The following is a 71,779-nucleotide window of genomic DNA, read 5'->3' as shown; positions in this document are numbered from 1 at the left end:
TTGTTGTTCCTGGTGATTCAGTTTCTGATCTAAGGAACATTGATGGGATTGTTGATGTAGCATCTTTGGATTGATGAGCTATTGTTTGTACCCTTAGAACCTCCATTGTTACTTTGGTTTTTTTTCTTTCTTTTGTGGCTGAAGTGTTCAATTGATTTCTTCAGTGTAGGGATTTATAGGAAAAAATCATCTACTACCTACCAAAGGAAAAGGAGTATTTATGTATACTATGTAAGGTAGGTTGTATTTATGTAATAAAATGTATTTGTCGTAAGCTTAGCTCAGTTGATAACGATGTTGTATAATATATATAGGATCAATGTTTAAACCCTGGACATTATACTTATTCATCTTAAAGTAAAATGTACTTATTGTTCATATTATAATTAAAATAGCAATACTATGAATAATCCATGCATATAACACTCTTTTCATTTGGTAAAAAAAAATTGTTTCATATGTGCACATATAAAAAGGAAATATTTACATTTAATTTATTCATAATGTATATGATCTTTCGAAAATTATTCTTCCATTATTTAATATAAAAATTAGGGACGATAGAATATAAAAATTATGGAATGTCCGTCGTGAGCATAGCACAGAGACATTTATTATTTATGCAGGGTTCGGGGTTCGAACCCCGATCACCCCACTTATTCACCTTAAAAAAAAATGAATTCTAGCCATTAGACTACTTGATAAAAAAAATATAAATTACTTAAATATTTGTCAAAATAAATCTTTAAAACTTGTCCAAAAATAGAAGAAAAAAATTGCTGATATGAAAGAATCTTTAGAAGGTAAATGATCAAATTAAATAAATATTATGTAAAGGATAAATGACAAAAAAAAATGTTTTTTTTTTCAAGTAGTCTAAATCTTTTTTAAGATGAATAAGTGAGATTCGAATCCCGACCCCTACATATAACACTACAAATGTGTTTTAAGTTTAACCAATATTTTTACAAGAACTAACACATCGTTTTATTTTTTGGGAAATGCTAATCATTGCCCTTGGGGCATTGAATAAAGGAACAAAAATAAAAATTTTGTGTTGAAAAATGATAAAAAGTAGTCGCGTCAACTTGTAAAAAGTTTATAAATTATTGTTTTCAATCTAAAGCCACTAATTTTGGTTACCTTATCCATTACCTGACAATTGTTAGCACCCTTATTTTTGTTTTTTTTTTTAGAAAACTTAGGTACAATTCCTTAGGTGCTTTTCGTATGGTTCTTAACTAAAAATACATATTTTTTTGGATATAACAAACTTTGAGAAAATTATGGATTTGAGGAAATCATGTGAATTTAGTTAAGAACCATACAAAATTGTACCTAAGTTTTCTTTTTTTTTTATCACAAATATGGTTTACGACACGCATTCTCCAATTTACGGCGAAAATTTGGTAAACCATCTTTGAATGATCATTAAGAAAATATAGAAAATAACTGCAATTTCTTATTCAAACAAAAAAAAAAACAATGAACGTGCATGATATTTTTACCTCATAATGGAAAAGTTAGTCTGCAATGAATGCAGCACCATGGGTTGCTTGTTTACAAGTGGAGTAGTATTCACGTGGAACGTTTCTCTCTACCAAACTAACATTTTTTTTTCAAAAGAAATCATTAATTCATTTTAATATTCAAATAAGATTTAATTTGTATTCAACAAATTAATTATTTTCTTTTATATTTTTATGATAAATATAATACGAATGAATGAATATACAGACCTACCACTTCACTGGTGCATTTGTTTCAACAAGACAATATCCCAATTGATGTAACATAAAACTTTAGATCTTGGTGGGTAGTTGAGATAGATGGTTCTTGTCTTGCCACAGAGTAAAATCCAAGGTTTTTTTTGGACCGATGTGTAAAATATTCTAAAGTTGGAGAACATTCTGTAGTAACTATTATTAATTTTTCATGTTATATGACAGATACTTCACCTCACTGAGTTGATACTTCCAAACAAAAGTATTCAATCAAGAGACCACATTAGATTTTCAATGCTACTAAATGTTGTTCACTATATTCATAAGTCCTGGCAAAAATGCAGAAATTGTTAGACTGGATGCTATGATTGGAGTTCGAACTCTGATATCTCTACTTATGTGTGTCAGTTTATAATAGCTTTGTCATTTCGTCTATAAAAAAAAAAAATGTTGTTCACTATAGCATTGCTCATTTCCAAAATATCTATTCGATAATACAATTGCATATTGTTTTTGAATTTTACATTAAATATTTTTTAATATAAGTATTCTTTTTTATATTCTTATAAATTAGTATACTATTGTTATTTGAAATCTTATGATATTTTAGAGTTTAATTTTACATATGGTTCGACGGTCGTCCTATGTTTCATGTTCGTTTTTGTCACGTCTACATCACATTGGACCATCATTTATGACTATTGAATAGCTGTCTAACATACATTCTAGAAACAATCCTTTTTCTGATTGATTTGTAGTTTTTTTTAGGCTTAATTGCACTTTTGGACCTCTATCTTTTTTAAAAGTTGTGGTTATGGTCCCCTAATTAATTTAAATATAAAACATGCCCCTATGTTTTGATTATTTTGCAGTTTTAGACCCTCAGTCCATTAGTGAGGTGCCACGTGTATGCCTTTTTTTTTATTATCAAACTATTACTATCATTAGAATTGTTAGGTTTGTACCATAGCCGTTCCTACGAATCCGGAGGTACGGCTCTGTAAATAAAAAGAAACCCGTAATAAAATAAAAATGTATTTTTTTTAAAAAATAATGTTCTATTTAAATTTTTTAAAAGATAAATACAAGGTGTTGTATATATACAATACATCCAAAGGTGAAAATCACCACCGTATAGATGAGGAACTTTAAACCACCCTCTAAAAAAAAACATCCATCTAATGTCAAAAGCAAGATGACTCAATTCTAATAGGTATAAAACAAGGCAACATAAGAGGAAAAGGAAATCAAATCGGGGAAGAAGAAAAGGAAAGTCTGATGGAGTGATGGTGATGGAATGTGTGGTGTATCAAAGAGAAATAGAATAAGGAAATTTATTTTTTTAGTGGGGTAGTACTACCGAACTATAAATTTTTTTTGAGCCCATACCTTGGGGAGGCCTAGCTCCATTGAGCTCTTTGCACGCCCTAAGGTCCGGCCCTGGGTTTGTATATTGTGATTGACCGCATTTTGTTAAAACAAGTGTTCTAGTAGGATGTTGGACAAGAAGTCTTGACACGTTGGTACGACATCGTAGCATGCATTTTTTCGCATTTTTGGAAGATCTGTTTTAAACGTGAGATCATTGAAGATTCTATGAAGATATGATTCACGTGGATTACTGTCCAAGAAGCGTGTGTTTCTAGAAGTAAAGGTGGGTTTAGCCATTGTCATGTTTCCTAAATTGGATGTCAAAACATTTTTAGGAAATAATATATTTGCTCCTAGAATATTGTGAAGAACGAATATACGTTTTGGTCGGGTGATTATTTAACCTGTAAAGAAAAGCTCATTCAGAACCTTGGCTATATAAAGAAAGATTCAAACCCTTGTGGAGTATTCAAAGTCGTCATATCAAAGAAAGAGTATTTTAGAGTTTTGTGTCTTTGTTAAGCCTTATGCTTTATTTTGCATACCTCTCTGTGTGTTGCCATTGATTATCAAAGCACAAAGATGATTTGTTTAGTTGAGTTTTATTTGTGAATGTTTTAAAGCTTTTAAGCAAAGAGTATGTTTTGTTTATTGGAGTGTGTCTCCTTCTTGGTTGTATTCATTGTAATCACGAGTTGTGTGATTGAGAAAGTGAGAGGGGTCTAACATCTAAGCGTGTCTTAGATAGAAATATCATAGGTAATGATTAGGTGCGAAGGCAAGTAAACCGGAGGTTGTTACGCAGGACTTCAAACAAATACTATTATAGTGGATTTCCTTCCTGGCTTGGATGCCCCCAGATGTAGGTGACGTTGCACCGAAATGGGTTAACAAATAACTCGTATCATTTACTTTCTGCAATTTAATTTAAGTTTGTAAGCTGTTATTTGTGATGTCACGATATTTTATCATTACATTCGACATTTCTGATCTCCTGACATCGTCCTCGACATCTCTATATTGCGTGCCAGAATTTCAAAGATAATGGAAATTTGTCAAAGCGTGAGGAATATCATTAGTTTGTTATCTAGTAAACATAACTTTAAAGTTGGTGTGCCTCTTAATTTTTTTTACAATAAAGCGATAGAATATAAAAGTATTATGTGAAAATTCCGATATCTCAATTAGGTTCATACTTCATAAAATATATCTATATCGTAATCAGGAATAATGTTATGCATATATGTTAGTGTTGTGAGCTGTAAAATTACAACATTTAGACATTTTCTATTTCTATTTTAGAGGTCAAGTATATAATTTGTCCATTTACTGTAAAGGATATTTATTTGATCATTTAGTTTGTGGTTGATCTAAAACTACATTTTAAGCATTTAAAATCTCATTAATCCCATTTCATTTGTGACGATAATTGTCTAATCTTGAAAATCGGGGAAACTAGATCTCACAAGTGAATCACTTCTATTTTTTTTTTTTTATAGGAGTTCGAAATTGGAAGATGTGTGCCAACATAGGAAAGAGTTCATAATCCACTATCGGACTATCTTGATCATAAACTTCCAAATGATCACAATAAGCTAGTGGATGTTAAATTATTATCTAATTAGATTTACTGTTTCAAAACTTTATGATCATAAACTCTAACTCTCCCTAAATATATGGGTGGACTAGGGTTTCAAAACTTGGGGAAAATGAATGATGCTTGTATTATGAAGATTGGTTGGTCTCTTAAGAGAGGAGAGTCAAGTCTTTATGACCAATTTCTTGTTGGTAAACATGGGTGCATGAATCTAGTTAATGGTGACATCGTAGCTTGTAACACCAATTCTTCTCTTTGGAAAGCTATAGTTAGTACCTAGCTAACCCTAAATGATCACAATTATTCAGCTATAGGTTATGGCAAGAACATTTGTTTTTGGGAAGATAAGTGGGTTGATAATCATACTCGTTTTAAATAGATGTCATTAATTAATTTTATTGAATAGAAAATATAGAAGTAATTGAGGAAAATGTATAACCAACGAATTGTATCCTTTAACTATTAAAACGACAACGACAGTTAAAAAGAATCGAAGACAAGATAGTATACGTCAATATGAGATTAAGCATGACAATACTAAAAATTTGTATGACTTTTAGACACGGATTATTATGCAAGTTCATCGCTATAATGTGCTATTACAACCCATGTGCGCATATAGCTTGGAAGTCAGTATTCATATTTTCATATTACTATCAGTTGCATATTAAATCAGAAAAAAGAAAGAAAAAAAAACACTATAACAAATATTGACAAATCGGATATGTAACACACTTAGCCACAGCATGAGCCACATGCAGGCAGTGAACCTGAAAGTTCAATAGGGATAAAACATATTAGCAAATATGGAAATATGGAAACTAGAAAAGCAAAATAAACATCTAAATAACCAAAAGATCAAAGCAGTATAGAAAATATAAACTCACTATGATCACGTCCGCGGAGACTATCTAGTCCACGAACATTGTCAAGGCCACCGCGAGGAGGGCCCCGAGGACCGCCACCATATGGTCCCCCACCACCACCACCACCACCACCAGGACCTCCACCGCCATATTTCTTACCAGCAGAACCTTTCCGGTAGGCATCTGATTTTTCCATCTAATGGGTGATGAAAACATTGTAAGAATACATCAATTTGGTAACAAAACATCTATCATAAAATCAAAATCTATAATAGGGAACAAGAAACAAATTAATACCGAGAACATTGTAGCAAAAAACACGCCTATGATGTTGACAATGGCCCAGAAAAAATCAGTGATTGTCTTGAGCCGCCATATTGATCGCTTTGATTTGACAGTACCTGCACACAAAAACCCACATTAATTATTTTGCGATGTCAAGAAAGAAATAATGTATATACAAGGTCTACTCTGGATTCAATGCACATGCTGAAAAACTGTCAAACATCATACATTATACTATCAAGTCCTAAAAGCACAGCGGTGTAACTGGTAATCATGATCTGAAGTTACAATCATTAACGAGATCAATCATGCAATGGCAGAGAGAATATAACAATATATCAGGCTAAACATTGAGTTAGGTTTAGAACATCACACTCTTCTTTAAAACACTAGACAGGAACACAAAACAAACAAAAAGACAGATCAGCAAAACAATAAGCATAACAGATTAACGTGCCATATCAGACGACTAAATGAGCACTCAAAAACAGATCAGCAGCCTTCACTAGAAAACAGAGAGAAAATGATGATGTGAGAGGGAAAGGGGAAAATGGGAGCCAAAAAGGGAAAGCTCATACTCCCAATCTAAATTCAACATTACATAGAAAGGTTGTTTAATAATTCGACAACACATTTTGCTTTTCGCAAAAACCTAACAATGATTTATTACTATAGCTAAATTAAAAGGATGAATAATTCTATTATTTTCCCTTTTAGAAATATCAAATCAAAGAACAAATAACAAAACATTTCCATAATTGGCTGCATAACGTTTTTTCTGAATAAGAAATGTATTCTTTTTTAAAAGAGTAGAATATATAATGTGTTAGAATAAAAAAAATAAAAGTGAGTTGAGGTACTTACGGCAATTGATTAGTTAGGGGAGATATCATGTATAAATAAGAGAAATAAGGATAGAAGAAAGAAGTATGTATACTTGATAGTTGTATAAAGGAAGTAATCCTTTGTGACGGGTAAGGATAGAAGAAAGAATTATGTGTGTTTGATAGTTGTATATAAAGTAAGTAATCCTTTGTGACGGGTAAATCCTCATAAGATAGATCTCTCTCCTATTCTCAATCATTCACTCAATAAAATTGTCCTTTTTATTCATTCTCTTAGTTTTCCTTTTTTTTTTTTTTTTGCTTCCTAACAAAACAATCTCACTCGTGGATCTCATAAGGGAATAAATGGAGCAGTACTGATGTTATAGAAGGGGACAAACGAGCAATCATGAGTGTCATTCATGGGAGAATATTATCAAAAGCTTAAAACAATCTTGAAACATGGGATGAAGATGCAGGTACAAGATTCAGATGAAGGAAGGTTGGAGGTGGTGATCAAGAATGTATCTAATGAATTGATATTAGGTTTTTATATTGGGCCTTGACTCATCGTTACAAAATCGGCTTTTAAGGTGAGGGGTGTCACTCTATAAACTCATTCCAGGACCTATCTTTATCCTACAAAGGACTTGGGTGTTTCCCAGTACACCCCTTACGCCCAAATCACTTATCCTAGAAAAGATAGTAGAAACTCAGCTTAGGTGATTTTGACAAGTAGAGAGAAGACTTGTAGATTAATGTAGCAAGAAGAATAAATCAGATGAGGGTCGTCAAATCACTAGAAGCAGATGAAGAACTAGAACCACTATGAGAGAAACTATTAAGAAAGATCTAGAGATATTATGAAGTCATTTAATCCAAGTAGCAGACCCCACTTAGTGGGATAAGGCTTGCTTGCTGTTGTTGTCAAAAGAGTGACTGCAAAATCAAACTCAAATGCCGGTTTGATGGTCATGTTTTGGGTCACAAAAGGAAGCAAAAGCAGAGAATACAATCCCAATGTGTATAATGTTAGGGAAGCATAGACAGAGAGAGCAAATAGCATCCAGAAATGGTTGGTGAAGAAGCACTCATTCATAGACAGAGAGAGCAAATAGCATCCAGAAATGGTTGGTGAAGAAGCACTCACTCATCAATAGATGTGTTAAACCACAATGCTCATACTGGAACTGTCAGATTTCTACAGATGGCGGTTGTGGACATAGAGTTTAAACAGGTCCACCATTCCCCAGCCACCATTGGAGCCGCCGGACGTTAACCAGCAGTGGCAGCCAAGCAGGTCATTGCCAGAAAAGCCACTTTGGACTGGAAGAAACCATCTATATTAGACATCTATAGATGATTTGGGTCTGGAGAATGAGACAGGAAGTTACAGAACTGGATTCTGCAAAATGGGTCTCAAATGTCTACTAGACCTAATGGATCAGGCCCACACAATTATCTTTAGATTCACAACAGAAAAAATGGGGCGTTGCATACCTGCCAACTGAAATTATTGATCACATGGACCAAGCTTATGGAAATAGGAAAACATACTGTAATTCAGAAATAGAAGATGACCGCTATCTTCATTCTCAAGATAACTGGTGCTTTAGTTGAGTTGTCTCGGTAAAATTTACAGTAGTTTGCTACTTTCATCCCCGAGAACAAGGTTATTTTGTTACTTTGAAGGGGGTGGCATTGTTGGATAAAGAACAAAAGTGAAATAGAGTTATTAGGATTAGTTAGGGTGGTTAGACAGCAGTTAGAGGGAATGCCATGTCATGTATAAATAGGATAAATAGAGAAAGGCGAGAATTATGAACATTTGATACATGTACTTCAAAAAGGATCTCCTATTCACAATCATTCATTCAATGAAATTATGCTTTTCTCTTGACTATTTCTATCAATTTTCTATTTCTATCTAGGTGCCTCACAGTATCATTTTTTGCAAAGGTAGAAAGACATAACATCAAAGATAATCACCGGTATTCAGTAATATTAATACAAGAAAGCTCTTCATTCCCTAGTACATCTATTAAGAGTGTTCCCTTTAAGAAAATGACTTCAACGCCCAAAGAGAGGCCACAAAGCCGACCCTGTTTGATAAATTGATATCGAATTTAAGAGTTTGGAGGTAAGCAGGTTAAAAAAATAAACAACCACACAGTCAACTATAGCCTTCCCATACTCGGTATGCCCTTGAGATTAACAAAAATAAATTGGCCAAAAAATTGAAACGGCACACCCTTGCTTCACCAATAACACCAAATAACTTACTCCAAGTTCCTTCATTATTAAAAACCACATTCCCCCGCAAATACTATCATTACATCGGACCTAAAGTAATCGAAAACAACGAAACTATTAACCTCGGAAAGAGATTTAAAACATGTAAACTTTCTACTACAGTATGTTATCGTCTACTGCATCTTAAAAATTCCCAGTGCACACCGTTAAAAATGGAAACACCAACCAATCACAACCATTTTAAGTCAAAATTGAGCACCGCGATTCCAACAGAGATAAGGCTAGGGTGCTCCTGTTTAACAAATTTGTTTCAGCAATTTAATTGAGTATGATTATTAACAACTGACCACGCCTTCTGAAGGCTCCAGCTTTACTGTAAATAACAATTCTATACAGAAATAAAATGTTCATATGCATGTAAGATGCTGGTAAAAATACCTCAACATAGAAAACTGGAAAATCATGGTAAAAAGTACAGATTAGCCGTGTCCGGGTGTCGGATATGTGTCGTGTACCACACCACATATAATTACACTGAATTATGTGATTTTCTCAAATTAATAACTGTGTCAGTGTCTTAGTGTCGTGCTTCATAAATTTATAAGCTCTCAAATTCTTATATTTTGAAATTCCTAAAATTCAATTCATAATGTTAATATGATTCTTGAAATAGAAGATTGTCGGCAATAATTGAAAATTGGGAATATCAAAATATCAGAATTTGAGAGCTTATGAATAGACTCAAAAAATGATTGAATCAAAAAACATGAATCATAGATTCTATATAAATCAAGGTACAATCGAAGAATCAAAACCTAAATTAAAAGAAAGAATTGAAATAATTGAGAAGAGGATGATACCTCGTTCAACGTAAGCCATGGAAGAAGGTAATTGCAGCAACTGAATTGAAAAAAGGGGAAATTCGTGATATCGCTCTCTATATTACGATTATGATCCTCGATCAATTTATGATCATTTTAATTTTGTTATTTATTTATTTATATACGGGTGGATAAAATTCAACGATGGAGGAGACTAGATTCTAGAAGAGACCAAGATTCACGGTAAATTCCAGTGCCATACGGATTACGTGTTCGTGTACAGGTGTCGTGTTCTAAATGGATCATAAAATCCGATGTGGCGTTTTCTTTTTTGAAATGACGTGCAAGCCTAGTATTGGCCAAGAGGTTCTTGAACCTAATTATATGTTGTACTTGTAAAAAAAATAAAAAGCATCCCAAAAGAAAGTGAAAGGAAAGAAAGTAAAAGGAAAGATTGTTGAAGAAATGAAAGTGAGTAGAATGTGAGATGATTATTTAGTTGTTTGTTATAAGTGAAAGTGAGAAGAAAGTGAAAAGAAATAATGACACATATTTATTAAATGACACAAGTACCCACATTTAAAATATAATATTTTATTACAATTATATAAATATATAATATAAATGAAAAAAGAATTGTGTCCTTCTAAATAAAGAAGGTGGTAGTATAAATATTAAATAAAAAAATAGAAAGGTAGTCGCATATGAAGCTCTATACTATTTCACAATTTCATTGAAGAAAATTGAGTGCATAAATGTGATGAAATGCTCTAAAACAGGGCTATTTGATCTTTTTATTAAATTGAATGTTCTCTCTCAGTTTTCTTAGCAATTTGGGGTGGAAAGGTTTTAAACAATGGGGCCCACAAACAGTACTTTCTTTCCTCTCTTTGACATGCAAACCAAAGGATGGAAAATCACTCTATCCCTTCCCTTTCTTTCCCTATCCTTTCTTTCATTTATCTATCTATGGATCTAAACATACCCTTAGGGATTATCAAAGCAATGTTTTTAAAATCGGACTGGAGATCGAAGCGTTGCGACCTTCAATTCTTGGTTCAATCAGTTCAACCGATTCGAAATTCGTTTATATAAATAAATAATTTTATAAATAAATAACACATATAGTGCTAATTTTTATAAATAATTCATTTTAAGTTGTTACTAATAAAGCATAAATGCATACAAAATTACACAAAAGTCCATGACAAATACATTAAATAAGTCCATAACAAAGACAAGTCTTCTTAATACAAAGCTAGCATCCAGAAGGGTATTCCCGTGCCCATCTGTTTGATTTTTCTATTGCGCTAACGTATATATCTTCCCTGTATTTTTTCGTATAAAATAAATTAATATATTGTTTGTCATTAACAAATATAATAACTAAAAACCTGATGAATGAAGATTTATTGGTGCCCTTTTATCCTCCCTTTATTGTTTGGGTATTGCGATAACATAAGTACTCTTCTTTGTATAATTAAATTTCCACATGATTATGTATATGGATCACATCAAGCAGTAACCAACTCATAACTCCACAGGTTCGGCCTTTGAGACAAGAGGAAGATGTTTGGAAGAAACCGGCATCTGGCAGATATAAATGCAGCATTGATGCATCCTTTTCTACTTCTCTTAACAGGGTTGGTTTGGACATGTGTCTTAGGGATGATGATGGTGCTTCTGTACTTGCAAGAACATAATGGTTTGCCCCTATTTGTGATATAGGTGTGGGGGAAGCTGTTGGACTACACACGGCTTTGGATTGGCTCTCTAATCAACAGTTTGATAATGTAGATTTTGTTCTTGATTGTAAAAAGGTTGTTGATTGTGTCAATTCTAGTCTAGAAGATAGTAGCGAGTTTGGATGTTTTATCACTGCTTGTAAACAACTGCTAGTTGATAAATTTCAGAACACTCATGTTGAGTTCAGTCGAAGGCAAGCAAATAAGGTAGCTCACGAGTTAGCTCAGGCATCCCTATCTAATCCTAGCCCCCATGTGATTGATGATGTACTTACATGTATTTGGCATATTTTAACTAATGAAATACAATGATTTTCTTCCCTCAAAATAAAATGTATATGGATCACATGAAATTAAAAATTTACCAAAGATTATCACTTTTTTTAATAAATGTTCTTTTACTTTTTTCTAAATTTTATCGTGTACCTTGATTGTAGTATGACGTTGCGTCGTTAGTTGTGGTACCAGAGATCACATTTAGGGCTGGAGACTCTGTATGATTACCTTAAGTTTGTATCAAGTTGTGGTTTAAAATTAATAATTACTAAAAGTAGATATGTAATTACTTGATTTAACTAAGTAAATGTTATAAATTATTGTACTCACCATTCGTAGTTTCATCAATACTTCTCTACTTGATCCCGCTTCATTGTAATGAGATCCTCTTAGATATGTCAAATCTAGAAGCCTATAAATAAGTTGTAATAGAAAGTATAGAGGTTAATTGATTCAAAATAATTAATATATTGTAAATTCATATACGAAAATGTATTTCAAAATAAGATAAGAAGAACTAATTTTAACGCACTAACCATATGTGATATGAGTGATACATCGACTACTTGGTCCAACGTCGTTGCCATGTGTTCCTTGAACATGTGACAACACACAATTTAAATTTGTCAAATCTTGAAATGGCATCATGGGCTCTTTGTTTGTGGCTCTTGTTTCCTGCATTTGTTTCCCTATGTCTTTCGACTGTCTATAATTTGATCGCCTTTCTAAACAATTATTGTTGTCTCTGCTCGGTGTTCATATTTTGCTGTTGAATTCTTGCATTTTGAGTCTGTAACGCCCTAGTTGTTATTTGATTATTTTCAGTTGATTTAAAGTCTTTTATATGATTTTAAATGATTCATGTTGATTTTATGGTGTGGTGTATTTTATTAAATGACTATTTTTATTATTTAATAGATTAAGTGAGAATTAGAATTTATTGGAGTTTTGGGGTTAAATGAGAATTAAGTGGGAGTTAAATAAAATAAAGGGGAGTTAAGTTTAGGAGTTAGGAAAATTGAGAAGTCAGAAGCAGTTTTCACGTACAAACAGAGTTTTGGGAGAAAAACCAAGAGAAAGCTAGGAGAAGAGCCAAGTGAAGAGAATCATATTTTTGGTAGAGTTTGATTCATCAATCTAAGGTAAGGGTGAGGCTAACTCTCAATGATTCTAGTTTATATAAATTCTGATGTTGATTTAGCAAGAGGGTTGTGGTTAATTTGGGAATTGAGATTAGGTTTCATTGTTGGTTTTGATTAGATGAGTGTAGAAACCTTGGTAATTGCGAGAGAATTGCGTACAGATCATAGGCATAATCATGTAGCATTGTTGTAATCAGTTTTGGGGAATGAATTGGGAAAAATTGGGACTTTTGGTGAAAAACTGTAGAATTCACGTAGTCTGGTCTGTCGCGACTCGCCATGGCGGAGAGCTTTTTCGCCTGGCGGATCATCCCAGTGGCTGCTCGCCATTTGCTCGCCAGGGCGAGCAGTTTAGTAGGATTCCCGAGAGCTATCAGATTGAGCTCGCCATGGCGGATTATCTTTTTCGCCTGGCGAAATGTTCAGTGTCAGATTTCCCTGTTTCGTGTTCTTGCGTCTTTTTCACACGTTTCTGTTTTGAATTGACCTTTGGTGTAAACATGAAAGTTGTAGATAATTTTGTTAGCTTTCCAATGGATTTGGTTTTACTTGAAAATGATTTTTGGTTTTTGAGATATGATGAAAATACTCCAAGGAGGTCTTAGTGAAATTTTATGAAAATTCAGCATAACTGTTTCTAAGTTAATCCAAAACTTATGGGATAATTCCAACCCTCAAAACTATAAGTACTATGAGTTCAATTAAGGTGTTTAAGAGTATTTAACCCATGTTGTGAGTTGATCTTGGGATAGGAATGGAAGTTGTTAATAAGTTATAGACTTTCAGAGAGTCTGAATCAAATGATTAATGATTGTTAGTTAGTTTAAGATATATATATTATGAGGAAAATGTATGATATAGAAAATATCGTTGTTTATACCATTCAAGTTGTTATTATTAATATTGCTATGTTGCAAGTTGCTTATGTTGTTGTCCCAACTATTGTTGATTATTAATATCATTAAGTTGACCAAGTTGTGGAGTAAGTCATAATTATTTATGCACAGACGTTGTTGTCGTTGTCGTTGTCTACGTTGTCGTTGATGTTGCTGAGTTGTATCTTGATATATACAAATGTTGAGTCCATTGCATGCTCATAAATTGTTGAGGGCTCATGCCCTGTGAATGCTAGTTCATTCAAATTGTTGAGGGCTTATGCCCTGGAATGCCTTGTCATTCAAACTGTTGAGGGCTCATGCCCTGGAATGTTTATCATTCAAATTGTTGGGGGCTTATGCCCCGGAATGCTTATTCATTCAACACGTTGAAAATGGTACCACATGCATATTGTAGTTGTCGTTGTTGTTGGATCCATCGTCGTTGTTAGTTGAGTCGTCGGTGTCGTCGTTGTTGTTGATTGAGTTGTTGTTAAGTGAGTTGTTGTCGTTGTTGTTGAATCTTGTTGTTGTCGTCGTTGTTGGTTGAATTAGTAAGTGTTATTAAAGTTGAAGAAGTAAGAACATTATTGTTGAATATATGTTGCTAATTATGTTATTTTAATCAAGTTGTTAAATACAGTTGATGATTTATATATCTATTATTATTGTTTGTGAATCCCACCCCTTCTGCTTGAAAACGTTACCCTTCATATGTGTAACTTGCAGGTGATCCAGAGTAGTAGCTGTTAGTTGCTGTCGTGAGTGGGCTATTCCTCACACGAGTCTTAGGTGCTCTGATACGTAATGAGATGGGAAATAATGTCGTTGTATTTATCATTCTTTATGTAGCATTATGAACTTGTTGGTGTTGGATTAGATCTTTAAAGACAAACTGTTGAGGCCTTGTGCTAGACTTATTGAAAGTTGTTCAAAGTTGAAAATAAATTCCGCTGCGATGAATTGATATGTTTTATTGAAACCTTTATTTAATGAATAGCATTTTATCCTATTTAAGAATTTTTGAAAAGCAGTGTGACACTCCGTTTGTTGATTAACTCTGATTTTATTTAATAATTACGTTGTTGGGAAAACAGGGTGTTACAAAGTTCGCCTTTCCCTTTGGTGTTCCTGTGATCGTTGACCTCGATTATTTTCCATATTGTTATGTTGTTTGTCGAACTATGTAACTGAAAGAAGCATTTAAAAAGTTACTAAAACACCAAAATGAATGGACGTAGTGAAGGCAATTTTGAAGAGAATATGCATATTCTTTCAAGCTGCACAAAGGCGCAGGCACAAATACGTACGCTAAGGAAATCAATATAGTGATTTTATGACCGTAAAAAATCAATTTTGAAGATTTTTTTTTCTTTTCAGTCTAACCGTAAAAAAAATTAATCAAATTACAATAACTCCCCGGCAGCGGCGCCTAGGGAGAAAATAGAGTTGTTGGACACGTTTTTTGATAGCTGTCCAAAATCTCAGTTGATTTCTCTCTTCTTCTTTAAAAATAGCCAGAACGTTCTCAAATGTTGTGTCTGATTTGCCTAACTTTGCTTGCATTGTTGCTTGCTTGTGCATGAGAGTACCAGTTGTAATGAACTGTTTACTTGTTGCCCAATGCTAATATGTCATTGTCCTTTGCTTTAGTGATGTCATGCCTTAATAAACTATGTGCTCTTTTCCATGAGTTATTTTATTTCTAATGGGCTTAAAGCTTCCAAATGGGTTGAAATCTTTTCTTATGTCCCAAGAGACATTTCTTAAAATATTATCAGCCATGCTTACACGTTGTGCAGACTTATTTATCTTTGATGTACTGTTTCAATTTCTTCATATATGCCAAAACGTTCTCAGTACATTCTCATGAAACAAATTCTCACAAAATGAATTAGTAGATAACAAGATTAAATAAATATAACATGTTTGTAATCTTTAAAACATCAAATAAGGATTTTGTCTCAACACACACATGTTAGATTCTTAGGATGATGAGAAATCATTTGGAAGTGGAACGACTTCTGCCTTGAATGGTTTTTCTTTTGAGTAATATTTTTTCTTTGTTATTTGAGTGATCTTCTTTATTTGTTCTTTGAGTGATCTTCTTCCAAGTTTTTCATTCTCTTGCCTTTTCCACGTTGTATTCAAAAACCTTTTCGAACTACTATGCTTTTCATTCTTTTGCCTCCATAACTTCATGTGATGTCTTGTTTTGTCGATTTATATGATTTCTCACTAAAATGACTCAAAACACCTACGCAGCTGCCGATTTTGGGAAGAAATAAAATTATATGAACTTAAATGAAAATAATACAAAATGTTCCTTAAATCATAAACAACTTCTCTAAAACGTCTCTAAAATGACCCCATACTATACTAAAATGACTAAAAAACATAGCTAAGATAACGTCAATATCATGTCATCACTCCTACACGAAAACATTGAAGCTAAGTCAAACATATACTTCGCAACCTTAAAGGTATAATGGATACGTGTTTGTTTTATTCAAATGTTCTAAAATTAGAATCAACAGGTTATGCCGATGCAAGTTATTTGTCAGATTCTCATAATGGATCACAAACATGTTACTTGTTTACATGTGGATGTATAACCATTTCATAGGGATCTATGAAACATAAGATAAGGCCTATATGCAGAATTCTTAGCACCACATGAGGCGAGGCCGAAATATGTTTGGTTAAGGCCTATAATTCTATGCATACAAGAGACTTAGTGTTCTTCTTTAGGAAGAATAAATACCACATTCATTTATGAAGATAATGCAACATGCATTTCTTAATTGAAAGAGGGTTACGTCAAAGGAAATCAAGCAAAACATATTTTACCAAAATTCATTTTCAATCGTAATCTTCATAAAGAGTGGTGATATAAACATTCAACAATTTTGTTTGTGTGATAATATTGTAGATCTTTTCATAAAGGCACTTCCAAGTATAACTCTTCAACAACTGATACAAAAGATTGATCTTCGTCATCTCAGAGATGATTTTATGGTCGAAGGGGAGAAATAAATATGTTATGTAAAAGGATATTATACTCTCTCTCCTTCATCAGAATTTTTGCCATTAGGTTTTTTTAATAAGGTTATAATGAAACATATAATTGATGAATATTCAAAAGGAAAAACTATAAGTAATAAGCTATTGTATGCCCTTATTTTTTTTTTTGGTTACAATTGTATGCCCTTGTTTGATCTTCTAAATTCTCATAGCCTCCACCAGTGAATAAATTGTTAGTAGTATTTAATTATCTTTGTTCATTTAATTCGTTATTTATGTTTTACTTCGTCGTTTAGTCATATTTTACTTCGTCAAAAGGTAATACAAAACTTATATTGTCTTTTTTTTAAAAAAAAACTGGTTATCCTCTGCGCATAACTGTTACGGTGGAGATTAATCCCTTGACTTTTGTGAAACCCAAACTGGTTGTTGCATGTCTAAAGATAACTTAAAAATTTGGTTAAACAAAAAATACTCATATCATCTCATCTAAAGACTCTTAAATATATTGTGTATCTTTGATCACGTTTTTTATATGCATTTCATTGCACTCCATCCATTTCAAAATGAATGTCGTTTTAGTAAAAAAATTGTTTCAAAATGAATGTCACTTTTAGTTTCCAATGCAATAATAATTTTTTCTTTTCAATTGTACTTCATCCGTTTCAAAATGAGTGTCATTTTAGTAAAAAAATTAATTTTAAAATGAATATCACTTTTAGTTTTTAATGCACTAATAATTTTTTCATTTCAATTGTACATTTAATTAATACTATACACAATACTTTCAAAGTATTATTTTTTCTTTAACGAGAAAGAAACAAATTAATGGTTGATTAGAATAATTTGATAAAATAACATTTTTTAATACGTGTAAAAACCTTAAACGATATTTATTTTGAAAGGTAGTAATATGTTGGATGTACATATTTTTTTACTAAAATAAAATGAAGAAAGGAATATTTTTGAAAGAAATAACCAATTAAATAATAGGAAAGCACTGAAAAAGAGAAAAAGGTGTGAGATAGAAGTGGAGTAGGAAGTGGGAAAGACACAAAAAAATAAAAGAAAAAGAAAGAAGTGGAAAAGATTTTACAAAGAAAAAAGGAAAGAGAAAGAAATAAAAGCATAGTCGGCGCCCATTGTCCCCCTCGCCGACCAAAATCATAACGTCATTTTCAACCTCATCATACCATACCATACCCACCTCCCTCGATTTCTTCCACTCTCTTTATTCTTAAACCCTTTCTTTCTCTCTTTCTTTATTTTTTTTTTCTATCTTTCGTTACCTGGTTCTTCCGAATTACGTTTTTTTTCTTCTATAAATCGGAAGATACCAGTTTTTTTTTTCTTTCTTTCTAACCTAGTTTTTACGTTTCTTAATTTCTTGTTCTTTCTGAGAATTATGAAAGCTACTACGGTTGAAGGATCTATGGTTGGTGGTGAAAGGTTTGATGATGTTGAAAAAGATAAGAAAAAGAAGCGCCGATCCAATCGTCGTAACAAGCAAAATCCTCCTTCATCAGGTATTAGTCCACGTGTCGGACACGTACACATGTGTCCGACACACGTACACTCTGATCAAAGGCTTCTGGTGTCTGACACGTGTTAGTATCATACAGAATAATTAATATTCTCAAATTATTACTGGTTTTGATGTGTTAGGTGTCTGTGTCTGTGTCTGTTAATTTGACGATTGAATCTTGAATTTAAGAGATTTTTATATTTCATGATATATATGAAATAGTGGAAAAATTTTGATCTTTTTTCTAGTTATGCAATGAGTGTTGAGAAAGTTGTTGTTCAATTTTTCTCTTAACTGATCCTTATTGTTTTCTTGCTGGTTAAGCATCTGAAGTAAATGAAGCTATTGGCGTGTCTCCAGAATGCTCGGGGAAAAATGGAACACCTGTTCAACCATCTGGATCTGTTAGCAATTCATTGGCACCGAGTGATGACCCGATTTCGATCCCTCTTATACCATATAATGGTCCGGTGGCACCTGCTGATATGCAGAAAATGCTATTACATTTAAGAACACTGGTTTTACAAAATTCGCCAGAGCCCGTTGGTTGCTTGGAGTCATCAGGAACTAATGAAAAGAAAGACTCTGCTCGTTACAGTAAATTCGGTCTTTCTGGCCAAAGAAATTATTTTAGTCCACATTGGTCCGTTGAAGTGGTTGAGAAGGCATTGGAGGTTAGTAACGTTGTAATTTTGCATACACATGCGAATGCACATGTAGGAACAATATGAATTTTTGATTATTTTAGGTTGATGTTTGGTTAATTTCTTTTGATTTGCAGAGGGGGGATGTTTTCAAAGCTACCTTTCGCGTGAATGCTCACAACAGAACTGAGGTTTCTGACATCTATCTGATTGTTATTTTTGTTTGTGTTTCTGTGGGTGGTGATATGTAAATTTAAGACACAGTTCATAAATGTATTACTGGGGTGATTAATTTTTTTTCTGTATATGTACATGTAGGCCTACTGCAGCATTGATGGAGTACCAACGGATATTCTCATTGTTGGGGCTCCAGCCCAGAATAGAGCTGTAAGTCTGGACATAGTCTTCTACTTTTGATGTCTGTTGATTTTAGCAGTGGAACTGCATTTTTTGTTTTCAAGCCGTCACATATCATACAAATCATTTAAAAAAATATCTGGCCTCTGTCAATTGCATTTGCATGTTAGTTTCATGTCTGTTTATTATGCAAGGGTGATGAATTTTATGCATTTATGACTGTAAAAATTAATTATCAACCTACCATTTGCCTGGTTATCTTAGTCTCTGGATTTTTGCTTGTGTCTTTTTGCTTGCATCGGTTATTTTTTTGTTTTAGGGTCAGAACTGTTCAGATTTAATTGTTGTACCATATGCAAGGTTGTGCTCATCTCTTGTTTATGCGATGTGTATTTTCTTTCTTTCTTTGTATGGTTTGGAATTATTGTTTGAGATCTATCGCAATAATTAATTTTTTCAGAAGTAGTGTGCAATGACTTCGCCATTTCTTTTTTTCTTTTTTTTTTCAATGAAAGTTTTTCAATTTCTCATTGGCATGGATTTTAGATGGGTCTGCAGTGCTTCTTCCATAGATGATACTGCATAACTGAAATGTACCATTGTGGCTTGTATATAGCTGATGGATGTACAATGAATGTTCTGTGTAGGTGGAAGGCGATATTGTTGCAATTAAGATTGATCCTTTGCCATTGTGGACAAAAATGAAAGGACCAAATGTGGCTAACAACAATACTGCAGTACTAGAAGGTTGTAACCTTCTCGTGGAAGACAATATAGCGGGAGATAACAACTGTGAAGGAATAGAAAAGGTAGATGCTGACCACGAGTATTCTGGTCAAAACAAGGAAGAATCTTTTGACAACTCCTCCCCTTATAGAAGTTATCCATTTCCTGAAAAAAGATACATTTATGAGAATAATACTACACAGGGTTCACCTAACCATTTAAGTTTAATTGGACTAACCGGCCGTGATAACAATGATGGACCTAACTGTGATTCACCTGCTTCCATAAAGATTAATTCTGGTAGTGGACAGAGTGAAGTTATGAATGCAGTAGAGAAGATCTGTTTGTTGGTTAATTCTTTCCCTTCCAAAAGACCAACTGGCAGGGTGGTTGCTGTTATTGAGAGGTCTCCACGCCGAGAGTGTATAGTTGGTCATCTTAATGTGAAGCAATGGGTTTTTTCCCAGGAAATAAACAAGAAAGATCCAAGGAAGAATAAGAATTCAGTTTCTGAGCATGAATATATCCAACTGACACCAATTGATCCAAAGTTTCCTAACATAATGCTTCTTGTTAGAGATTTACCAAAGAGCATTAAGATAAGGCTGAAAAACGGTGATGCTGCAATTGAGAAGGATCTGGTAGCTGCACAAATTGTTGATTGGTTTGAAGAAAGTCCTTTTCCCGAGGGCGATATTTTGCAACACTTTGGGCGAGGCAGTGAAATTCAGCCGAACCTAGATTCTATTTTGTTTAAGAATGCAATCTGTTTGTCTGAATTTTCAGCTGAAGCTCTGTCCTGCCTGCCGCATGCTACTTGGGAGTTACCATTGAAGGAATTGCAAAGTCGAACTGACCTTAGAAATTTGTGCATTTTTTCTATTGATCCTTCAACTGCAACTGATTTGGATGATGCACTGTCAATTGAGAAGCTGCCTAATGGAAATTATAGAGTAGGCATCCATATTGCTGATGTATCATACTTTGTTCTACCGGACACAGCTTTAGATGTTGAAGCCCAGTTTAGGTCAACAAGTGTTTATCTGTTGCAAAAGAAGTTACCAATGTTGTCTGCATTAATCTCAGAAAATATTGGATCACTTAATCCTGGAGTGGATCGACTAGCATTTTCCATGCTTCTGGATTTAAATGTTGCTGGGGATGTTGTAGACCGTTGGATTGGTCGTACTGTTATTCAATCTTGCTGTAAGCTTTCATATGAACATGCACAAGACATAATTGATGGAGCTTTTAATTTTGAGAGTTCAAGCTTTCATGAAGATGGCTATCCTAAATTACATGGCCGTTTTGGTTGGCCTGATGTTATTACTTCTTTGAAGAGTCTCTATGAAATTTCAAATGTTTTGAAACACAAGAGATTTGCTGGAGGGGCTCTACGGCTTGATAAGCCCAAAATTGTTATCCTGTCTGATGAGAATGGCATCCCTTATAATAGTACATTTTCTGAACAAAAAGAATCAAACCTTCTTATTGAGGAGTATATGCTTTTGGCCAATACAACAGCGGCTGAAATTATTTGTAGAGCATATCCTGATGTTGCACTATTGAGGAGACATCCTGAACCTAATATGCGGAAGCTGAGAGAGTTTACAGCTTTTTGTCAGAAGCATGGTTTAAATTTGGACACTTCTTCATCTGGTCATATCCGTTCGTCCTTAGAGCAGATGAAGGAAAAGCTCAAGGATGACCCTGTGCTTTATGATATACTTATTTCCTATGCTTCTAAACTAATGCAGTCGGCGTCTTACTTCTGTAGTAGTGATTTAAAGGATAATGAACATGAATGGGGTCATTATGCACTGGCTGTCCCTTTATACACTCATTTTACATCACCTTTACGTCGGTATGCAGATATTGTTGTTCATCGGACACTACTAGCTACGATAGAAGCTGAGGAAATATATTTGAAGCAGGTTGGAAAGAAAATGGGAGTGGAAAAAAGATGTTTCACAGGCATCAACTTTGATAAAAAAACTGCAGAATCTGTTGAATGTAGGGAGGCTTTAATGGCTGCAGCTTTGAAGCATAGGGTTCCAAGTGCTGAAATACTTGCAGATATTGCTGCTCATTGCAATGATAGAAAGCTAGCTAGTAAATATGTTAAGGATTCCTGTGAGAGACTTTACATGTGGTTTCTCCTGAAGCAGCAGAAGGTACAGCTTTAATGATCATTATTTTAATATGCGTCCTTCTTTCATGATGCTTTTATATTATTTAGTTTTTGGTAAAAATTAACTTTTTTAATTGGTGTAACTGATTACAGTTGAATACAATGGTTTTCTATTATTGATTTTAATTTAATGATTTTGTATTCATTATACACATTCTTGCTGTGTTTGCTTTTTTCCTCTGATACATGATTTATCTTTTTGAAGTTTCTGCTAATTTTACCTTTATTTTTGTTCTATTAAAAGTGAGCATGCTTAAAATTTGTGTTCGGTCTGATTTGATGTCCTATTTTGATTTTGATTTTATATGCATAGAATCTGCTCAACCATCTAATGTCAATTATAGATTTTTTTTTTAGAACTCGGTATCCGGCCTAAGGACTGACTAATCCGATGGGTCCAATCCCACTGTCCACTCAATTATGAATATAATTTGTGCATAGCTGAATATCTTTAAGATCCTCGTATATTATGGTTATCTTCTACCTGTGATCTGCAACTATTTGATATACTAATTCGTTCTTGGTGAATGAAGTAGCTTTTGTTATATTTACAGCATTTTCATAGCTGATGGATAAATTTTTGTTCTTATCATGTTGTAGTCCTAGGGTTGGCTATACATTTCTTTGCTTAAAATAAGCACATCTATTTTGCAGGTCATATTATCAGAAGCAAGAGTATTAGGACTTGGCCCGAAGTTCATGTCAATATATATTCAAAAGCTAGCTGTAAGTAACTTCTGACTATGTGTAGTTTGGATTTGCAAATAGTATACTGTTGGTGTCAGTGGCTGTTCTATAATTGTTTTTTTTATATGAATATTTTTCGAATAAGAAATGCATATACTGTTGCACACTAGTATTTACTGTTCTCTCATAGATAACGTTTTTCCTAGTAGTAGTCAGTAATTACAATTTTTTAGAGTTTATTATTTTGTGTAAATTCGTTAAATAGTATCATTTTGTAATTTATTCATTTTTATACCATCATATAATTTTTATAATTTTCATTTCACTATTGGCATGCAAAGAAGCATAGGTTCGTATCCATGAAGAGTTTACTAGTTGTGGGAACACACTTATTCTGATTAGATGTATTCTAGTTTCCGTTTTCGTTTGTAAAAAAAGAAGAGGTGGTTTGCATATTGGAGAAACCAAAGAGACCTCACCATGTTTTGGCTTTTTTATGTCGAGGTTCAGATGCCCCTTACACAGACTTAGAATTTGCGAATTCTGAATTTAGTTATGTGCTTCATTAACTAAAACATACTATCATATACACGTTTTTGCATAATTTAGTTTATATTGCATATCGTGCTTTTCTGTTACAAATGCTTCATTCAGTTTTTTATGGTTCTTGTCTGTTTCTTGATCAGGTTGAGAAACGCATATATTATGATGAAGTTGAAGGTTTGACTGCAGAGTGGCTTGATGCAACATCCACATTGGTGCTTAGCATGTCTCCTAATAAGCGTGCAAATCGGAGGGGAAACTGGAGGGCATTGTCAGAATCTGTGATGCTAGCTTGTCCATATGACCTGAAAGTTACAATGGATAATTCTAATCAAAATGATGCAATTGAAGTGGATGCTGCTGTATCTGATACGGACAAACATCATGATTCAACATCTGAAACTTCAGAGACTGAAATTGAGCCTTCATTTTTTCCACTCACTGTGCATCTTCTTTCAACCATTCCAGTAGCACTTCATGCTGTTGGTGGTGATGACGGGCCTCTTGATTTTGGAGTGAGGTTGTACATGACCTCTTATTTTGGGTAAGTTGGTCGTTGTAAACTGGCGGATTGTGTTTGGTACTTAATATTCGATGTGGTGAATCTGTTAGACTCTCTTAATAGAATGGACTTGCTCCATTGTAGAATAGTGTATAGTGACAGACATAGGTGGGAAACTTACATAGCCTAAATTTGCTAATGCTTTATGAACAACAAGGTTAAGGATTTCTGTTATAGGTTTGGCATTTGTGCCTATTACTAACAGAATCTCCTTACTGGAATTGGGGCTTGTTTTTGTTGGCCCGTTCCTTCTACTTAATACATGCACGTATTTTGGTTCTTCTATAGAGGCTGAAACCATTTCATACTTTCTGGTTTTGGTTTGACTGCGACCCAATGATTTTTTTGATTTTGGGTGGCCACTATGTACTTTATATATGGTTTTCTAAGACATTTATATTTCAGTTTATGGAATGGAATAATATATCATGACAATTCTGGAGTATTTTTATTTATATTTTTCATTGTTGATGTTGGTGTCTCATTGTTACTCTTCTTTTTGGAATCTTTATTTGTGATTTTAGATTTTTGTAGTCTGTTAGATGTCCAGTCTAGACTCTAGATTTAACACCTTGCTCTAGGAATGCTTTCTTTTTGGTTGCACGATTAGAACAGTGAGTGGAGCAAAAAAATACTAATTGAAAATGAGCCTTAACAATAAAATTAAAGAACAATTTTACCATATCTTAAAATCATTTGTATCTTTTAATTCTTTAAAAACATTAGGCTATCGGATGCATTTGTTCAGTTTTGCTTTAACAAGTTTCCATGAACGATAGTAAGATTTTTTTTTTTTTTTTTTGGGGTTAGGCTAAACGGTGCCCGGCACTAGTTAATAAAACTAAAAATAGTACGTATTGAATTCAACAATTTTGTAACTTTTAAAAAGTTAAATCTATCACTTTTCACCATTTCTCAATACAACATTTCTAAGTTTGTCCTCTTAACCAATGTCTTAAGGGTACTTTTAGCATTTTTTTTTTTAACAAAATTACATCATTTTCATTCATTCAAATTAATAGAGTACATCAATACAATACAAATTCGTTAAATAAAAATGATGATTCTGCGAACAAACTCACAACATCCATGTTAATATGCATAAAATGACAAAGTACAAAGTTCTACACGTAAGTCTCTGAAACATCCATATCTCCGGATATGCAACGTGGACGACGTCAAAGTCATTGAATGGAACTGCACGACTGATGTGACAATATGAACCAAACAAAATGAGAAAGACAAACAACGCCGTACAAAGACGACGAACAAATCAACATTGCACTAAAACGAAAAAATCACAAAATAAACGAAATAGTTGTGAAAAACACGAGTATAATTATTACTGGAGTGATTTTGGGTCAAAAATTGTCCATAAATCACCTTTTTAAAAATTTGAAACAAACGCGGCCTTAATCTACTTCGTTTCATTTCTCCCAAACTCCACGTTATTAACTCAACCTGCCAAATGAATGTTCGAAAATGGGTTCAGTATTTGGATGGTACGGTCCTCTCATAGATCTCTCCATAGCCTCTCGTCACATTGGTGAATTCGTTCAACTTCTCGTTTTCGTTCACCGTTGCTTCCCTGTACAGTTCAAATCCTCCAAAACCGGAAGAGATTTCACACGAACAGACATTCAAGTCGGCGATGAAACCACACCGTATTTTGGAGTTTCTATTTGGCAGACTCAAATGGCGTCGTTGCTTTCAGCAGGAGATGTTGTTTTGTTACAAAGTATTATTTTTTTGATCTATCTTTTAATGGTTTTTTTTTTTTTTTTTTTTTTTTTTTTTTTTAAATTGATTTGAATATGTTATGATGATTAATGTTGTTGTTTTGAAATGTGGTAGATTTTATGATTACTAGATATGGTGATGTGGTTGAGGCTAAAACTGTTCAGTGGTCTTCTTTGCTTTGCTTGGTTCATCCTATTCACTCTCTTATTTCAAAGGGTATGTATTTTTCTTTGTACTATGTTCAGTCTTATTTTTTGTTGGTGCAATTTTTAGTTACAATTCTAATATGGACCACTTTTATAAGTAATCCACCATGGACTAGTACCTAAACATTGTTTAAAACTCCAATGACAACATGCGTCGTCTTAGTGATAGTCATAGATTTTAATGGTCCTCCTCATTTTTATGATTGAAATATTGACTTAATTAAATCCGGTTTGATTAAAATAACGGATAATATATGAAGCACTGACACGACATGTGTCTGATACCAGGACATGCCTAATCCTAAAAGTGTCTATGCTTCATAGCGGATAATAAATATGTAGCTCGTATTGAACTGACATCAAGGGTTGTGAGTTTTTATTTTTGTAGTATAGTCGATTGTTTTTGAAGTTTCTGACAATTTGAAGTATTGGTCCACAATGGACTATTTATGAAGATGGTCCACTGAAGAACTCGCATACCTTTATGTAACAATAGAAGAAAGAAAACAAATCAAAGGTAGACCACTTTTATAGATGGTACAAAGTGGACCAAGACTTGAAAATTGTTTAAAATTCTATTGATGATGGATATCGTCTTTCTTAAGTAGAAGGTCACGGTTCTTTTCGTCATCCCGGTTAAGACAATGATTTGATAAGTGTCGGTTCGATAAAAACAAGGAAAAACTATGTGTGTCTAAAAGCTGAATTTATTCATTTTTTTTTCCTTTTTTCTGTCCAACCAACACTGATTAGGTCAACGTTTCAGCTGTAATTTCGAAGAAGACTATGAGCTTCTGCTCCACATTACACTAGTCCATCTTCAGGTGGACCATAAAACCTGCCTAAGAGAAAGGATAGAGAGTAAATTAAATATTCTCAAACACTTGATTTTACATGCACATTCATAGCAAATCATGGAAGTATCAAAATATTGATAGTTGATTTTCTCATTAATTGATTTCGGTTACTTGCTCTACATGATGTAAATCTAAGCTAGTACTACTCTAATGAAAAATCAAAATGTAACACTTCTGTTAAAAAGATTAATATTAGAGATAATGTTGGTTTTGAAGTAATTGTGAATATTTTTTTCCTTTCTGAAGTGGTATGTTTTCTTTGAAGGGATAGGAAGTGATTTCAATCCTGAAAACAATAAAAATATGATATTTACCATATACTTTTTTGAACAGATGTTGAAGAGTTGATAGCGGGTTGTCGTATTGGGACAACAACGAAGGAGAAGCTAAGAAGGGTTATAAAGTGGGTGCGTCAGTCTCGGCCCACCATCTGCAACACCAACTTGAAGTCTACTAAAGTATACATTCTATCTGCCTTTGTAGTATTTTCTTGTATTATATTAATAAATGAATAGATAATCATAGTCCATGTTTGCATTGTGCTGATTCTAGATGCATGCCTTATTAATGTACTTACTCTAATATTATTGTGATTACGAGTGCATTCATTTTTCTGTTCTCTGATGACATTTTTCTGTTTTATAAGATCAAAGTTGATCTTGTTCATTTCCAGTCATGCCTGTTGTTTAGGCAATGCATTTAGGTGATTTGCCTAGTACCTTTTTTTTGTGAAAATTTGTGAATGAGTGATGTATTTATCATTGTTCATTAGCACATCAAGCAAGTGACTCGTGTGCTGCTAAGTGAGCTTGAGTGATCTCGTAGTTCGTTTATTGTTGAGGAAATTGTTAGAAATTTAGGGGAGAGGCTATAAATCTGATAACCATCATAGAGCTTGTTATGTTACATGTCAACTTATCAAAGGAATGAAGAAAATTAGAGAGTAAAAACATATCTGGATGCATAAAGAATATGAATAATGAAATGAAGGAATTGTGGGGTTTGAGCTTCTAAACTTTGTATGCATGACTCTTATAAGATTACATTAAAATGGTTTTCTTTAGATATCGAATAATGAATTGTGCATAATACATAGTTAATTACATATGTAGGCTCACATGTTAAATATATATGTAATAGAAAGCTCTCGTAGATAAGTGCAGTCTCAATATTTTGAGTGAGGAGTGTACTGAGGTTAATCAAGAGTTCAACTTTGTGCAAATGTGAGAGCAACAAATCTGAAGTACAATTTTAGGACATTACACTCATTAGCCAAATATAGCTAAAGAGTCTAGAGGGCTTGTGTATAGGGATTGACCGTGTTACACTGTTGACCGAGGATGACCCCAGTCTTCTTTTAGTCATATAATAGGCTTTCCGCGGGGTAGAATGATAAATTGATTTCGGCGTTTATGAAGTCATATATGATAAGTTGACAATGTTAACAGCATACGCCTGCAAGACTCCTTGATCTTAGCTGATCTGTGCCACCTGTAACTGACTGCGAGAAGTCAGGCCAATATGATCAGCCAATCAAATCAAATCACTCAACTAAAGTAGTATCTGTCGGACTTTCGATACTATATAAATAAGGAGTAAACCCCTTACCTCTTTACTCCTTTCACCAAAAACCTTGCAAAAATGCCTCATCTCGCTTAGACATTAGAGTGTTTTGCAAGTACACTTTTCACTAGTGCAGTGATGAGGGATTCAACCGGCTAGGAAGTCAACTTGCTGAGTTCCACACTGCATCAAAGAGTATCTCTCAGTAAAAAAAGTGTGAAGATATCTTGGGAGTTCGAAAAAAATTACATTTAACACTTAACACACATCATCTAATGGCTGCACATATGCTTTTAGATTGATTTTGTTATAAGCTGCCTTTATCACACATTATTATACAGTTTAGAGGAAGTTAGGACCTCTGTTGTTTGAAGATTAACACGATAGCATAGGTATATTTAAAAGAGATGAAATGAGTACAAGTTTCAAATCTGTATACTTGCAAATCATGACTTACATCTGAGGAGTGGGGTTGTGCCCTTGTGTACATTGATTTTTTTGAAATGTTAGTTACCTTTTGTGTGCCCGATAGTGTAAGCTCGCAAATGCTTTCATTTTAATCTAGAATGTTAACATCTCCATTTCATACCTATCTGGTTAATTGGTATTCATCAATAATCTGATTCCCTTCACTTATAGACACTAATTTGATCAATAGTATGTTTTAGGTAGACTAATGAATCTATGTAATGCATATAGCAAATAGAGTATCTTCCTAGAAACTGGACAGTTCTTGAAGAGAGAGAGCCTACGGACTGCTGTTCGCTTATGGAAGTCTCGCAGCTAACAACATCATGCAAGACTACTGTCCTTGCATCGATTTGTGAAATTGTTCCATTATGTAACATCAGGACTCCTGGTGATACAGTGAAAGAGAAGATTTTCGTTAGTAGGAGATTTTCCAAATCTGAGGGTAATAACTTGGAGGAAGATCTCTTGTGCACTGGCTGCCAGCTATGTGGTTCACCCTTAGATTCAAAGTATGACTTTAGATTATAATTATAACTTAAATCTTGTTATGCCATCCATTATGATCAGTGATGATTCTCTCTCTTCTTTCCCTTTCACAGATCTGAGCAAAATACTTTTCCACTAGTTTGTTCGAAAAATTCAACCCGTCTCCATGCAGTATGCTCGATATATAGACCTTTCATGGTAAATATAGATACTAGTTTCTCTTAACTGTGAATGTGATCATATTCTAATATTATTTGAGTTTTGAGGCTTATTTGTGTGCTGCATTTATTATAGTCACACTAAATTAGAAACATAGCTTCTTGCTGTTAATTCCATGTGCCTATAGTCAATCATTTTGATAATTGAAACAAATAATGTATCCATAGCCAAATTGATCAATTTCTATAACATTATGCCACTTTAAAGTATTTAAGATTTCTCAAGTGTAAATGATTATGTATATATGGTCTCTATTTGTTTCATAAATTAGGAATTAAGTATTTTTATGCATCTGATTTTTAACTGTTATATTCTTTTAAAATTGCAATTTTGAACATGCTTAACTAATCCCTTCATTTGTTGATGCAAATTTTGGCAGTTATATGTGTGGGATGAATCATATTTTATGCCGGTTCTCGTCAAGAACAGGGCAGCAGAAATCTTGTTTGGGAACATGAAGGCTGAAAAGGTCTATTCGAGCTATAGAGAACAAATGCTTAGCCAAAATCCAGGTCTAAAAAGTAAATGCAAGGATAAAGATGGTAATGTAAGACTTTCTAATGACCCGAGACTTTCTCGGGAAGGACTTCCTAGTGCTAGTTCATTAGAGGAGGGTAAGAGCTTGGAATTGGAGGGAAATCATCTTTGCACTAAACCATTCAACTTTTATCATGTCTGGTTAATTTTTCTAAAATTGTTGCTGAAGCAAGGAAAGAACAGTCCTCTGAAATTTAAGATCATTGTTGATCCTAACTTAGATGTTGAAAATGGAAAATTTGAATTGGTTTCTGCAACATTGCCTTGTTTTGGAACCAAGTGATTTCATCTGTTGGGAACTTTCACATCTCTTTTTGCATCTTCAAAACTGCAAATTCTAGAATCCAGTCGATTAGAACCAAGGTTAAAATATTGTTAGATCGTTTTAGAAATTTGTTACAAGTTAGTTTAGCTTCTGTTAGTTAGTTAGTTAGTAGTACATTAGTTGTTGAGTTCTATGACTTCAGTTGTATATAAAGCCCTTTGTATATTGTATACTACCATTTTATTTTTTCATTGAATTCAATATAATGAGAATGATTTCCTGTTAAATCTGATTTAAAAAATCCAATATGTATCAAGCTCTCCACAACCATCATGACTCAGAGATTCACCATAGTGGTATCACAAGCTCTCCACAACCATCATGGCTCAGAGATTCATTCAACGTTCTCATGACAATTCCCTTTTTACAAAGCATACAGGTTCAAAATTGTTCATTCTTCTCGAATAGTGCAGATTATATACTCATTGTTGGTACAAACTTCAACTATTACAAGCCAATTTTAAGCTCAAGGATATTGGAGACCACCATTACTTTCTTTGATTAGAGATGCTGGTTCATTCTCGCATTGTGATTTACCTTTGTCATAGGACATATACCTGTCAATTGTTGACTAATTATAGCTTCATTGGGTTCAAACCAATTTTTTTTATAGACCTTTTCTCTATATAGAGGGTTGATAGTTAAACTGGTCTATCTCACCATATCCCGTCCTGATATAACATTGTTAGTAGAAACCTTAAAAGAACTAATGCATCAAACTAAGTTGATAAAAGATAAACCTTAAAAGTACACTTTTTAATACCATCCTCTAAATAGTAAATTTTGGTTAGTATATAATACCTTTTTATTAAAGGGATTTTGTTACAAGCACTCTCAGATACATTGTGTTCACTCATAATTACAATTTTTACTACACGTTTGGTTCTGTGAATACAATATTTTTTTTTTTAAGTGAATTGATTCGGCCTAAAAGTGAGTTTAAGTGAATTGATTCTGGCTATAAGTGATTTAAACAATAAATTTGAGTGTAAAAATCAATTATAGAATCAAAAGTTACAATTTCTAACTTCAAGTCCAAATCAATTCCAAGGGTAAAATCAATCTTAGTCTAAAGGAATCAAACATGTCCAAATCAATTATATACCTCCAGAATCAATTTTGACTCATCAAAAAATTGAACCAAACATACACACTTTAATGGTATATGGTAGCTATGCTATAAGAATGCAATTAAGCCATTTTTCCATTACCTTTAACACTGGAAAATGAAAGAACTAAAAATTTCTGAAATCTCTACAAATAAATAAACTAAGAAAAACTCTCATTCGGTTATTCACCTTTTTGGTTACACTGTTGGAGGATAAAGGGCAACAACAAGCATAAATTGAAAGCACATTAGGTCAGGCTACCAGAAAATTGCATTTAGTTTGTTACAATTACATGACCAAACAAATTTGACAACATCGATAACATCATGAATCAGTATGTGTCTCCTCCAATGAAGTTTCAGCTGCAGCATTTTGAGCTTCAAGTAGCTGCATTTGTCGCTCGGCATGTTCCCTTTCACACGCAGTAATTCCCATAATAATATCCAGCATTGTACCGGTGGTGCCAAAAAATACAAGAGGTGCCAGAGATTTGCGCTTTATCCCTACTGGAATCGCCAGCAAAGCTCCGGCTACCGAGAATACCCATGTGCCCAATGCACTGCAAATTTTCCATGTTTAGTAACATTACAAACAAAATTCACAATCGAATATAGCATTTGCAACATAACAGAAAAACAAACGTAAAATGTAATAAAAGAAACGAATAAAATAAACTAAACCGCCAAGAAGAATGGAGAGTATCCAACAATATAGTCAAGCTTAACCCACTAACACATACTAAGGATATTCCTTCTGCAGCTGCAGACATCCCGACTAACGCAAAACATAACCATTGCAGACATACCGACTACACCAAAAATAACCATTTAGAAGAGACACCAACGTCACTCCAACGCACAACCCAAACCATTGTTGTTGTCCATCACAAGTTGGGCATATCGGTTTTCCAAAAATTCTTTACAGATATTCACCATTGCCGATATTTGACAACACTAACCCAAATCAATATTGCCGATGGCGGATAGAGGAAAGCCAAAAACCAGACATGCAGGCCAACATATGGAACCGTTGTATCCAAGTATGGTCCCATGACGGCGCAATCCATCACAAATTGGGCATAGCAGTTTCCCAAAAATTCTTGACAGATATCCGCCAATCCATGACTAATATTCAACCACACTAACCCAAATCCAGATGAAATAGAAATATTGTATTATTGATTGAAACAGAAGATATTTACTACTGCCTATATCTACGTTTCTCCTCTAAGAAACTCGCCAGATCAGAAAATCAAATCATAACACCTACCCAGCAAACTGGGTATATAACACAATTGTTTATGAAAATCACAAGGCAAGGATTTATAACCAAATATTCAATTTCATAATCGTTACTGAATAAAGGAATATTAAGAGTATATTTATGTGAATCGGTGAATAAAGTAAGATTGGTTTGTTTTATGAATGATGAGAAATATATATTAAAGAGAGAAGAAATGAAATGAAACTAACTTGGAAACAGAACAGTCTTCGAGATGCTTTTCTTCACCACCTCCCATTTTGGAGTCGCAGATGAATGAATTGGTAGCTAGGGTGTTGTGTAGAACTGATATGGGGTTTGCCCTGAGTGAGTTGTTGGTCTTTTTATTTTTTTTTTTATTTTTTTTTTTTACAATGGAGTGAATTACAGGGCCTTTTTGAAAAATAACATGGGAATTAAAATAGTGGATATTTGTATTAAATATGTTTTTAATTACTATTGTTTTTACAATTTTATCCTTTAAGAGAAATAGTTGATTTATGTTTTCAACATGTTATTTATTACTTATTGAAGAAAAAGATGTATAATAAATAGGGGCATGTATGTAAAGAAACAATTAATGTAGTTGGAAATAGCAAATGGGTCTTATAAAAAGGGACAAAAAAATTCTCAAAAGAGTCTTATAATTAAGGACGGAGGTAATACATAATAGCCGACAAATCTTATATTAATACAAGACAAGTAAACATTAATCATCTAGCTTCTTATGTTATTCCCCAACACGAACAATCTTGCTTGCGAGCAACCTGTGTATTTGAAATAAAATAAAGGGATTATGATGAGATAAAGTGTCTCAATGAGTTCTACCTGTTCTATCTATCCTAGGCTATAAACAATCTCGGGAAACCTATGATCGCCATCTCTCTAAACATATGATAATTGGGATTTAATGTTATGTTCTGCTTATTCTAGCGATCGAGGAAAATCTAGGATCCCTAATTGTATACTAATATAATTCTTGTCCTGCTCATTTCATATTATAAAATGCACTCAGTGGAGTAACCCCAGCAACATTTCACCCCAGCAACATTTATAAAATGCATAGACTGTGCATGCAAAGAAGACTGGTGATTGTGATGACGCAGCAGTACCACTATTGGTGGGTCTGGCCATTACTTTCAAAGCATTACTATTTCTTAAATGCATGCACAGACAAGTGTATTTCCAGAAAAAAGTTCACCAAAAACAGTTTTCACAAGAATATTTAGAAAATAATTTGAAAAGTTATGGAAGTTACTTCCAAAAATTGCACAAACAGGGTTCCACTGGACGTGCCAATTTGTTTACCGGTATTTTTGGTAAACAAGAAAACTAGTTTTGATTATTACAAGCAGGATCAAACCAGGAATCCTAGAACATGTTCTGCAATCTTTTTTCCAAAAAAATGTGTGAACGTTCATCATATTCATAGGTTGCTTTATGAACAAGACGAAGTTAGGTATGAAAACAACTGTCCTTCGACAGAGAAAAGTAAAGGAAATGCAAGTAAAAGACTTAAAAGTTTAAAACGTAAAAACTTAAAGAAAAGGTAAATTGCATTGTATTAATGTAAAGGTAGTTCGACAAATCAGATTACATATATTCTGTATGACTCTTTTCTCTAGACGCTGTACTTCGAGTGCTAGAATTCTATAAGTGCATAATGAAAATAATTGCAAAAAGCTAACTACCACGAACTGCACTTCATCCATCGAAAACTGCTTGTCCCCCACGTCTTCAATAAGAAAACTACTGCTTTTTTTGAATTCAAATACTTTCCCTTCGACATCAATTGTTTGGGTTCAATCAAACATCTCTCTGAATCACCTTTTGTCGAACTTCAAAGCTTATTGAACTCTTCCAAATGCTAAGTCCCAAACCATGTCGAAATCTCCATGCTGAAGATAATGACTGTAATTCCCTTAAGAACAAAAGTCAACTCATTGACTGTATTAATTGAGCCTGTCAAAATTACAGGTTAACAGAAATACACTCTATGTGTATTGTGCTCCATATATGTTTACTACTGATAGAGTTTGTGTAAACACTATCTTTTTGTAAACAACTTGTTGTTGTATATTTGTTGATTAAGATTAGAAAGTCATGTAGGTTTAGAGAAGGAAATTTAAGACAAGGTAGGTTGTCTTAGTATTCTTGTTGTAATCAAGATTTGATTATTGTGGAAAAATCATTTGAATGTGCAAGGGGATTTGAAGTAATCCCAGGTTGAAGGGTGGAACAAGATAAACTATCTGTGTCGTTTATTTCTCTGGTCTCTTTACATTCCGCTACTATCTGAGTTTTTAAAGAGTACAAAAAGTGTAAACACAATTCAGACCTTCATTTCTTGTGTTTTCTTCACCTTTGATTTATTGTCAAATTTAATTCGAAATCACTCATCCAAAAGTGTTTTTTTTTCTTCTTTTGATTAAATAAGTGATTTTGACACATTCTTGATCTTTTTTCGTTTGTTTTTGTGATTTTCTCATCTTAGCATAACCTTGTTTCTTTTGATTTCTGATCTTTATGCAGCCCGTTCTTTTATTTTTCCATCTTAGTGCGATATTTATTTGATACAGGTTGAAAAATTTATTTTATTCAAATGTACATTTAATCTCCCTAAAAAAAAGTGTATATCTCATCAATAATTTTGGTGTCATCAATATTATAAATATGGGTATTTGAAAGGTTTAAATATAATCATATTTATTTATAGGGTTAAATATGTTTTTGGTCCATATAAATATACTAACTTTTCATTTTAGTCCCTCTAAAAAATTTCTTCAACTTTTAGTCCCTATAAAATTTTCAACCACTACTTTTAGTCCCTATTTTTAAGTTAAGTTTTGTATTTTGTAATGAAATTGTGTAGAAATGTGTAGAATATCGTAAAAAAAATTCCCAAAGAAAATTAATTTTTTTTAACAAAACACAAATTAAATATGAATTTTTAACTGTAAATAATATAAAAATTCATATTAAATTAATGTTTTGTTAAAAAAATCTAATTTATTTTGGGAGAGATTCTTATAATATTATGAATCTTTTTGCAAAATTTTATTTAAAAATATGAATTCTACATATGAGTTTATTTAAATGAGGGACCAAAAGTGAAGATGAAAACTTTTGAAGGATTAAAAGTTGAAGAAAATTTCAAGAGGAATTAAATGAAAACTTAACATATTTTTATTTTTTTGTCAAGTAGACTAGTGGTTAGAATCTACCTTTTACAACGTGAACAAGTAGGGTGTCCAGGGTTCGAACCCCGACTTCTGCATATAATAATGCATGTCCATGCCAACTATCAACTGAACTATGTTCAGGGGCACAAAACTTAGATATTTATAGTGATAAAAACATATTTAATCCTTGTTTATAATAGGAAAATATTTTGCCTACACATCCAAATCCTTTACGTTAATTAATCGTAGGCTTAATTACACTTTTGGTCCTCGTATTTTGGCCTACTCACGAAACTGGTCCTGCCCTTTTAAAACAGAATAAAACGGTCCTTCAAGTATCATTTTTGTTGCATTTTTCGTCCTACCCCCCATTTTATTCTCCAAAAACGCAGAGAAATGACAGTTTTAGACTTATCCCCTATGCTCAACCATGAAATAAACAAGGAATAAAGCATCTGGGTACAAAGAATCCACTTTATTCAACACACTAACCAAAAAAACCCTAATTTCTAAGATATGTTTCAAATTAGTGTTTTTTTGGTTAGTGTGCTGAATAGAATAGATTCTTTGTGCCCACATGTTTTATTCCTTGTTGATTTCATGGTTGAGCATAGGGGTAGGTCTAAAACCGCCTAAAACTATCATTTCTCTGCGTTTGTGGAGAATAAAATGGGGGGTAGGACGAAAAATGCAACAAAAATGATACTTGAAGGACCATTTTGTTCTGTTTTACAAGGGCATGATCAGTTTCGTGGGTAGGCCAAAACATGGGGACCAAAAGTGTAATGAGTAAATAGTCAATTTCCCCCTGAAATTGTAAGTTTCATCAATTACCCCCTGAAGTTAACAAAACTTCAATTAACCCCCTAGAATTTCACAACGTTAGTCAATTTACCCCCTCCGTCAAATTTTTATGTTAGTGAACATGACGTTTTGCAAATACCCCCCTGAAATTTTACACTTATGTGCAAAATGCCCCCCAAACTTAAAAATTTGTATTATTTTTTTCTTAAAAACAAACAATTAATAGTTAAATATTAAAACTAACTATTAATTTTGGAATTTGGGAAAACTACATGCATATATACATCAAAATAGACTCTAAAATGGGGAAAAATATGTATTTTTTAAAGTGACAATAATAGGATGATTTGTAGATTAATATTGGGGGTTGTGTAGTTTAAATGGTTTGAGCAAATTGTTGAAGGAGTTGGAGGAGTTAAAAGACTAAGATGGTGAAGGAGAAAATATAAATTTAAATCTGATTATTAATTTGTTTATAAACCTCTAAAAATAATAATCTGTCTATTAGAAATAACCATTATTATCATTTTAAAAATACACATTTTTCCCTATTTTGATGTATATATGTATGTAGTTTTTCCAAACTCCAAAATTAATAGTTAGCTTTAATATTTAAATATTAATTGTTTGTTTTTAAGAAAAAAATAATATAAATTTTTAAGTTTGGGGGCATTTTGCACATAAGTCCAAAACTTCAGGGAGGTATTCGCAAAACGTCATGTTCACTAAGAAAAATTTGACGGAGGGGTAAATTGACTAACATTGTAAAATTTCAGGAGAATAATTGAGGTTTTGTTAATTTCAAGGGTAATTGATGAAACTAATTAATTCTTAATTGTATGAGTCGAGTGTTTTATTTTAAAGAAAAAGAAGCAAAACAATCTAAAAAAACACAGATTGGGAGAAAGAAATGAGAGGAATCGGAGGTCCCCTTTTATGCATCGGAGATCTTCTGACCGACGTTGGAGAAGAAAATGAACAAGAAGGAATAGAAAAAACCTCACCTTCTTCTTCTCTATCAGATCTCAACAACAACGCTCTTCCTCATCTCACCAAACTCTTTCAGGTTCCTTATTTTTCTTCTTCCCTTTTCTCTTATTTTCCTCCACAATCAAATTCTCTAACTTTGCGTTAAATCTTGTTACAGGAAAACTACGATCACCTTAACTCCGCGCTCAATGCCACTGATCATTCTTGGACTTCTCTCACATTGAAGGTTTCCTTTCCTCTGATTACTTTTTCACTCGTATTGGATAGAAATTAATATTGTGAATTGTTGTTTGTTATTGCTGGCTATCAAGGGAGGGAGGGGAAGAGAATTTTCCCGTTAGTGTGTGAATAAAGTTGTTATCGTGTGACTGAAATGTCAAATGTTCAAGTTCTGGAAACAACCTCTTGTGTAAAAGACAGGGTAAGCTTGCGTATAATACTCCAAATAGTGGGACCCCTTCCCAGACCCTGTATATGCGGGAGCTTTGTGCACTGGACTGCCCTTTAGTGTGTGAAATTGCTTACTTTATTTTTTGATAAGAGTAGATTTATTTTATAAAGCATTGGGTGTATAAACATCGTATGGTGACTATGAGATCCCAACTATGTTGGCACCCCGTAGCTACTAACTATCATTTGCAACACCCTAACAACCATATTAAAATAAAATTTGGGAAAGTGCTGGGGGACTAGACCAAAACCTAAGGTAACAATCATGTGGATAACAAGCCAGTGCCTCGTTAAAAACCTTTCTTGTAAAACCCAGTGGGACAAGAGGGATTGTTCATTTTAAAGGAGTTAAATCTAGATTTTCCTACTGGTTATCTTTCTCTTTCATTTAATATCTTCAGCTTATTATGTGAATAATGTGGTTTATTATTCTTTGTTCAGTTATGTACTTCTCTAGATACTGCAAACAAGCTGGTTCAAAGTACCAATTCAAATGTTGCATCCTTGTTGGAGAAGGTTGAGGAGCTTGAGAAAATTGTCAAGAGAGGGGATTCCGCCATAGCCGCGACAAAGGCATTTTATGTTGCTCCCGATAACAACAGCAGTGCCTTGAAGTGAAACAAGGTTAATAAAGTTGTATATTATGTCTTGATGATGATTATAGGTAAGAAATTTTTCAGTTTAGGAAATATAAAAAGATGTTTTCTCTTCATGGAAACGAGAAATTAAACTCTGAAAAGTATGTAGATTGGTTTTGTGTATTTTGCAACACCAAACATCTATAATCAAAATGTGTGGTTTCTTCTAATAGGCACCAGCACTATTGGTCACTTGCTTTATTTATTTATCTTTGCGTCGTTTAATATAGAGCGAAGATTGTAATATCATAGTGTATCAATGTTAAATATCACTTTTATCTTGCGTTCATGTTTGTGCCGTTTTCTGTTTGCTTTCTGAACAAGCATTGTGAAGGCATATGTTCTTCTTTCTTAAGTTTGATATCAATCCTGTAAACAGATAATTTAATTTTAGTGAAATCATCACTAAAATCTATCTTTGATTAATTAATATCTTTATTTTAGAAACTGGTTGCATTAACCAGCTTGACCGGTTATTGCAGCCAAACCTAAGTTTCAACTAAAACATCAAACAGTCTTAATTTACACCAACAAATTTAGAAGCCAGTCATTCAAGGAATACCTGATTAATAAATTAAGAATTAACAAGAGCATGGTGTGGACATAAGGGGAGAGTGCTTTGTATAGTCGAAATGTATCATAGGTATTAAGCTTATAAAGAACAACAGTCCAAATGAAGCATGTTAACATTGGATGAGCCACAAAACTTTCAAAAAGGTCGTGTGGGATTGTAAGTTCCCTGTATGAAGAGTGCCTGAGTAATTGGAAGTATGTTGTGTATGTTTTATAATGGTAGACAAACTCGCGATCTGGACCGTAGAATCGTACGGTTCCACGATCTTGCCTGGCCTCTTCGTGCTCACAGGTGGCCGGAATCGGAAATTGGTAAGAACGGCTTGGATCGCCGCGCAAAAACGTGGAAGCGGTGGTAACGTAGATTTAGCCGCGTTAGGTTGAAAACCCAGAAACCGGGTTCGCGGGTCGTTTTGCGACCCGGTTAGTGTTTCGTTTTCCAAAAATCCGGGTTACCAGGTCGGGTTCGTGACCCGGTTCGCAAAAATGCATTTTTCAATCAGAAAGTAAAAAAAAACGTTTTTCACCCTTCTTAATCTCTAAAACGGTTTCAAATCCTATCATTAAACCCATTGATTATTGAAGATCTTCCCAATATACCACTATCAATAATTAGGGTAATTTTCCAATAAACCCATTAATCATGGAACCCCTTACCAATGCAATTTCCAGCACTCAACTTCCTCTCTTAAGTTGCTTATTTAATCAGTCTTGTACGTATTCCTTCTGCACAACAATCCTTCATTCTTACTTTAAAAAAAAAAATAAAAATCCTTCATTCTTACCATCAAGATAATTATGATTAAGTTTTATTGTTGTTATGGAGTTGTATCATGTATGAGTACTGTTTTTAAGTTTTTTTTTTTTTTTTTTTCTTTTTCTATTTAATGAAATGAATTTGAGTTTTATTTAAAGTTTTTTTTTTTTCTATTAAATTATGTTGCTTCATGAGTATGTATGAATTCATATGCAATATATATGAATTTCTAAATTTGGTAGGATCTTACGATCTGTGTTACGATCCCCCGATTCACGATCTCATGGGTCCTACCCGATCTTACTTAGGATCTCGAGTTTGTCTACCTTTTATTGCTCTTAACTTTAGGTTCTTTAATTATCAAGCATGATGATCTCTTTAATTTTGTGTATTTTTATTTCATATTTTCGAGTATTTATGTTTACCTTGTACACTGATTTTTAATCTTTGCAATAGCGGCTATCCTGCTATCTGCTGTAGCACTTTAGGGGGACGGTGCTAAGCAGCATTATTCCCCTTTTTACAATAGAGTCACCGCTTTATTAACAATTGTTACAGTGTTTAATGAATATCCTCTGTAACTCCATAACCCCCCTATTAATACAAAAATAATCCTAATTACCACATTAACTAATAACCTCCCTAACCAACTGCTTAGCTCAAAAGCTAACAAACTCCCCTCTAGTCTAAGTCCTAACAAACACCATGCCTTCACATAAATTGTTGTATAATTAGTTATTTTGTTTCACTGTAATCAAATAGACATTGAAGATACTATATAAATGGTGAAAATTTAAGTCTGTATTGAAGTAATTATGGGTCCTGTTTTCAGAAGCTAGAAAAATGAAAATGCAGAGACGAGAAAAACAAACAGTCTAGGCAATTTGAGAGTGCCTAGTCTCCCAAAAGTCCCAACTAATTACAGCCAGTCCTTCATTCCCCATAGACTAACATCATACTCCTGAAATTGGCTTCGAAATCCGGGAGACATGGAAAACCTCCCTGTAGGAAGCTTGAACCTCAACTTATAAGCAATAGGACTTACTCTTCCACTATTTTGCAAGGTCCACTATGACTAACATCTGAGGTAATGATGATGAGAAAACAATTCATCCAATTCTAATTGTTCAAACCTGAGTCTTTTTTTATGGGTAAGGCTAGATGAACCACTATATCATGTGGTTTATTTGTAAATCATGGCTAGCAGCAATTTTTGTGTCATGAAATTTATTTTAAATCCTTTTGATAATTTTATTAGTTAGGGTATTTGTTTTATGAATTCTGACATTGACCGTTCTCTTCCCAATACTATTCTCAACAAATTCTTTTTTCTAAAACTCTTGCTCTTCCCGTGCTCGAAGCTATAAACAAAACCCTAGCCTCTGTTTTTGTGCCTAATTTCCTCAGTTGCACTATACTTGTCATTGATAACACTGATTGTTTCATGTTGGTGGAAGCTGTACTTGAATCACTTGCCGAGGGGTTAACTTTCACCAACAAATATCAGATAAATTGTATATAATTTATGCTTAACCAACTCCAATGCAATTTGTGGTAAGCTGAAATTTTCTCCATAAGTAGAGGTTATTCAGACCTAATTGGTGTCTAAAAGGTTAACTTGCTGCATGAAAGCTCCGTTGCTCATTTCTTCTAGTTTACCCCAAATGATTGCATGCATAATTGGAGCTTAACATATGATAAGCTCTAAGTGAATGAACACTTAATTCAGCTTAAGCTGTTAATTCAAGAGTTGTCTCTGTTGAATTTTTTTGTATAATGTGAGCTTAAACAAATCCTGTTTTCTGACTAAAAGTCTAAATCGCTGCGTAAATGTTCATTTTGTTTTGTTAACCTTGCTGTCCAAATGAATTTTTTTATTAAGCTTGACTGCCCTTGTTGACTGCCTGAAAAATTAAATTATTGTATGAATTGTGTAAATGCTCCTTTGATAATTTCGTTTAGTCAACCTTGCTGACCAATTTTTTTTTTTTTTTTTTTTTGCATGTTTGGAGTTTAAGCCTATTTGTGTCTAAGTTGAAATTTTCTACATAATTTGAGCTTGACCAATTATATTTGGTGTATAATATTGCAACTCTCTGCATATTGGTTTAGTCATTCTTAGTTTTAAGTAACCTTGCTTTCCAAACAAATTTTATGTCTAAGTTGAAATTTTCTACATAATTTGAGCTTGACCAAATTATATTTGGTGTATAATATTGCAACTCTCTGGATATTGATTTAGTTATTCTTAGTTTTAATCTTGCTTTCCAAACAAACTTTATGTTAATTAATTAAAACAGAAAGGTTACGTGATTGAATGGGAGAGACAGCCTTAGTTTTAACCTTGCAACGATAAAGTTGTTGTCACATGACTGAAAGGTCATGTGTTCAAGTCTTGGAAACAACCCCCTTCTGTAGAAAACAAGATAAGGTTGCGTTCAATACACCAAAATGGTGGGACCCCTTCCCGGCGCCATGTGTATGCTGTAGCTTTAGTGCACCGGGCTGCCCTTTTAATTAAAACAGACTAAGCCTATTTGTTACCGAAAGAAATAATTTGCTGCAGGCTTGGAATTTAACTAAGATTATTTGCTGTTAAATTAAAGTTGAAATTTTCAGCATAACAGAAGTTTTCTGCCAAGGCTTTTTTTTCATATGCTTGTGATGACACCTATATATCAGTTGACACTTGGCAATAGGAACTTGAAAACAAGAAAAATGGAGGATCTGCTACAGCGTCTACTGATATTGGTAAGAACTGATTTGTTAAATGTCCCATACGCATATCAGACTATCAAAGATTGCAGAGACATACTAGTGATATCTATTTCTTTGAATCAGATAAAAGTATTATTTAGCACAAAATTGATTTTATTTCTATACTTGTTAGCTTCTGAAGCTAATTTTCCAACTCTGATTTGATAATTTTACTTATGTTGAACATAATGGATTGGTTACTTTATAAAAGTGTGGAAGTCAGGCTAGGTCCAACTTATGTTTTCCACTCATGAGTTCGCTTGATTATTTTCTTTTGCTGCTACAGTTTATGAAATTACTTGTTAGCATAGTTTACATCAACTCGTTTTATTTAGGTGAACTAAGCTCGTAAACTCGACTTGTAAACTCGTTTGAGTTTATCTAAAATCAATAATTAAAAATATTACTTATTTGTAACTTTGATCCTTGACAGTTAATACTTAATATTACGCGAAGATTCCATCAATCCAGTAAATGACAACAAGAGCACTACAAATATATGTTGATTCCTTCGTGATAGACTAGAGAAAAAGCGGTAGAAGAGCTGAACCACTAACCTTTATTGTTGATGATGCTTAAACTAGAGACAAAAACGCTGCCACCACGAGTCTGCGACCCTTGTTGGCGTTGTATTCCCCTTGCCGGCGTCAGAATACCCTCGCCGTTAGAAAACTTAGGGTTTGAATGTCTCTTTGTATTCTCTTCTCTGTTTGTGTTAAAATCAGAAAATGTGGGAATCGAAAAGGTTACATTAATGTTTGGGAACCAGAATACGCTACACACAGTGTGTGTGAGATACTTGACTTGAAAAAAAATGGTCCAGCACAAAAAATGGTAAAAAAAAATTGATTTTTTTAAAATGAAATCTCTGGTGATTTATGCAATTTTATCAAGTTTGCTACGATTTAACTTGCTTAAACTCAGTTTTGAGTTCGTATTTAGCTAAAATACAATTTTTTGTCTCCGATTTAAAACGAATTTGGGACCTAAAAATGTAAACTCGTCCAAATTTACGATTTATCACGTAATTTGTAAAACATTTGTTAGCATCGATGAGTGAACATAATTTAGAGAGGATGATGGGGGACATTGATGTTGCCATGATCACTTTAGGTGGTCACAACGGTAAAAGAAAGGCGCAAGAGAAGGAAACACGCACATATAATCCGTTTGTTTAAGATTTTTTGAAAAAGTCATTTTGATACAAATAGTTTGGATATTATTCTTTGAAGATTAAAAAAAATGTAGTTCAACAAGCACTTATGTTGAAAAAATATGCACGATAAACTAATTTTTTCCATTAGAGTTGTGCTATTTAAAGCGAAGGAAAATATGAGATTATCCCGAACGAACCACTAACCAATCAAAATCATGCTTTTGCAAAATACGAGGAAAAAAGAGAGAGATATATCAACATGTGAGGGAAATTGAAAATACACTTCGGAAGGCTTCGCTACGTAATCTCTCGTGAGATTTAGTAATTTTCTTTCCATTAACATGGTTGAAAAAAATATAGACCTCATAACTAAGTTGTTCACCTATTAAAATTGATTTTCTTCAAAAGTTTTCTCCTTCTATTAAAATTAATTTTCTTCAAAAGAAAATTACTAGTTATTTCATTTTTAACAAATTTATTTTTGAAAAAAGTTTACTGAAACTTAAAAGAACATTTATTAAGAATTAAAAATCTTAAACAAACGGACTCCTAATCTATTGTGGAGAGAGTATGATAACTTATGGTTCTAAAACATGGTATATCATGAATCATCTATAAGAAATGATCCATGATATCCTTAATCATTCTTTATGTTGTATTCGTCCAAATATGAATCATTAGTTTTTATGACTGAGTTACAATTGGTTCTAATATACATCCAAATATAAATCATTAGTTTTTATGGCTGAGTTACAATTGGCTCTAATATATGGACCACATTTATAAGTGGTACAATATGGACTAGTACTTTAAAAAATTTTAAAATACAATGATGATATATATCGTCTTTTAATAGTAGATGTTAATGATCCTCCTATTTTTTATGTCCCTTAAAAGAATAGGTCTTAAACCATAAATTAATAAACTCTTAGGTCTATGGTATGTCTCTAACACAATTCATTACATATATACAAATTCATCTGATAGATCTAATAGACTTTTTTTTTAGATAGTCTAATAAACCTTCTATAAACTGTTAATCTGAACTATTTAACTAAACAGATTTTTTAAAGAGTCTAAAGAAAAGTAATAATTTAAATAGATCAAACTATAAGACCTATCTTGTTGTAATAATTTAAATAGATCAAACTATAAGACTTATCTTGTTCACAAATTTTTAAATTGCTAATAATTTATCACCATATAAAGGTTGAAGTACACAATTGTACTTCCTATAATATATTTTTCTTATAAAGAAAAATACATGAACTCGCTATCAATTTTGCTGTCTTTATGATTTATTAACTTATTTTTATTTTCTATTAGCCTATTATAATAAACTTAGAGAAAGTTAAATTTTGTTTTTGTTTACAAAGTCATCATATATTTATATTCAACCAATTCTAAGAGCTAATTTCAACAACAAAGGACCAAAAAGTTCTATTTGATTTTATCTGCGGGAAAGCAAAATTTTAAAATACTGATTTGATAAATTCCAATAATCCAATACAACAGAATATTCATGCCTTTTTCATTTGTTTTAAAAACGGAATATTCATGCCTTCAATTTAACAACAATTGGTATGCATATTATCTAAACATTTTTAAACAGAATTGGCTTTGACAGCACAACAAACTAACGTTTTAAACATATTTCAGAGATAAAACATGTCTGACTCAAACCAATTCAATTTTTTCTTAAAAATAAAAATTCCAACCAATCCAAACGGGCATTGTGTTTTTAAGAGTAGGTTAATAATGGACCTACTAGAGATCTTAGGTCGGCACTCTGGACTGGAAGGCCTGCACCTTGAATTTCTTCAAGGTTGATTTTTGCTAAGCAGAAACAAAGGTGAATATTAATGGGTATGTTCAATAGAATGGTAATTAAAGCTTAGTAAATTCTTTCAAGTAAAGGATTTGTCCCCCTTATATAAGTGATCAGAGGTTCGGTTCTTGATTCATGTGTATGAAGAAAAAAAAAATGATTGAAAGAGGAGAATTCACATTAATTTATGCCCCACGGGTTCTCTGATGGAGGTTACTAATTGTCATGTTCCGATAAAAACATCGTAACAATATTATGGTAACCTAAAATAATAATAATAATAAAAGTTTTTTTTTAGGGATAATAATAATAACAAAAGTTGATAACCAACAATGATAAAAATAAATTAATGAATGAAAAATACTACAATTATCATTTGATGGAGGGACCATTTGGTGGGGGGGGGGGGGGGGGGGGGGGGGGGGGGGGGGCGGGGTTATCAGCAATCATGCATGTAGTGATTGCTTTTAAAAAAAATACATGTGGGAAATCAATTAAACAAATGGAAATGCGAACTTTTGTCCTTAGAACACAAGTTAGTATGACCATTAAATAAAAATAAAAAGATACAAAGATTAGGGGACATTAGACCTGATCCAGGCACAACCCAAACGAGATTGAATCGTGATAAATCAAACCACGTGGATCAGCCATAATATATCATAATAAAAATTCACTAATCACAAGTGTAAACTAACGAACTCGTGTACGGGCGCGAACTTAGGTTACAAAAAAATATGAAGATAAACATCTGCAATAAACACTTAGGGTTTAAATATGATAAATGGATCGACAACCAATACGTTATCAAAATCCAAGTGCCAACATCTCCCTAACATAATGCAACAAGCATAAAAAGCTCTTTCGAGCATTAAGTACCGTAGTGGAGGCAGATCTGACACCTTGAAAAATAAAGATCTCAGACGTGTAAGAACTCATATAGAGAGATGAGCCTAATACGTTAGTAACTAGACCCTTTATGATTATGAATCACAAGCAAACCCTTTCATGTTTTTGAAAATGAACCAGTGCAAATTGAGTTTCAAGTTTGGTTATCCTTATTTATTAATTTTTTTAGGTCTGCAGTAATTTAACCTAATTATTTCCCGCTCATTTGTTTTATTAGGTTTGCAATTATTTAACCTAACAAATTTCATCTAAAAAAATGCATCGCACCAATTTCATTACTATCCTCTTGCCTTTTTTTTTTTTGACAATATTTTGTACACAATACTAGAAAAATTCATCGCACTAATTTCATGCCATATTTTTTTTACCATATTAGGTCTGCAACAATTTAACCTAATTTTTTCCCGCTCATTTGCTTTATTAGGTTTGCAATTATTTAACACTAGACTTTAGACCCGTGCGTCGCACGGGTCATTTCGACTAATATATAAGAATAAGTAATGGTAAAAAAATCCTAAAATAAATAAAAGATGAAGAGTATTATACAATTTACTTACACAAGTTCAAAAAATAAAGTAGGAAATGACATGAAATCGTTTAGTTGAAACAAACGAATATTAAAAAATAAAAATTAGACAACGACAAAGATCTAAAATTCTATTTTCAATCCTTCACATATCAAAATTACAATTGGTTCTCTTCATTGTAATCATCTAAACTTAATGTGCAGTAATTTAACCTAATTATTTCCCGCTCATTTGTTTTATTAGGTTTGCAATTATTTAACCTAACAAATTTCATCTAAAAAAATGCATCGCACCAATTTCATTACTATCCTCTTGCCTTTTTTTTTTTTGACAATATTTTGTACACAATACTAGAAAAATTCATCGCACTAATTTCATGCCATATTTTTTTTACCATATTAGGTCTGCAACAATTTAACCTAATTTTTTCCCGCTCATTTGCTTTATTAGGTTTGCAATTATTTAACACTAGACTTTAGACCCGTGCGTCGCACGGGTCATTTCGACTAATATATAAGAATAAGTAATGGTAAAAAAATCCTAAAATAAATAAAAGATGAAGAGTATTATACAATTTACTTACACAAGTTCAAAAAATAAAGTAGGAAATGACATGAAATCGTTTAGTTGAAACAAACGAATATTAAAAAATAAAAATTAGACAACGACAAAGATCTAAAATTCTATTTTCAATCCTTCACATATCAAAATTACAATTGGTTCTCTTCATTGTAATCATCTAAACTTAATTAAAAAATTTGCAAGTGCAAATAGAATCGACATTATACAAATTGGTCACTACTTGATTCAAAAAACCTATGTTACATGAAAACCACTCATACCTAAATAACAATAATAAACCTTCAAAACAAAAATCAACTATTCTCAAAGGACCCAAAAGAAAGATTTTTAGCCTTCAAAATCACAATTCCTCTTGTTGTATTGTTTTTGTGACAAAAGCACCATAAGTTGAATAGTAGGCCCATGCACATGACTTTCCTCATAAGACAAAAACACCAGTTTTTTATAGGTTAAAAAAATAAATCAAATATCCTTAACTTTCAATAACGCTTAGAAACAACTGAAACTTTTGCATTATCTCAATCCACAAACAAAATAGAAGACCTTTATATTTGCTTTAGGCACCTTAAGGAATTCTATGTAAATTGTTTTCCTGCAATGAAATGCTAAACACAATGAGCAAATAAGAAGAATTAACAACAATATTTGGATTGTTTTATTTAGCTTACAATTCTTTAAACTAATCAAAAAAAAATTAAATTTGCATTATATCCTCCACAATATCAAGAATTTTTCAAAGGGATTATTCTATTTGTATGGCTATGATGAGAACTCAGGTGTGTCCATGAAGAGCAGCTCTACGGATAAGTGTTATCTATAGAATTGATATTGCCATTCATAAAGCCTCTAATAAAAAATATTATTATGACTACAAAACAACAAATCAGCAAAGCAGTTTAGAAAAGAGTGAAGACAATAATTTTTACTTAAAGAGGATTATGAAGAGAAATAAATCTCAAAAATATTACCTGAATATAAAACAATAAAAGATTATGTTATAGTTAACATTCACACATGCAGCTAAATGCCTGGTTCATATTCATACCCTCTTTCGAAGCATGTCCTACGTTTTATACACTAAATATATTATGTTGTCACATTTCCATCAATTGATAAGAACTTACAGGTATAAATTAAGATAAAGAAGACATTAAATGTTAACAACTAAAAAGTGTAACATCTAAGAGAACAAAATGCGGGACAAAAACATTGTTAACCAACTAAAAGACAGAAACAAATCCCTTGTAGTTAAGTCTATATAATTTCTATAAAATATAGCATGATCACTTTTCACCACCTGCTAGAAGTTTTCACAAAGTGAAAATCAAATCAATGTATATTTTCTGAGTTATAATCTTAAATATTGCAAATGAAAGTTATATTTACAAAATCTCCTTACCAAATGAAGAGACTAAACTCTTACTCACCCACCAATAACATTAGCAATTGTTGCATTGTGAGGACATGCAACTGCACATGATTTTTTTACTTCAAGATAGGTACTATTTGAGTTGTGTACACATAAATAAAGAAACAAAATAAAAGAAGACACTTAAATCCCTCAATAAGTTGTTTATTTGTTTCATTTAGGGGAAGACTAAACAAAGCTAATACGGCATTCTATCGAAGGAATGAATGAAGAAAAGCGAATGCATACTTACGTTTAATTGAAAGAAAATGAACACGGAAAAAGATCATAATATCGACATCGTAGTAAAACTGCAACAATGGAGAATCTGAAAAATTGTAAAATCAAGATTAAGAAAATAAGAGACGGATGCCGTAAAAAAAGAAAGTCCAAATTGGAAAGAGAATAAAATCTGGATGCTTAGATTAAAATTATGAAGAGAATTTAGCAAGACTGATACTTCATTACATTGAAAAGCAAAAACTGAAGAATCAAATGTTTGATTCAACAACTGAAAATAAAGCAAAAAGATGGAGCAGCAAACACTCCATTATATGAATCTGGATTATTAACCAAAGGACATGTTGCATTAATACAGTAAAAATAAAAAGTGTTACAAAACATCTTTAAGCATGAAAACATACGCAAAAATCAGACCATAGCATCAGATATACCCGTTAAGCAGCGATACGACAACAACATTTTTCAATATTACCACTTGTTATTCTTTGAATGAATGATTGAAGGGAGAAATTCTCTGAACGAATGATTAAAGGGATAAATAAGGATGTGTTTTATTCAATTATGTATGGTACACATTTATAGTGAGAAGGAGAATTGATACGTGAAAGTGGTTTGGAAGATTTGATACGTGAAAGTGCTTTGGAAACAGCTAAATTAGTGGGGAGTTGGAGTCTGGGTCGTGGTTAATATTAGAAGGGAATTTGAATTTTGCAATCGCAAAAATGGAAAGCCTAAGAAATTCTGATTAAATCATCCCTTAATTCATGCACACGAATTGGAAAAGGTGCAACAAACTTACAGGAATTTGTGAATTTGTTAGGTTTTTTTTTTTTTTTTGAAAAAGGGAATTTGTTAGGAGCGAAAATAGGATTGGATTGAATTTAGTAGTGAGATGTTGTTTTTGATTTCAGAAGCATTTGAAAATAACATTTTGATTAAATGGAAATAATAGGAAGAATTTGTTAATAAGAGTGATTTTTTTATTTTTTATGTTTATCTGTTTATTGTTGTGTTGGAAACAAAATAGGAGGAAATTGTTACAGGAATAGGAGGAACGATTTTTAAAGTTTATCTCTTAATTAAATAGGTTTAATTGAACACGGGGGTAATAACGTAAAAGTCATCATAAAATCTAGGTTAAAAATTGGCTTACGGGTTAACTTTTATATATAAAGATAACAAATTCCATCTAAAAAAATGCATCGCACCCATTTCATTCCTATCTTCTTGCCTCTTTTTTTTTTTTTTTTTTTGAAGGAAATATTTTCTACACTTATTTGATGCTGCACGTTTGTTCTATAAACTATGAGCATGATGTTAGTGGTAAGCAGGCATTTCGAGGAACTTACTCCGGTCAGAGTTCTTGAAACCTTACCCATTGATGTTCTTAGAAGAACTAGAGGACTCCCTAACGAGGTACTCTACTTAACAGATGTCCTTGTATCATATGTAGCACAAACACTTCATATTAAGACATGTTTGGTATCTGACATTTGACAATGTCGGACACCATCAATGATCACGTTTGATGCCTTCTGTTTTATACTTTTTTTTTGACAATTTTTCGTACACTTTCTTTTTTAAAGAACTATTTTGTACACTTATTTAATACTAAAAAAAAGCATCGCACCAATTTCATTCATATCCTCTTGCCTTCTTTTTTTTTTGACAATATTTTGTACACAATCCCTTTACAATAAACTCGAGCGGAACACGGATGAAGAATCTAATTTCATATATTTTTGAAAATAACCAGATCCTTTCTGGTTATTTCATATAATTTTACGGAAAGAAAACACAATTTTGTTCTTTTTATGTTCAAATAAAATAATCATTGATTTTTTTTTTCCTGTTAATTAAACAAGACAACGTAGCTTTCACCGCCTCTTTGTTTCTTTCTTCTTATTTTTTTATTTTATTTGTTTCGTCATCTAAAAAATCCTTAAAATAATCTACTTCAACTCTAATTTTGTTCTATGGATCTAATTTGGCTACTGTTGAACCGTGATAAAAAACTTCATCTCTAACTTCATCTATAACTAGGTTTGTTTCTATAATCTTCATTTCTAACTTTCACCCTAAATTTTTAATTTTGTCCCTATCAACTTGTTAAGAGTCCCACATCGAATAAGACATGGCCTGACAATGTATTTATAAGTGGGGGTAATACTCACCTCACAAGCCGGTTTTGTGGGGTTGTGTTAGACCCAACCACGATTTTTAAGATGGTATCAGAGCCTCCTCCAAGATCCATTGGGCCACCTGCTATCAGGTTTCCGTTATCGGGCCACCCACCATTTATGTCCACGAACCAAGCTCAATAGTGCTGGTCGTGAGGGGGTGTGTTAAGAGTCCCACATCGGATAGGACATGGCCTGACAATGTGTTTATAAGTGGGGGTAATCCTCACCTCACAAGCCGGTTTTATGGGGTTGTGTTAGGCTCAACCACAATTTCTAAGATCGATGGTCATACCTCATGTTATTTATTTATTTTTATCAAGTCAATACCTCATGTTCTAAATATTTTAATATTGAGTTCGGTTGGTGAGTCACTCTCTACAAAGTAAATGCCAAATTTGCAAACTCAAAACAACAAAAAGAAACAAATTAAACTCGTCTTAGTAACTGCACTATGGCACAGCAGAGTGTTGCTTCCTCAGGCCTCGACACTACCCTTTTCAAGACTAAGAAATTTTATTTTATTTTATTTATAAAATCAAGACTTTTTATAAGATAAAATCAAGACTTAGAAATTCTCTCATCGAAGAAAGAGCAACCCGTGATTAAATTTAAAAGGAGCCATATTTTATACCCAAATTACACTGAAAAAGGAAAAGTTTCTTTTATCAAGAAATATACTCCCTCCCTCCCACAATACTTCTATCATATTAAGTTTTTCCTTTTTACAAGTTAAAGTAGATTAAAATAAAGTGAAAAAACAAAAGATTTAAAATGAAAAAACATATTAAGTTTATAGTAAACAAGTAATAAAGTAGTAAGTTTATCCTTCTCCATAAGGATCGTTGTTCAACTTAACAATTAGTAAAACTTATTTCAAAGGGTGAAAGTAAAATAAAATTGAATGGAGTTGCAGAGATGAATTGTCCTGCCCAATGCAAGATTAGACTTGTGATTTATATTATTAACGATGATTAGGGAATCCGTGAATCCTCCTTCGTCTTTGTTGAAATTAACTTAAGAAACAAACATCTATGTGGTGCGTGCTTATGATTTACTGAAATCAATGGGTAAAACTCATACAAAGCTTCTCATAACAACTATATGTCAGATTAACCTATGTTACGTATGACGTTGTCCAAAGAAGAGAGTAGTAACCGTTAGGTTTCAAACTTGAATTTCATTAATTAATTTAATAAACAAGCAATTAGAACAGCCATTGAACGGATTTTATTTCGGGTTGTAAGTCCTACTTTTCAAGATTACGATGTAGAGATCTTCGTTGAAAAAACATTAATGAACAAGCATGGAGTAATTTAAATCAGGCACAATAAAAACATCAACTAAATGAAAACTTTATTAACAGAATCCAACAAATAAGAAGGGTTCATTTTGGAATCCTAATCAAGAGGTTTAGTTGCTCATGGCAATATACATCATAACAAAACAATATAAAAACATACCCTAAAGAGAACAAGAGAAGGAAGAAAAACCCAAGGAGTTGCATGATCTAGGATAAAAGTGAATTATAATGACTCGAGTGAAAACAATACAAGATGTTCCTCAAACCATCGACAACATGGACATGACAGAGGGGCCACACTTATATAGATGAGCTGGCTCTAACCATTCTCGTGTAAATTGTCGTGGGTTACATGAGACTGTTGGATGCCAAGCGTATGCCCAAGATCATCTTGAGAAGGTGTTTCCGTGTGGTCGAGCGCACGGGTGACCTTCCTTAAGTGTCTATAAGTCGGTGCATCTGTTTCTCGGGCCTTCATAGTTGGGTCGAGGTCCGGTCCGAAACTAAACCATTAGCTAAAAATTGGTTGATTGATATTTAATTAAATATTTGACAAAAAAAAGGTGAGCTGAATAAGTTATATAGATTAATAGGTTAAAGTCAATTTAAACAATAATAGGTTATATGAAACCTGTGAGTAAAACTAGTACTCCAATTTGGACTTAAAATTCATTGGTAGTTTGAGTCTTGTTATCCTTCTTATTTTATAAAAGGTGTACGTGGCTGAGTCAGACTTTGCTACTTCTATCTGGTTGCTGCTGGTGAATGTAAAATGATTGTGCCATAATAAACCAAGGCATGATTAAGCAATATCACCTATATTCAGTATTAACTTGTATATCGACAACAGAAAAATTAAATTTACATCGTTGTTTATAAAAAATTAGCAAGGTAAGAGATGGGTTGGGTCAAGTTTTGTGCCCTACCTATCTAGAAAATAGCACTGAAATGAAGAACAATAATGTTTCATAGAACTACAACCACATGAAATTGATTTGCTTGCTCACAATATCAGAGCAGTTCATAATTCTGTTATAATATATTGTACCATATAAAGACAATGATAATACTGATAAGATGGATCGTACAAAAGAAAAAAAACTGATAAGATGGTGTTTGGTCCTTTATGTCGGTGCCGCGACGTCCGAAAACTGTTTTTGGTACCTTGAGTTTGGTACTCATGGCTTCTTTAAGCACATTAACCCTTGGTCTTGACGTTTATGTGCTGAGTTCGAAGGTGTATAAGGAGATCAGAACGGCTAGTTTTCAAGAGTTAGTTGGTCATTAAGGTTTCCTTTTTTGCTCACCAAGATTGAATCTCTATAAAGAGAATCATCATTGAAATGAAAAATCATCTCTCCACAACATAGACCTCTCAACCAAAACATTTATGCAGTAAGAATCATTAGATCTAAAAAGATCAGAAGTAGAAAGTGTAGATTGCTTGAAAAAGATCAAATTCTTCTTCAAACATGAGATTCATTGTCATACTGTGATACTCATACTAAACTAGATACAATGTTGACTCGATTGCAAACAGAAAAATAAACTAAGTTAGTAACAATAAACTATGTGATAAACTAGACTCTAAAAGAAAATGAAATGAAATGTTCCCTAGAAAAAATAAAATGAAATGACTCAACTAGAACTAAATATTTTTGGTATTTTTGAAAACAGATGGAAAAATAAATGACAAAAAATAAAATAAAATATAGGAATATGTAATTTGAATTGCTTAGTCGAAAATATCAACAATCCTCGGCAACAGTGCCAAAAACTTGATGGTCGAATTAGGCAAGTGTACCAAATCGTTTACCAAGTAATAAAGTGTAAGTAGAGTATCGTATCCACAAGGATTATCATTTTGTCCAAACAATTCGTGTTACTTATTTTGTTTTGACGATATAATAATAAAAGAGTTAAGGGTTAGATATTGCAATTTTTATCTGTTTGTAACAAAGCAAGACCTGTTTGGTTACAGAAAGTAAGCAGCGGTTAGGACTCTTCGAATCCTCCCTATTTATTTTGATGGAATTAAATGACATTCATGTCATGTTTAGTTATCTTAAGTAGACTATATAAGTGATGAGGCCGTTGGGACGTTCTAACTTAGTCAGTTCGTCAAGTTGCATTTATTGATCGCACGATGATCCCTACGTGCAGTGCCTTACTCTCTCAGTTGATTTTGGTCTATCCCTCTGATGTTTAGTTGCATCTGCTGATCGCACGATGATCTTTACATGCAGGGTCTTACTACCTCAAAGGTAATTGAAACATAGACTTAAATTGACATTCCTAGATTTCAAAAGGCAATAAAGGCCAATGTTCCTGAAGGTCTTCCCTCTCAGTAGTTCTATAAATGGGCAGTCTTATCAGCGTCTACCTTACTAAGGGTCGAGGAGAATCGGTTTACTAGGTTTGATTCACTCCCCATAGTCACTTGTTTTCTTAATTAATAACTAGTTACATCCTAGGTTTAGCATATTTTACTCAATATTAGTAATGTCACCTCTGAAGTACAAACTACTAGGGTCAACTTGCTTTCAATATATTTCGTCTAGTTACTAACTATTTATTTCCTAGATAGGCATATATAAATATTAAGATATAAGCATCAATATTAGGCCCTGTCATAACCTAAGTACCTAATTAAGGGTTGCGCTCCTTTCAAATAAACTAAACCTAGTAAAACTTAATTGCAAATAGAAAATAACTAAATAAACGACATTAAATTAAATAATTATCCAACAAAACAAACAGAGGTTCATCTTAGAACCCTAACCTATAAATATCTAGTTACACGTGATAACTAAGACAAAATTCAAAAAGATAAAAACATACCCTAGAAAGATAAGGAGAAGATAAAACTCCTCCTAAAGCTCCTAGAATCGGCTTCCCCTTGAACAGTTTCTGTTCTGAACGAGAAATTAAGAATGAAGAAGGCGTATTTATAGTTAAAGTTTCCACCTTGATTGGGCTAAAAGCATGAGCTTCTAAGGGCGAAAAAGTAACAAAAGTGAATTTTTTTCGTAAGTCAATGGGCACCTAGCGCCCTAGACCATGCGCCAGGCGCGTGTGCCTACCAGGTCTAAGCGCCAAGCGCCCCCTAGTATGTGCATGGGCACTTTCTGTAGGCTTCTGAGCACCTAGTGCCCCTTCCGGTGCGCCTGGGTGGTTCTTAGTGTGTTTCGATACTGAAATGCCTGTTTTATTCGCCTTTTTAAGTGTTTTCTACAATGAAAGATGTCTTGGAACTTGTGAACAAAATTCCTCCCTTTGTAAAGTCTTCTGAGGCCTTTTGATTCTTCATTCTTCATCTTCATATGGACCACATAAATCTTCAGATGTCTTGCTTTGCCTTATTTGCACGATTTCTTCATGAATCACATCAAGAATAGTAAAGGGTTAGATATTGCAATTTTTATCTGTTTGCAATAAAGCAAGTTACCTTATTTAGTTGCAGAAAAGTAAGCAGCGGTTAGGACTATTTGAATTCCCCCTATTTACTTTGTTGGATTTAAATAACAGTCATGTCACATATAGTAATCAATCTTAAGTAGACTATACAAGTGATGAGGTCGTTTGGACGTTCTAACCTAGTCGGTTGTCAACCTGCACATGCTGATTGCACGGTGATCCTTACGTGCGGGTTCTATACTATCTCAGTTGATCTATGTCTATCCCTCTGATGGCTAACTGCACCTGCTGCTTGGACGGTGATTCTTACGTGCAGGGTTTTTCTAATTCAATGGTAATTGAAACATATACTTAAATTTGCATTCCTATGTTTCCAAAGGCAATGAAGGCCAATGTTCTCGAAGGTCTTCCCATCTATGAATATTAAGACACTCATAGCACATTATCCTTCTCCCCTTGGTAGTTCTACAAACGGACATCCCTATCAGCGTCTACCTTACCAAGAGGTCGAGGACAAAGGACTCACTAGGTTCACTCCCCTTGGTGCTTGTTTCCCTAATTAATAACTAGTTACATCATTGGTTCAACAAATTTTACTCAGTATTAGTAATGTCACCTCCTAAGTACTTACTACTAGGGTGAACTCGCTTTGGGTATCTTTCGTCTAGTTATTAATCACTTACTTCCTAGGTAGATAGATATTAGTATACAAGATATAAATATGAAGATATAAGCATCAGGATAAAATAATCAATATTAAGCCTTGTCACGACCTGACTACCTAATCTAGTGTTGCACTTCGCCGGAATAAATTAATCCTAATGAAACTTAATAACAAACAGAAAATATACTAAAATAAACGACATAAAATTAAATAATTATCCAACAAAACAAACAGAGGTTCATCTTAGAACCCTAGCATATAAATATTTAGTTACACATGATAATTAAGACAAAATACGAAAAGATAAAAACATATCCTAGAAAAGATAGGAGAAGATAAAGCTCCTCTTTGTCTCATAGAATCATCTTCCTCTTAAACTTCTCTATTTTTGAACGAGAAATTGTGAATGACGAATATGGTATTTATAGAGAAAGTTTCCACCTAACTATTTATAGAGAAAGTTTCCACCTAACTTGAGCTAAAATCACGAGCTTTCAGGGGCGAAAAAGTCACAAAAAGTGACTTTTTTCGCAAGTTACTAGGCGCTAGGTGCATGGCCCATACTCTAGGCGCACGTGCCTTACAGCCTCAAGTGCCTGGCGCCTCTCCTCATGTGTCTGGGTGCCTTTGCTCCCTTCTACGCGCTAGGCGCCCCATCTTATGCGCATGGGTGCTTAAGTGCGTTTTTTTATGCTGAAATGCCTGTTTTCTTCGTATGTTGATGTCTGTTTTCTTCTGAGGCCTCTTAAATCTTCATTCTTCATCTTCCCAAGGACCACATAAAGCTTTGGATGTCTTGCATTGCCTGATTTTCTTGATTTCTTTGTGAATTACATCAAGAACACCCTAAAATTGCTATGTTTTGGAAAGAATAGAATTACAGACTCAAATATAGAAAACATTACAAATGTCCCAAAATCATAGGAAATTGATATAATAATCCTCTGATTTGTTGGTAAAACCTACTAAAATAGACTGAAAAACATGCTAAGAATAACGTAAGATGACCTATCATTAAATATGAGGAGGAAGACAAGGAGTATAAAGGTCAGGGGCACCCGATAACAAGTTAGACATCTCTGTCATGCTTGAGATGTAAAACACACGCTGAATAGAAGACAACCTATTTCGTCAAGCTAGTGACCTAAAAGAAGCACTGAATATGAGGCAACCTATTATTGTCAGGACTAAGACGTTAAACAAGCGCTGAATGGGAGAAAATCCATTGATTTATTTTTCTGCAGTTATTTTTCCTTTTTAATAAGCTAAGCTGAGATTTCCTTTCTAATCAATTTCATTTATTTTTCTCTTACTAATCCACATGTTTTATCATATAAATTTTAGTTATTTGCATTTACATTTACAACTTTTTCTTTTGTGCTTTAATTTGTTTTAGTCTTAGATACTCATTTCAGAATGTTTACATTGGAGGCTAATTTACCCTTACATTTAAGAGCACGATAACTATTGGAGGTTACTACTGAAGGTACTCATATGATCACCATCTCTTTTCTGAATAGCATAACCGGTGAGATTTAGAGCCAAATATTTCCAACCCATTCTATTACCATAATTCTTTCTATCATGTGTTCCATATGAATACTGTTTTTGCTCGAATTTACGGTCGTTCTTTACATACGATCAGTTAAGTTATATTACACACGAGACAATTTTTTCTTAGGTAGTTTGAGATTTTCAAGCCACCCTTTATATTCTTATTATCCTTTGTGAAACCACTTTGAGCCTCCAGATGCAATTTCTGTTGTTATTGCTAAGTGAAGAATCATGTCATAGTCCTAAATCTTAAATGAAATCTATTTCATTTCTCTTGGAGTTAGATAGGTTATTATTATGACTTCGTATGGTTTGAAGGTAAGTTTGGGGTTGCTCTTTGAAATTAGCAACAATTTAAGTTTGTGGTGGGGTACTAGTAGAACTTATTTATTAAAAAGAAAAAAAATGAAAAAAAATGTAGATTACCATGGGTCTACACAAAATAAAAATAGAAAAAAAGAAAAAAAATGAAGAGTAAAAAACATCAAAAATTTAGGTCTCTTAAAAAAAAGTTTATTTATGTCAAAAGAAAAAGATAAATAGTTCTACTTTAGTACCCATCTTGTCTGATTCAAGGAAGGAAGGTTAGCAGTTCTTCAATGTTAGTAGGAATCCTTAGGTTGATAATCTAACTCCAAGTTCTTTTGTTAGCCTACTTTCCCATGTATATTCACCCTTAACCTAAACCACATTATAACCCTGAAATACCTCAAAGTGTGTATATAGTTTAATTTTGACTGTCTGTTTAGAATTGTCTCAAATTTACAATAAGGTACATTCATCTAACGACTAGAGTGGGAAAATGCGGTGACCAGTCCTACTGGCTTTATAAGATACATACATATATCATGAAAAAGAGTGTGGTTGTGTGAATGAGCTACTTTCAACAAGTCGGTCATGCATGAGTGTAATGAGTTAAGTTAGTCAAAGATGTGCACTTAATAAATGATAATCTGAGCACAACTCCCAAAAAGGTATGTTTTTTCTAGAAAAAAGTGCAAAGAATAAAATGTGTTTTTCTTTCGTTACTTTAGGACAAACAATAGTTTAAGTTTGGGGTTGTGATGGCAGGTCATCTTACGTTATTCTTTTCAGTAGGTTTTACTAGCAAAACAGAGGAGTATTAGACAATTTTCCTATGATTTCAGAACATTTGTAATGTTTTCTATATTTGAGTTTGTAATTATGTTCTTTCAGAAACATAGCAATTTAAGGATGTTTTTTTATGTAATTCACGAAGAAATCACACAAATCACCAAAGCAAAGACATTTGAATATTTATGTTGTCCTTGTAAAGATGAAGATTCAAGAGGCCTCATAAGACTTTACAAAGGGAGGTATTCTAATCCCAAGTTTCAAGAAAACTTACATAGAAGCAAACACCTAAAAAGGCGAAGAAACAAGCATTTCAGCACCCAGAACACATTCAGAAGCGTCCAGGCCCACAAGATGTCGGTCAAGAAGTGCACAGGAGCATGGTTTGGGTCACCAGGCGCCTAACTTGAAAGGCATATGCGCCTGGCGCATGGCAGGGGCACTAGGCGCCTGGTTACTTGCAAGGCACAATTTTTTGACTTTTAAGGAAGAAAGCCCGTATTTTTAGCCCAAGTTCATGTGGAAACTTTTCCTATAAATACCGAATTTCCCATTCATAATTTCTCATTCAAAACTGGAGCAATTCAAGAGCAAGGCAGATTCTAGGAGCTTTAAGGAGGAGTTTCTCTTACCTCTCTCCAAGTAATTTTAGGGTAAGTTTTATTTCTTTTGTAATTATTTTTTAGTTACCATGAGTAACTAAATCTTTTTAGGCTAGGGTTTTATGATGAACCTCTATGTTTATATCTTTATATTTATATTTGTCTATCTAGGAACTAATTAATTAGTAACTAGCGAAAAGAAACCGAAAGTGATTAGACCCTGATAGTAAGTACTTAGGAGGTAACATAACTATTATTGAGTAAAATCTGCTGAAATCAAAAGCTAACTAGTTAGAAAATAAGGAAACGTGTCTTCATAAATTAAATCAGCTCAGTAACTCCATTCTCTACCCTCGGTAAGGTAGACGCTGATAGGGCTACCCGTTTGTATAACTACTAAGATATAAAGTGTGCTATGTACGTCTAAGATTCATAGACGAGAGAACCTTCAAGAACACTGGCTATCATACCTTTGGAAATCTAGGAACTCTTCCCTAAGTTTATGTTTCAATTACCCTTGAGTGAGATAAACCCCCACACGTAAGGATCATCGTGTGATCAACAGGTACGACTCAACAGGCGGAGGGATAGGCCTTAATCGACCGAGATATTATAGACTCTGCATGTAAGGATCACCGAGCGATCAGCAGCTGCAGTTGATAATTGATTAGGTTAGCACGTCCCATGAACTCATCACTTAATTATCCCTTACGTAAATTAACTTGAATAAGACTTGAACGTTTCGTAAATCCAACAAATGAATAGAGGGGATTCAAGGAATCATAACCGCTCCTAACATTTCTGCAACCAAAATAGGTAACTTGCTCTGTTGCAAACAGATAAAAATTGCAAATCTCTAACCCTCAACTCTTTTGATTATTTTATTGTCCAAAAATAAGTAACGCGGATTTTTTGGACGAAATGACAATCCTTGTGGATACGATACTATCTTTCAACCAAGAATCAACTATGTTAACACCAACCAACAAACTCTTATCAAAATTCACTTTCAACCCCGATATGACCTAAAAAAGAATAAGGTCCACCTTCAATGTTCTAACATGTGCCCAACTTTTTTCTCCTATAAACAAAGTGTCATCCGCAAACTGCAAATGAGAGAGTGAAACATCTGCGAAATCAACCACCTTATAGCTAGTAAATAAACCTGCTTCCACCGTAGCCTTCATCATAACATGCAACCCTTTAGTCGCTAACAAGAATAAAAAAGGAGACAGAGAATCCCCTTGGCGTAACCCTCTCTCCATTTTAAAGTCATCGATTGAACTACCATTAACAAAGATTGATGTCATTGCCTTAGTTACACATTCCATAATCCAGTTACGCTGCAAGGTTTGAAAGTTCACAATCATTAGCTTTTTTAAAAATCCACTTCAAATAATAATAAATCTTTTTTGAGCCAAAATGCATCATCCACCACCTCATTAGATATCAAAATTCCATCCAATATTTGCCTACATTTTATGAATGCTGACTGAGATTCTAAAGTAACACTTTCAATGGCAGTTCTCAATCTGTTAACCAACACCTTAGACAACACTTTATATAAGCAACCAACCAGAGAGATAGGATAGAAATCAGCCAGTCGTTGATATGTGTCCTGATGACATCTTAATATATAATACAAAGGTAATCTTTATTTTTTGCCAATGGCAATGCATACTAAATTTAAGATGTGACAAAAAAAATATGCCGATAAATAATGCAACTCATTCATCTCTTCTGCCTCCAAAACTCGGGCCTCCCCCTATGACTTATACATTAAAATATAGATTTTGTAAAAACAATTGTGATCGAACTACAAGAGACACATATCACTGTCCTATAATTTAATCAAAGATACTCCAAATATTCTTTAACCACTTTATTTAGACACAATTTTATTATTTTTAAAAGATACAATTATGTTTGTCAATAAAAAATATACAATTATGTACAAAAACATGTGACGTGTGTGTTCCGAACATACTTTAATTTTTCTTTTAAAAAAATAAAAGATCTTCGTACCATACGCTTACATGTAATATAATATATTCTTTAAAAAAAAATGTAATATAATATATAACTTGGAGTAACCAGATGTTAAATTTTAAACTTAAATTCTTTAATATTTTTATGATCGAATAATACATGATTAAGCAATCCAACTGTGTTTTGAATGAAACTTGTATGTGATAAATAAATATAAATAATTAACAAATGATTACATTCTATTTTGAATAAGTTACTAAGTATTTATCTTCTGAAACTATGAACTTTTTACTCATTAACTCCTTAAATATAAATGTTCAACTTTTAGTTCCGACAAAAAGAAAAATGTGAAAATAACAATTAATATATTAACATTTATTAAAAAAAAACAAAAATCATTTAAACTATCCAACTTCCATATATCCATTCTAATCATTAATAAAAAAATGAAATTTATTTTGTAGCAAAAAAAAAAGTGAAATTCAATTTACTCTTCAAAAAAAAAAAAAAAACAGGCCCAAACTTTATTTTTCAAAAGTGCAAAAGACATAACTACATTAACCCTACTTTTTTTAAAAACAACTTGGGTATTTAACCCCTAAAAAAACTTGGGTATTTAAATTTTCATCGAAACTAACCTAATTCTATTCAAGTAACTCAAGAAATTATTAGAGACCATGAATATTTAGATGAGATGGTAAGAGAATTCTTTCCCATTAACTAGATATAATGAATTCAAATTTAGTTACACGCATAGGATTCTCAATTCACACAAAAAAAATCTTTTTTCCTTTTTTGAAAGAACTAAACTGAGCTTTATTCAAAACCGACTGATAATTGTTTGTTTGCATGGATTTTATTCCTATGACATTTTTTAGTAAAAAGTTGCTCATCACGCTGTTCCATAAATCGAGTGTTAACTCCTAAATTCGCCTGAATTTACGTTTTTAGGTGGCAAAAACGTGTAAACTCGGAGGTAAACTCGCCCGAGTGTTAACGGATCACAATTAAATGTATTACTTTATAGGTTAAATGTCAATAATAATGTTATACTTATACTATAAAATATAATTTCAAACGATACTTAAAGTTACATCTAAAAATATGTTTTTTTTTAGTGAATCTAAAAATATGTTATAAACTTATAAATATAAAATAAAATAAACTTGTAGTATATTACTATTACTAAACATCATTAACGCGATCATGTGAGTTTGTACAAAATTGGTTTTAAACCAAAATTTATGTGTAAATTATGAAATAAGTAAAAGTCTAACAAAAAAATTGTTGTTTCCAAAAATCAAATTCAAATTTTCTCAAATAATTCACTATGATGGTGGTACTCTTTAATCATCTAAATTCAATAACTTTATAGTTTACATGTGATTTTGAACGTAAAGTCTATGCTTATAAACTAAAGCTAAACCATCTAACTCAAGTGAGTTTGGGTGAATACATGTTTAAAATACAATAAAATAACAATAAGGATTTGGATCGAAGTGTGAGTTGTTACAATGCCTATCTTCTTTCTCTATCCCACAAACTCTATAAATCACCCTTCACATTAGTTTGCAGGGCACGGGTGGGTGCTACACTTAACTTACTTAAATAATAACTCTCTTCTTTCTTACATCTACATGTAATCATCAAGTGTATATAATCATGAACATGGAGATTCATGACATGGATATTGACATTGACATGATCATGGATGTTGTCCCAGATTTCCTAGAATTCTCTAATCAAAGTAACACTACCACCCCACCCACTTCTGATGACGACACCACTTGGTCCCCTCTCCTTGATTTGGATTTCTTCACCACCAACCAAGATGATTTTCACAACTTCATTGATTCACTCACCAACGACGAAATCACACCCGTTGCTCCAAATCTAGATAACAAGGTTGTAGAGCAAGATGATGAAGAAGAAGAAGAAGATGGATCCATGGGAGACATGTCCAACTCAAATTCTACGACGGAGGAGGAGGAGGACGACAGAAAGGGCCTCCGTCTAGTGCACCTCCTTATGGCGGCAGCGGAGGCCTTAACAGGCACAAACAAGAGTCACCATCTGGCTCAAGTGATATTGATTCGGCTCAAGGACTTAGTGTCCTCCACTCACGGCACCAACATGGAGAGACTCGCTGCGTATTTCACCGACGCCCTCCAAACTCTGCTAAATGGCACCGACTGTGGTGGTCACCACAAACTCTGCCTACTCACTGGACCGCACCAAACAGACATACTCTCGGCCTTTCAGCTTCTTCAAGACATGTCTCCTTACGTTAAGTTTGCTCATTTCACGGCAAACCAAGCCATCCTTGAAGCTGTAACTCATGAAAGAAGGGTTCACATAGTGGACTTTGATATCATGGAAGGGGCGCAATGGGCTTCACTCATTCAATCACTTTCATCGCGAAAAGAAGGCCTACCGGGCCCACATCTTCGCATCACTGCATTATCTAGAAACAAAGAACGTGGCAATGGACGATCTAGATCGTCCTTTGCCACTGTTCAAGAAACTGGAAGAAGGTTAACAACCTTTGCTGCTTCCGTTGGACAACCGTTCACTTTTCATCAATGTAGGTTGGAATCAGACGAAAGGTTTCGAACCTCTTCATTAAAGCTTGTTCGTGGTGAGGCTTTGGTGTTTAACTGTGTCATGCATTTGCCTCATCTTAGTTACCGGGCTTCAGATTCTATTGCTTCCTTCTTGAACGGTGCCAAGGAGTTAGGAACAAAGCTCGTGACATTAGTCGAGGAGGAAGTAGGGCCCATCACTGATGCAGGCTTTGTGGGTTTGTTCATGGATTCATTACATCGTTATTCTGCCATGTATGACTCGTTCGAGGCTGGGTTTCCTATGAATAAATGGGCTAGGAGTTTAGTGGAGCAAGTATTTTTAGGCCCAAGAATAATGGGCTCAGTGGCCCAGTTGTACATGACTGGTGAAGAGGAGGAGCAAGAGAGGGGTTCTTGGGGGGAGTGGTTGGGTGTGGAAGGGTTCAGAGGAGTTAACATAAGCTATGGTAACCATTGTCAAGCAAAGTTGTTATTGGGTTTATTTAACGATGGGTATAGGGTGGAAGAGTTGGGTAACAATAAGTTGGTGTTAGGTTGGAAATCAAGACGTTTGCTTTCTGCTTCTGTTTGGACTTGTATGTCAGAGATTGAATATGATTTTTAAATGATTTCTTTTTTCTTCAATTCTAAAAATGAAAATAAAAGACTTGATTTGAGGGACCATCTTAATCTTACAAGTACAATCATACATTTTCAAAGTATGATCTCGTTTGGTACTGTTGTTATGTTACATTCAACAGAAAAGAATTCCTTCAACTTAGTTGTGTTGTTTGTGTGTTTGTTTTTGTTCTTTCAAGATTTTGTTACATTTGTCTGTTTTGTTTTTCTTCTTAAATCAAATTGTTGTCTTGTTGGTTACTTGAATAAGTATCCTATCACAAAATACTACAAAACTGATTCTTGAAATGATAAAAATCGGTCATTTTACTATTTGAAACTTTTGATAAGCAAAAATATCATCGAAAATTGCAATACGATGATCATTTTAGAGTGAGGTCTACATTACCCCTTCTTAAATTAGGGGTAATTTACAGGAATGTTAATGGCTTATGGGTCACCTATGTAGATGGCATATCATAGGAACTATTGTGAATGAAAAAAATCGGGTAACAATTATTGTGTTTAGACTTCAAAAACCTGGGTCTTTTTCTTCTCATCCAAATATTTTAATTCAAGAAAAATGATTCAATAGAAGAGAAAGAAAACGTTTTTCCAATTTGGATGCATGAGTATGGTGAAGGTGCATTAAAGCAAAAAATAATAATAAAAAAGAAGTGGATGTGTGAACTGTGTTAGAGTAGCAAAATTCAATATAGAAGGGATAGAAAAACACACGGTATACAATCTCAATCCCGCCCCCACTTGTGGAACTCATTTAAAATCATTGTAAAGCGGTATGAAATTGACCATAGAGAGAATCGAATATGTGATTTTGAGAGGAATACACTCCAACATCTCAAGCCAACCACTAACCAACCTCAAATAGGGTTCAAAGAATTTAATTAATTCACTATAACAAAACTCGCTTATCGGTATTAACTAATTTAGGCTCCATTTGTAGGCACTATGTATTCTTTTCCAAGACCATGTAGAATTTGTGTATTCTTCATCAAAGTCTCACCCGCCATCATTAACTACTATTATTGGGTAAATGGAAAATGCTATTTAAAGCGAACAACACTATCTCGAATATTTCACGACACATGCATGTGGCATGTATGCCACTCGTCCACTAGTTTATGATTTCCATCTTTTTCTCTCCACCTCCCATGATTTCCTCTCAAAACTACTTTTTATTGGCTTGTTTTCATTCGTGATTGAGTCGGGATAATTCTTCTCGCTGTCTATAGCAATACTGACAAAATATACCCCTAAACCATAAACCCTAAAAGATCAAATATGAAGGTGGGAAATTTCTTCAACGATTCTTCAACATATGAACCCTAAAAAAAAGTAGAATGTATATGTATATATCGAAGTAAAAAGACCTTTAGCATAGTATGAGGCATCAGGAGCGTTTGGTAGGTGACATAAAATAATTTTTCTTTTTTATCTTCATGTGTAAGCATAAGTCATAAAATAAGGAAGATTCCTAGGATATTCTTATACAAACTATAAACTAATTTGGGTTTGCTTCAAAAAAAGAAGCTATATATAAAATTGAATAAGCCAAGATATTCCTGTCATAGACTCATAGTGATAGAAATAAACCATGAAATACCCTCATAATAACCCTATATTATAATTCTCTCGTTTTGTTTTATCTTTTATGGCTATTCCAGATCAACTAAACATCGTCAGCTAACACAACATATTCCAGAAATGACAAAAGTAAACTAACATTCTTCTAATACTAATTGTCATTAAAAGACAAATAGTACAACTAATCATAATCATAAACCTATGATTGTTTAGAAAATAAATATTGTTTCATAATTACAGGGCTCCATGATTCTTGTACTAAAGATAAAAAATAATAAGCTTCATAATTTTATAGATCTAATTAATTTCTTAACAATATTGTACACATGATTTTGAGTCAAGCGCGGTTGCTTGAGAAAAATCTCTCTAAAATAACATTTATTGGAAATATTACATTTGCACAATTCAATTCTTCTGAACTCTAAATTTAAGTGGGTTGATTTTTTCTACTCATCGTGGTTCTACCTAACTTGAGAAATTAATATAAGCACTAGCATGCAGAGAATATCCGGTTCATATCAACAAAAACTCCAAATTGAACTTCATTATATTTTTGAATTCAAAACCATTGATTGGATCAAATAATGTTAATTGTGTTAAAGACGAAATGTACGTTTAGGAGAATGTGAATCATGGCCGATACATTGTGTTTATTGTTTTAATGATTAATATTAGTAGTTAGATGTTAGATTAGTTTTTCTTCTTCAACCCAAGGCTTCTATCCCTAAACTAAAGTCAGTTGAGCTACCAAACGTCCATTATATGTATGTTAAATGTCACTTATAAAGGAGTCAAAATTGATTCCGAGGGTGTAGAATTGATTTTGACGTATTTATTGTTTGTGTTTTGTTTCGCATCTGAACACCATAACAGTGTGTTGGAACCCCTTGAATACGACTTTGCTCTTTTTAAAGATACACATAAATCTTATTAACTATTTAATGAAAAGTGTCAAAGATTTATTTTATTTTTAAAAAAAAAAAATCTTAAAATGCTTCACAAATTTCAATGTAACATATTTAATAAAACTTTAATGCCAAAAAAGTTTTTTTTTCTGGAATATATAGTTAATATTCTTTTTGTCTCAAATTATAAGTCGTTTTATAATACCAATGAATTATTAATATTATTTTTTTTTTGTCAAGATTAATATTACTTTTTTTTATGGTGACAACTAGGGTACCCATGGAAGAATGGTGGGTAATTTACCCCAACCAATACACATTAGCCACATAAGCACATTTTTAAGTGGTATCCATGAACTATCTTGACCCCACCAACAAATTGCTCATTTTCATTGGTTGGTGGGTAAATTACCCACCATTCTTCAAAGGTAATCTAGAAAAAACCTTATTATACCTTTAACTACTTATTGCTCTTTTCTTTTAATTTTTTAATTTATCATTCTCATACCATTTATTTAGGATAATTTTGTAATACAACTGTTACAAAATTTTCCATACAAAATTATTATATTTTTTAATACATGTAAATTGACTAAAATGACATATTATTTAAGACGAAGGAGTAAGATTTTTCGTAGGAAAATTGTCAAAAAGCTTCACAAAGTTCAATGTAACAGATTTAATGAAAATTCAATAAAAAAAAAAATCCCTTCTAATGACAACGAAGCATCATGAGTATTTTTTTATAATTTACAAGGTGTAGTACCATTTTAGCTTATTATACCAAGTAAATCTTGCAAGACTAAATGGTTGTGCTAGATACAAAAAAAAAAAATATGTGAGCCATGAACGTGTAGACCGAGATTTTTATCGATTTTAGTTTGGAAAAAAAATGTAAATTTGTTTTTCCATCCTACTTTCTTCTCACATGTTCTACTCAATTTTGAAAATGCCAATGTTAGGTTATACTCTGAATACCTTTTTAGGTATGCTTAGATTATTATATTATCCGAAAACTTCTAGAGTTTATCAAACTAAATGAAATGGTTATATGCCTTTGTAGATTTAACAAAATTTCATTTTATACGGTTATATCAAAGACTATGAGAGTATACTAACATATGTGTGTATACCGGGCGGTTTGTATATGTTGATTGCCATTTAGCTAATAAGCATGTAGATATTGAGGTTCCACAAGCGGTATTTTCTGATACTGTATTTGAAGCAGTTGTTCGAATTTCTTATAATATGCAAGTTAAACAAGTTCTTGTTAATGGTAAAAAAGGGACTTTGAATGTAGGTGTTGTTCTTATTTTACTAGAGGGTTTTGAATTGGCCCCTCCTGATTGTATTCGCCCGAGATTGAAGAAAAGATAGGTAATTTGTCTTTTCAAAGCTATTGTCCCATATATATATATATAGACGATGTTTACTATGAGAATGACTATCTTATATAAGAATGGTGAAAATGATTATCAACCATTTGATTAAAAGTTAATGGCTGAGATTTAAATGGTCAATTAAAATACCACATATTCTTTTCTTCATGCTATCCTCAACCATTTCAATTCAGCTATTCCAGAACCCATTTACCCTTTCGTCATTTTCCTTAACCTAACCTACAAATTTCAATTCAATTTGCAAGGCACATTATAATATATATATATATATATATATATATATATATATATATATATATATATATATATATATATAGTGTGTATGTAAGAGAGAGGGGTTTCAGATTATAAAATCTGAAATGTTTACCGTTTTTAGGAAATTTTCGAATTATATAATATGAATTGCAATTTTTCCAAAATCAAAACGGAAAAAATTCAACATTTCAAATTGTATAATTTAAAATATGATTCAGTTTAAATAATCAGAACAAAGGGTTTTTTTTTTTATGAGAAAAATAGGACGCATGAAAAACACATAAGGTGGAAAAAAATAATAGTCTATATTTTTTTATTAAAGTTTAAATAGCCCATATACTACTAGAACAAAAAAAATAGTCCACATTCTATACTACTAATTAAAAACTAATTTCCCAATGTCACATGTTTTAAACCAATTGTTTCATTTTTGAGCCCGTGCTAGGGCTGGAATGTTTCGTGTTTGAGCCCGTGCTAAGGCTGGAAATAAGTCGATTTAAGTCGAACTTAGTTACAGTTCGGTTCAACTCGATAAAAAGTAGTTAGATTGGAAACTCAACTCGAGTTTGTTTTGAATATATTTTTTAACTTGAACTCGACTCAATTTAAGTTTACGAACAACTCAGTTCGACTCGTTAGCTCAAATAACATAATTTAAATGTCAACTTTTTAAATTATGACTTTTAAATTATTAACCCATAAAAAATATAGTACACGAAGTAAGAAAAATACACATAAAAATATAATTTTGTTGCTTTCAAGTTATAACAAACGAAACTAATCATTTTTTGAACAAACCAAAATAAAATATATTGTTCAAAAGCTAAGTGATTCACCCCGCACAAGGTGTGTTAAAAGTGATGAATCACCCAATGTATGTTACATCACAACAACACCTATCAAAGGTGCATCCACCAAAAAAAAAAAGAATGAACGAATACAACTTACATGACACCCATACAAAGAATGGGGTGTCTCCACCAATCATGAAAACCAAAAGAAATAGGAACAACATTTGAAGATAACCATAAAAATGAATCATGCTTCAATTTTTCAAGTATCATGTAAGGATCAATCACCGCATTTTTGAAGACACAACTGTTTATAACCTTCCACATTGCCCATGTTGTTGCTAACCAAATAATCTTAAACGAAGCTAATCATGATTATTTATTTCAATGGCACCAACAACGATCTTTATTATAGAAAAAAAAAATTAGGGTATAATTGGGATAAAGAAAAAGTAAGTATAAATATATATATATAATCTGTTGCACTTTTTAAATGATAAAGACAAAAAAACAGAAATATATATACTCATATCGTGTTTGTTTACATTTTTGTAATATTTAAATTTATTCTTATATATTTGTTACATGAGTTATTTGTATTCAAAATTGAAGGCATTTTTAGAAAGAGAAAAAGGTAGTCCAAAAGAACTGAAAGAGGTTATTTTATATATACTAGCAAAAAGATGGACACTTTCTAAATTGAGAGCATTTTTGGAAAGAAAAATTCAGCTCAAAAGAGTTTAAAGTGGTATTTTTTTTTTTTTTGGTCAAGTAGCCTAGTGACTGGAGCTCACACAATTTAACTATGGAGAAGTGGAGTGTCTGGGGTTCGAATTTTATATACAGTATAGATGACCAGGTCATTTAATTAACGAATTTTATTTCCAAATCAAATTCATGTCATTTAACTAATGAATTAAATTCAACGAATCAATTATCGAGTTAAGTCTTGAACTTTATTCAAGTTAGTTTAATTCATTGTCGGTCGATCTCTAAGCCATGGAAAAACAGCATTGTAAAAGTTCCTAAGAGTGAACATGGTTGTTTGTGTAATTCGGAATCTTTTTTTTTTTTTTTTTTTTTTTGCGTATCTTTTAAATGTTCTTAAAAGACCCTATTTTAAATTTTTGATTTTGTCAAAACAAAAGTTAACAGTATTACTTACACTTCTTTCCACCAAAATAAAAAAGAACTTGCAAATGCAGATGAAATTTTTCCGTAA

The 71,779-nt window shown here is 32.9% G+C and overlaps 7 protein-coding genes across 10 annotated transcripts in view; 4 read left to right on the top strand and 3 right to left on the bottom strand.

Moving 5' to 3' along the window:
- LOC11435413 (flavonol synthase/flavanone 3-hydroxylase) overlaps positions 1-266 on the bottom strand; it is a 3,243-nt gene extending 2,977 nt beyond the window's left edge. Inside the window, exon 1 of the mRNA XM_039834811.1 lies at positions 1-266. This exon is cut by the window's left edge and continues 364 nt beyond it. Coding sequence (XP_039690745.1) covers positions 1-106 — 106 coding nt within the window. The 5' untranslated portion in view covers positions 107-266.
- Positions 267-5,196: 4,930 nt separating this feature from the next.
- On the bottom strand, positions 5,197-9,936 carry LOC11425814 (selenoprotein K). Of its 2 annotated transcripts, XM_013598530.3 has the most exons (5): positions 9,781-9,929; positions 8,657-8,769; positions 5,856-5,959; positions 5,580-5,754; positions 5,197-5,462 (listed from the first exon to the last, which is right to left on the bottom strand). In XM_013598530.3, the coding sequence occupies exons 2-5, from the start codon at positions 8,691-8,693 to the stop codon at positions 5,428-5,430; spliced, it is 351 nt and encodes a 116-aa protein (XP_013453984.1). In that variant the 5' UTR covers positions 8,694-8,769; positions 9,781-9,929; the 3' UTR covers positions 5,197-5,427. The 2 variants fall into 2 exon arrangements, with proteins under 2 accessions (XP_013453984.1, XP_003614777.1); XM_003614729.4 differs by lacking the exon at positions 8,657-8,769 and having other exon boundaries at positions 9,781-9,936.
- A 7,953-nt stretch (positions 9,937-17,889) lies between these two features.
- On the top strand, positions 17,890-24,509 carry LOC11436030 (DIS3-like exonuclease 2). 2 transcript variants are annotated; one of them, XM_024784211.2, is made up of 7 exons: positions 17,890-18,329; positions 18,662-19,002; positions 19,110-19,163; positions 19,291-19,359; positions 19,977-22,229; positions 22,901-22,972; positions 23,620-24,509. In XM_024784211.2, exons 1-7 carry the CDS (start codon positions 18,209-18,211, stop codon positions 24,022-24,024), a joined length of 3,315 nt encoding a protein of 1,104 aa, XP_024639979.1. In that variant the 5' UTR covers positions 17,890-18,208; the 3' UTR covers positions 24,025-24,509. The 2 variants fall into 2 exon arrangements, with proteins under 2 accessions (XP_024639979.1, XP_003614775.2); XM_003614727.4 differs by having other exon boundaries at positions 17,891-18,329; positions 18,653-19,002.
- A 924-nt stretch (positions 24,510-25,433) lies between these two features.
- LOC25495013 (uncharacterized) lies at positions 25,434-30,669 on the top strand. 2 transcript variants are annotated; one of them, XM_013598529.3, is made up of 6 exons: positions 25,434-25,776; positions 25,893-25,994; positions 27,175-27,299; positions 29,104-29,384; positions 29,475-29,559; positions 29,960-30,669. In XM_013598529.3, exons 1-6 carry the CDS (start codon positions 25,521-25,523, stop codon positions 30,398-30,400), a joined length of 1,290 nt encoding a protein of 429 aa, XP_013453983.2. In that variant the 5' UTR covers positions 25,434-25,520; the 3' UTR covers positions 30,401-30,669. The 2 variants fall into 2 exon arrangements, with proteins under 2 accessions (XP_013453983.2, XP_039690832.1); XM_039834898.1 differs by lacking the exon at positions 25,893-25,994.
- A 1,015-nt stretch (positions 30,670-31,684) lies between these two features.
- LOC11429941 (uncharacterized) lies at positions 31,685-33,170 on the bottom strand. Its single transcript, XM_003614724.4, has 2 exons — positions 33,024-33,170; positions 31,685-32,110 (listed from the first exon to the last, which is right to left on the bottom strand). Exons 1-2 carry the CDS (start codon positions 33,068-33,070, stop codon positions 31,876-31,878), a joined length of 282 nt encoding a protein of 93 aa, XP_003614772.1. The 5' UTR covers positions 33,071-33,170; the 3' UTR covers positions 31,685-31,875.
- A 4,489-nt stretch (positions 33,171-37,659) lies between these two features.
- Positions 37,660-39,164, top strand: LOC11431474 (uncharacterized). The gene is made up of 3 exons (XM_003614701.3): positions 37,660-37,863; positions 37,945-38,013; positions 38,679-39,164. Exons 1-3 carry the CDS (start codon positions 37,708-37,710, stop codon positions 38,853-38,855), a joined length of 402 nt encoding a protein of 133 aa, XP_003614749.2. The 5' UTR covers positions 37,660-37,707; the 3' UTR covers positions 38,856-39,164.
- A 24,847-nt stretch (positions 39,165-64,011) lies between these two features.
- LOC11436588 (protein NODULATION SIGNALING PATHWAY 2) lies at positions 64,012-65,673 on the top strand. Its single transcript, XM_003614710.3, has one exon. It carries the CDS (start codon positions 64,082-64,084, stop codon positions 65,606-65,608), a length of 1,527 nt encoding a protein of 508 aa, XP_003614758.2. The 5' UTR covers positions 64,012-64,081; the 3' UTR covers positions 65,609-65,673.
- The last annotated feature ends 6,106 nt before the right edge of the window (positions 65,674-71,779 follow it).

The sequence above is a fragment of the Medicago truncatula genome, chromosome 5, assembly GCF_003473485.1.
Source record: "Medicago truncatula cultivar Jemalong A17 chromosome 5, MtrunA17r5.0-ANR, whole genome shotgun sequence".
Lineage (NCBI taxonomy): Eukaryota > Viridiplantae > Streptophyta > Magnoliopsida > Fabales > Fabaceae > Medicago > Medicago truncatula.
This window is presented reverse-complemented; position numbering and strand designations above follow the sequence as displayed.

Bases quoted from the DNA above. Each gene is read 5' to 3' on its own strand.
- LOC11425814 (XM_013598530.3), bottom strand. From the start codon at position 8,693: ATGAAGAGCTTTCTTGTATTAATATTACTGAATACCG. The intron at 5,960-8,656 runs GTGATTATCTTT...TTTTGTGTGCAG, and splicing joins ATTAATATTACTGAATACCG to GTACTGTCAAATCAAAGCGA. The intron at 5,463-5,579 runs GTGAGTTTATAT...TTGAACTTTCAG, and splicing joins TCTCCGCGGACGTGATCATA to GTTCACTGCCTGCATGTGGC.
- LOC11436030 (XM_003614727.4), top strand. From the start codon at position 18,209: ATGAAAGCTACTACGGTTGAAGGATCTATGGTTGGTGGTGAAAGGTTT. The intron at 19,360-19,976 runs GTAAGTCTGGAC...TGTTCTGTGTAG, and splicing joins CTCCAGCCCAGAATAGAGCT to GTGGAAGGCGATATTGTTGC. The intron at 22,973-23,619 runs GTAAGTAACTTC...TTTCTTGATCAG, and splicing joins TATATATTCAAAAGCTAGCT to GTTGAGAAACGCATATATTA.
- LOC25495013 (XM_013598529.3), top strand. From the start codon at position 25,521: ATGGGTTCAGTATTTGGATGGTACGGTCCTCTCATAGATCTCTCCATA. The intron at 25,777-25,892 runs GTATTATTTTTT...GAAATGTGGTAG, and splicing joins AGATGTTGTTTTGTTACAAA to ATTTTATGATTACTAGATAT. The intron at 27,300-29,103 runs GTATACATTCTA...TAATGCATATAG, and splicing joins CCAACTTGAAGTCTACTAAA to CAAATAGAGTATCTTCCTAG.
- LOC11429941 (XM_003614724.4), bottom strand. From the start codon at position 33,070: ATGGGAGGTGGTGAAGAAAAGCATCTCGAAGACTGTTCTGTTTCCAA. The intron at 32,111-33,023 runs GTTAGTTTCATT...GAAAATTTGCAG, and splicing joins GAAGACTGTTCTGTTTCCAA to TGCATTGGGCACATGGGTAT.
- LOC11431474 (XM_003614701.3), top strand. From the start codon at position 37,708: ATGAGAGGAATCGGAGGTCCCCTTTTATGCATCGGAGATCTTCTGACC. The intron at 37,864-37,944 runs GTTCCTTATTTT...ATCTTGTTACAG, and splicing joins ATCTCACCAAACTCTTTCAG to GAAAACTACGATCACCTTAA. The intron at 38,014-38,678 runs GTTTCCTTTCCT...TTCTTTGTTCAG, and splicing joins GGACTTCTCTCACATTGAAG to TTATGTACTTCTCTAGATAC.
- LOC11436588 (XM_003614710.3), top strand. From the start codon at position 64,082: ATGAACATGGAGATTCATGACATGGATATTGACATTGACATGATCATG.